Here is a 72,089-nt window from a genome sequence, read left to right as displayed (position 1 = left end):
CAAAGGAAGAACATATTCCAACAAGGACCCGATGTATTCTGCAGCAAGCTTCTACATATCCCCCTCCGGGCAGAAGTGCTACTCTACAGAGGGAAATTGAAAGTAAAAAAAGATTCTAAGCTTGTGTGTGTGGGGGAAGTGGGTTTGGGTGAGATATCCACTTGATTTTCTCAAAGTTTCAATAGGTCCTCCTTACACATATGCTGGATGCATTTCAGTGCACATTTTGAGTGTCACTCAGTGCTTAATTTGTGCTTGTTGTTCCCGGTGCGGTGCACCGGCACTTATTTTTCAGGGTCGGGGCTTATTCTTCTGCCTCGAGCATTTGCTACGATCAAAAGACACATATGGGAAAGACGGAGGAAGGGAAAAACGAAAAAGCGTCACAAAGGGAGAAAGTAGAAAGCTGCTAGAGTGAGCTGAAGGGGCAGGGAGTGGCTTTAAATGGATGGAAGAGACCCGAGATGGCTTCAGGATTGCGCCGTTTCAGTATTCAGTGTTCACACATTTAATTGCAGCACCCATGTGTTTAAGAGGAGGGCTTTGCGCACCGCCACCTTTTCATTTACAAATTAAGCACTGGTGTCACTTAAGCTGTTGCAATCTATCTTGAGCTTGTTCGCCCAATTATCAGTATGGACGAGTGGCATCTTTGTCGGGTCTTGACTGCATGGAGCAATGCAATGCTCTAGATCTCTCTCTTTCTGGATAATTAAAAGCTTTCAGTACATACCTCATTTTCACAAATTGGCAAAGAAAGAAAGTTGGTTTTTATGCAACCTGACTTTTTTCAATCAGTTTGTGAGTAAGAAGTTCAACACAGGGTCTATCCTTTGTAACATGATTCTGAAGCGTTAGTGGGTGGCACTGTACTTTTGGTGGACTATGGCTATAGATTTCAGTTAATGTCAATGATGCAATTTCTTGTGTTTTTGAGTGCTATACTTTTGACTACATTGTTTAGGATTCTTCATTAGGGAGTGGAGGGGTTTGGTTTCGGTGCGGTGCCTCGGAGAGTGGTTTTTCAGATCATGGTGGATCACAAATATGAAGCTCACACCAAGGTGTTCCTCCTCTCTGCATGATCTCTTCTGCTAGGGAAGACTCAAGCACCGTAGAAGCTCAGAAAGGTGGGTCTCCATGCCCTTCAGGTATGGACCACAGATCATGACAGCATGGACGTCATTTGGGGGTCGCCAGGGGTCACAGCTGTGACCCCTGGCTTACCCCTTGCCACCACTGGCACTGCATTTGCGACCCCTGACCTCAGATGTGGCAAAATCAGTGCCAGAAACATAGTGGCAGCCCGTTCTCATAGACGTCGATTAGGATGCCAATCTCCATCTTTTTTTGTCAATTTTAATTACATTAATAGCAAACAATACTATATCACTCACTATTAGTGTAGTAAAAAAACGGAGTACAATTGGTTGAACTATGACCCTCCGAGCAACTGAGGTAAGTAAAAAATGCTTTTAAATGTATTTTGTGTGTATGCGTACACGTGAGAATGTGTTTATGTGATGGAGAGTGTGTGTATGTGTGACTGTGTGTGTATGTGTAGGCGTGTGTGTGAGTGAACATAAAGTTCAAATGATGTGTGATGTCTCTTCAGCTGTCCCTGCTCTTTTGGTGAATTGACTTTCATGCATGACAGCAACATCTCAGGGCCCCATTTCAAACCCAATTTCATTAAAATGTAGCGTCATCTTACTTTTATGAATCTAGGGCGTATAACTTCTATCACCTTTCCCATCATATACATTAAGGGCCATATTTATACTCCGGTTGCGCCGAATGTGCGTCAAAAATTTTGACGCACATTCAGCGCAAACGATGCCCCATATTTATACCCTGACGCCCGATGCGGCGCACAAGGGGAATGGCGCTATGTGCGTGAGTTTTTGGAAGCGGCACCCCGCCCTGCGTTAATGACATGCAGGGTAGGCGTTCCCGTCCAAAAACCCACGCATACAGCGGTGCGTCGTATTTATGCTTCCGGGCAAAAATGTCTCCCGGGCCGTAGGCGGCGCAAAAAAATGACGCAAAGCACGAATAGCGTTAAATTTTAACGCCTGGGTCAGGGCAGGCGTTAAAATGGGGCAAACACACCTGTACTTAAGCAGAACACACAGAACAAACAACAGAGCAGCAGAGCAGCAACAGGGAGCTATGGAGGTGCTTTTTCTTCAACGTGCACGTAGACGCAGAGCCCTGCAGCAACAACAGCAGCTACAACAACAACAGCAGGGACCCCAAAGACAGCGCAGAAGGCAGGACAGGATATTCCGCCCAAGAACAACCCTGCATGGCCTCAGGGAACGGGACATCATCCAGAGGTACCGGTTGAACTGGCAGGCCATTCAGCAGCTGCTGGCAAATATCGAACAACAGTTGGCCCCCACTTTAGTGACACCCCGCACTATCCCAACTGAAACAAAGCTGCTTGCCGTACTACACCTGCTGGCAAGTGGCTCCTTTCAGACAACTGGTGCCCTGGTTGGTGGAATATCCCAACCATCATTCTCTGCATTCCTGCCTAAAGTCCTGGATGCCATCATTCGCCTGACACCCCGCCATATCTGCTTCCCTAACACACTGCAGAAGCAGCAGGAAATTAAACAGGGGTTCTACGCCATCAGTGGCTTCCCGCACGTCCTTGGTGCAATCGACTGCACACACGTACGCCTTGTGCCACCTGCTGATTCAGAACACCTCTACCGCAACAGGAAGCACACACATTCAATCAACGTGCAGGCCATAGTCGATCACCAAGGACTGATCACCAACATCGTGGCCAAATATCCTGGGAGTGTACATGACGCATTCATCTTCCGTCACTCCACCATCAACCAACACTTCCAGGATGGACGCTATGGCAATGGACTACTTGTTGGTAAGGACAAAAAACAAACCCATACACACACCGCACACAAACCCTCTAGGACAAACAACACATACACCACAATAGCAACACCTAGCCAGGAACACACTGAGGTACTCACATCACTAGCCATGTGTCAGAAGTCAACATTTAACCTGTCACACATTGGAATTTAATCCACAGCCTAATGTGAAGACATCAATGAGTGTGGTTGGCCAAATGTCACTTTACAGATTGGAAGTCTCAAAATAACCTGTACACTAATACAATGCATAAGTCAAAAGGTATGGGATGGCCTGGGCTCATACACATGAAGGTGTCAAATACACTTTCACGTTTTAACTCGGCATGGAACTAACATCACACCCCCAGTGAGGACACACAGACAACTGTATCACTAGTCACAATGCTAGGGAGGGAACACTCTACTGCAACAACAAAAACAGTCCTTCTGACAAACGGTTAGCCAACAAACACTTGCTCAGCCAAGGGAAAATATATCAAAGCAAAGTTTTCAATAACAACCATAGGTTGGAACATTAGTACACAAAAGAGTCACAGACAACACAAGACAACTACAGCCATCAAAGATCCGTACAACACTGCCTCCTACATCTAATTCAATCCATTCTCTTTCTCTTTCAGCTGATCAGGGGTATGGCATCCAGCCTTGGGTGATGACACCATTCGGGAACCCAATCACTGCTGCTGAGCGGGCATACAATGACGCCCACAAGAGGACCCGCAGCATTGTGGAGAGGACCTTTGGGATCCTAAAGTCTAGGTTCCGCTGCCTTGACATCACTGGCGGGAGCCTACTCTATTCCCCAGAGATGGTGTGCAAAATCATCCTCACTTGTGCCATATTGCACAATATATGTGTCCAGAGGAACGTTCCCCTCCTTGAACTGGACCCAGGCATGCCTGAGGATGACGAAGAGGAGGATGCTGGGCCGCAACAGGAGGGGGGACAACCCAACACGGCAGCAGGACAGCGTAGGCGCCAGCAGCTTGTAAATAATTTTTTTGCTTAATGTATAATAATCACCTGTATTACACTATTGTAAATAAACACAGATATCAAACACCACATCATGCTTTGGTCCATGCATTACTGAGCACCTTTACTTATAAAATGCTGACGAAGAATGTGGTCTCCTTGACCAACAATGCCATAACAATCATCACAACAAAAAAGAACATTTCAATTGTATGCACAGAGGGTAGGATGTGACATGATACATTGCCATACACAGAGGCCCACATGAGTACAAATGTGGCAAATCCACATGCTACATCAAAACACCTGAGACAGTCTTGCACCCAGACAAAAAAAGTAGATCATGTGAAAGTCACATCACATGTGGTCAGAGACAGGGTGGGACCATCCATGTGTACGTCACCATGTCATCAATGGCTTCTCTCCAGTGGGTGATATGAGCAAAACACAATTGGGACAACATTAGCTGCCACTAACTCAGGAGGAGACCTGGATGTCACAGTGACAACATACACCCAGACAGGTGATAGTGGATCCACATACCAACACACATGTACACATATGTCATACAATCAACCAAATTATTGAAAGTAGACCATCACAGTCGGGTCCCAGTTTGAACCTAGCAGGAAGAATGTGACATGCCACTTAACCAGTTAATGCAGAAAGGGACACAGACACCCACTAAAGAATATTCCCCAGAACATCAGGAACGCTCAGAGTCTTCCAAACATAGTCATTGGGAAATGGTAGGCATGTCAGCTCAAAATCATCATTACTGCAAACTTCTAATGGGCTAATGAGATGAATGAATGGTCAACAGTCATACATACCATATGGCCTTACATTAGCCTGCTGCTGCAGGTTTCCCATAAAATATTAAGCCAAGCCATGGATACTGTAACTAATCAGGATGGTCAAATCCTAGGGTGCTGGGGGCCTAAGTCCACTTCTACGGTCCCACAAACATACACAAATCCTGTACTTGTGAGCCAAACACATGCATAAGGTACATGTGTGGCCTACATGTCAAGAGTAGAACACAAAGCACAAACACAAAATGAGGCTAGGACATGGTTAGCCCCATAATAACTGTAAGTGACCATTGCACTCCCTGTTAGGACTCCAGATAAAAGCATCACCATCATAAGTGTGGACCAAATTTGGAGAAGGAATACATCATGGTATCCCATCCATCATTTCCAAACAGCCATCAGCAATTGCCACAAATATGTTGACAAATATGGAAAAGACATTATGTAACGTATCCACACCATTACTGTGTGAATGCCTGCCATACATACAACAATGGACATGTGGCATATCCAAACACAAATGTGTATCACATTGCCCCGTTTGACCCTGACAAATCACCTTCCCCAAGTTAAAAACATGAAGACGTAACAAAAAGATTTGATCATAATTCTACGCATACAGCATGGGTGTCATATTTTGGTCACGTACATGAGTGCACAGAATGCAGAGTCAAATCTGAATGTATACAAAAATTTCACAGATTTAGACAGCAAAATATAAGTTACATCATATTTCAGATTTGACTCAGCAGCATGTGCATTCCTGTACGTTTCAAAAATATGACGCCCATCATGTATGCGTCGGAAAAAATGACGCAACATGCACATATTTTCGTACATCTCGTACAGTAAATGAATATTAATATTTGTAGGAGGCTGGACTGGCTTGTAGTGAGTACCAAGGGGTACTTGCACCTTGCACCAGGCCCAGTTATCCCTTATTAGTGTATAGGGTGTCTAGCAGCTTAGGCTGATAGATAATGGTAGCTTAGCAGAGCAGCTTAGGCTGAACTAGGAGACGTGTGAAGCTACTACAGTACCACTTAGTGTCATATGCACAATATCATAAGAAAACACCATACACAGTTATACTAAAAATAAAGGTACTTTATTTTTATGACAATATGCCAAAGTATCTTAGAGTGTACCCTCAGTGAGAGGATAGGAAATATACACAAGATATATATACACAATAGCAAAAATATGCAGTATCGTCTTAGAAAACAGTGCAAACAATGTATAGTTACAATAGGATGCAATGGGGAAACATAGGAATAGGGGCAACACAAACCATATACTCCAGAAGTGGAATGCGAACCACGAATGGACCCCAAACCTATGTGACCTTGTAGAGGGTCGCTGGGACTATTAGAAAATAGTGAGAGTTAGAAAAATAACCCTCCCCAAGACCCTGAAAAGTGAGTGCAAAGTGCACCAAAGTTCCCCTAAGGACAAAATAGTCGTGTTAGAGGGAGAATGCAAGGAAAACACAAATCAGCAATGCAACAACGATGGATTCCTGTCTGAAGGTACCTGTGGAGCAAGGGGACCAAGTCCAAAAGTCACAAGCAGCTCGGAGATGGGCAGATGCCCAAGAAATGCCAGCGGTTGGTGCAAAGAAGCTCTTACTAGGCTGAAGAACTGTGAATACTGCAGGAACGACAAGGGCTAGAGACTTCCCCTTTGGAGGATGGATCCCACACGCCTTGGAGAGTTGTGCAGAAGTGTTTTCCCGCCGGATGGACGCCAACAAGCCTTGCTACACGCAAATCGTGCGTTTGGCGTTTTTGGACGCTGCTGGGGCCCAGGAGGGACCAGGAGGTCGCAAATTGGACCTGCAGAGAGAGGGGACGTCGAGCAAGATAAAGAGCCCTCACTGAAGCAGGTAGCACCCGGAGAAGTGCCAGAAACAGGCACTACGAGGATGCGTGAAACGTTGCTCGCCGAAGTTGCACAAAGGAGTCCCACGTCGCCGGAGACCAACTTAGAAAGTCGTGCAATGCAGGTTAGAGTGCCGTGGACCCAGGCTTGGCTGTGCACACAGGATTTCCGCCGGAAGTGCACAGGGGCCGGAGAAGCTTGCAAAGTTGCGGTTCCCAGCAATGCAGCCCAGCGAGGTGAGGCAAGGACTTACCTCCACCAAACTTGGGCTGAAGAGTCACTGGACTGTGGGGGTCACTTGGACGGTGTCGCTGGATTCGAGGGACCTCGCTCGTCGTGCTGAGAGGAGACCCAAGGGACCGGAGATGCAGCTTTTTGGTGCCTGCGGTTGCAGGGGGAAGATTCCGTCGACCCACGGGAGATTTCTTCGGAGCTTCTGGTGCAGTGAGGAGGCAGACTACCCCCACAGCATGCACAAGCAGGAAAACAGTCGAGAAGGCGGCAGGATCAGCGTTACAGAGTTGCAGTAGTCGTCTTTGCTACTATGTTGCAGGTTTGCAGGCTTCCAGCGCGGTCAGCGGTCGATTCCTTATCAGAAGGTGAAGAGGGAGATGCAGAGGAACTCGGCTGAGCTCATGCATTCGTTATCTAAAGTTTCCCCAGAGACAGAGACCCTAAATAGCCAGAAAAGAGGGTTTGGCTACCTAGGAGAGAGGAAAGGCTACTAACACCTGAAGGAGCCTATCACAAGGAGTCTCTGACGTCACCTGGTGGCACTGGCCACTCAGAGCAGTCCAGTGTGCCAGCAGCACCTCTGTTTCCAAGATGGCAGAGGTCTGGAGCACACTGGAGGAGCTCTGGACACCTCCCAGGGGAGGTGCAGGTCAGGGGAGTGGTCACTCCCCTTTCATTTGTCCAGTTTCGCGCCAGAGCAGGGGCTAAGGGGTCCCTGAACCGGTGTAGACTGGCTTATGCAGAATTGGGGACATCTGTGCCCAACAAAGCATTTCCAGAGGCTGGGGGAGGCTACTCCTCCCCTGCCTTCACACCATTTTCCAAAGGGAGAGGGTATCACACCCTCTCTCAGAGGAAGTTCTTTGTTCTGCCATCCTGGGCCAGGCCTGGCTGGACCCCAGGAGGGCAGCTGCCTGTCTGAGGGGTTGGCAGCAGCAGCAGCTGCAGTGAAACCCCAGGAAGGGCAGTTTGGCAGTACCAGGGTCTGTGCTACAGACCACAGGGATCATGGGATTGTGCCAACTATGCCAGGATGGTATAGAGGGGGCAATTCCATGATCATAGACATGTTACATGGCCATATTCGGAGTTACCATGGTGAAGCTACATATAGGTAGTGACCTATATGTAGTGCACGCGTGTAATGGTGTCCCCGCACTCACAAAGTTCAGTGAATTGGCTCTGAACAATGTGGGGGCACCTTGGCTAGTGCCAGGGTGCCCTCACACTAAGTAACTTGGCACCTAACCTTTACCAGGTAAAGGTTAGACATATAGGTGACTTATAAGTTACTTAAGTGCAGTGTAAAATGGCTGTGAAATAACGTGGACGTTATTTCACTCAGGCTGCAGTGGCAGGCCTGTGTAAGAATTGTCAGAGCTCCCTATGGGTGGCAAAAGAAATGCTGCAGCCCATAGGGATCTCCTGGAACCCCAATACCCTGGGTACCTCAGTACCATATACTAGGGAATTATAAGGGTGTTCCAGTAAGCCAATGTAAATTGGTAAAAATGGTCACTAGCCTGTTAGTGACAATTTAAAAGTAATGAGAGAGCATAACCACTGAGGTTCTGGTTAGCAGAGCCTCAGTGAGACAGTTAGGCACCACACAGGGAACATATACATGCACACCTATGAGCACTGGGGCCCTGTGTGACAGGGTCCCAGTGACACATACATATAGGCCACAAACCTATGAGCACTGGGGTCCTGACTAGCAGGATCCCAGTGACACATAACAACCATACTGAAAACATGGTGTTTTCACTATAAGCACTGAGGCCTGGCTATCAGGATCCCAGTGAGACAGTGAAAACAGTGACAAACACCCTGACATACACTCACAAACAGGCCAAAAGTGGGGGTAACAAGGCTAGAAAGAGGCTACCTTCTCACAATATTCATATCATATTTTTTCACTCAGCAGCATTAGCACTCCTGTAGGTGGATAAAATATGACGCCCATCATGTATGCGTCGGAAAAAATGACGCAACATGCACATATTTTTGGACATCTCGTACAGTAAATAAATAGTAATATTCATATCATATTTTTACACTCAGCAGCATTAGCACTCCTGTAGGTGGATAAAATATGACGCCCATCATGTATGCGTCGGAAAAAATGACGCAACATGCACATATTTTTGGACATCTCGTACAGTAAATGAATATTAATATTCATATCATATTTTTTCACTCAGCAGCATTAGCACTCCTGTAGGTGGATAAAATATGACGCCCATCATGTATGCGTCGGAAAAAATGACGCAACATGCACATATTTTTGGACATCTCGTACAGTAAATAAATAGTAATATTCATATCATATTTTTACACTCAGCAGCATGTGCAATATTATGCGTCATAAAAAATGACGCGAAATTATGTATGCGTGAAAATACGACGCAAACCGCGATTAAAAAACGGCGGCCATTTTATGCAGGAAGTGATGTAATAGGATATCCTGTTTGCCAAATCTGTATTGGAAGTTGACTTTCACTTTCACTTTTCAGTCTCAGATTTTTCTAGACTGTGTGGTTCAGTGAAGAGTGTTGTCCTGTGAATTACTGCTTTGTTGTCCTGTGTAGCTTGTCTTTTGTACTTTGTTCAGTCTAATATTGTTGTGTATCATTGTCTCAGTCTGTTAAGTCTAGTTTTGTCCATTCCTGTATTTGTTTGTATTGTCTGTGGGAGTCTGTTGTGGCTAGGGTAGTTATTGGGGTTAGTTGGGCTATTTTCTCCTTTTCTTAACTTCACACCTCTACCTTTCCCCATTTCCTACTTTATTTTTTCTGTTAGTCATCAGTCATAATGTCAGGGAGGCCTCGCCTGTCCAGGATGGGCGAAGATGAATTGGGGGGATTTATCTGGCTAGTGTGCCATTTCCTCCCGCTGATGCTGGAGGCTGGGGGCCGTGTGATACAGGGGTATCACACGGAGGCCCGGAAAATTCGCTGGGAGAAGGTGCGCCATCACATGGTCCGGGTCCATGGGACCATGCGGAATGTCCATCAGTTGAAACACCGCTGGGCCGATCTGATCACGAGGGAACAGGACCTGCTGGACCATCTGGGAGTCAGGATTGGTGGCCCTGTTGGTGAGTAGCAATCAATTACATGGACATGATAGTAATCTGTGTGTGAACATGTGATGAATGTTACCCAATCTGCTAGATAAGGAGCTGCCTATGTGTAATGCTAGGGAAACCTAGGCCCTTGTCAATATATATTGATATCCCCAAATTGGCTACACTTTTTCTCCCTCAAACAGCAGAAACTTAATACATATATCTGTATTTGGCAGGTGTGGCCCATCTCTGCGTGATGCAATGATGCAAATGCTGCCTTACTAATGTTTACATATGTGCCCTAATGTGTACGTGTTGCACAATGTGTATGAAGACCTATGCTAGCAGTCAGATGGCTCAGTTGTTCTACACATACCAGATGGCTGTAGCTGTATGTAATGTAGTGTAGCATTTGTGTCAGACAAGCAACACGTTAATGGCTCTATTTGTACTCTACATGTCATAATGGGCAATGAGTAAGTCATGTCGAAACAACATACCTACATATGTAGACCCCATCGCTCGAAATCTGATTTGAATCCCATGATGATGATATACATGTGTGTTTTATACACGTCACATGAAGTCAGATATGTTTTCCACAGATATGTCACATGTGTGTGTGGTTGCTGTGTGTTGAACATGTCCACATAGGCTGTTTGACTGTGAGTGGTCATGCAGTCCTCATGGAACAAGTGTCTGGATGTCTCTCTGGAATGCACATGCTGAGATGTTTGGATAACAATATTGTCGGGGCATAATTATTGTGAGTAAACTTGGACGACACCTGACTGTCCTGGCCACTGCATGTGTGTAGTAGGGTGTGTAACTGTAGCAGGAGAATCATCCAATGTTAATGTTGAATACAAACTCATCCATGCAGTATGAGCATGTGTGAAAGTGTATCATTACCATGTCATATTCTCACAGTGTCATTGTAACAGAATTATTTTGTCAGTCCACCCAGTCTGAGTACATTCTTCCTGTCATGCTTTACAGGTGGACCAGAGCCTTACACCGTGGGAGAGGTGGCACACTTCGACGACCCCGATACCTACAGTGAGTGTTGCCTGAGTGCTATTTGATATATTTATTTGGCAATGACGCAAAATGGACTACTGTGTGTTCAAGAGAAATCATGATGTGATGCGCTGGCCGTTCATTGCCATTGTCGTGTTAGTGTGATATCAAATTGGACTTATGTTTCTGTTAAGCAACACCTAGCCATCTCTGAGATTGAGGGGCTGTAGGACATTCCAGTTGGGCCGCAATGGGGAATGGGATGAGTTACTTAGAATACACTGGTCAAAGTAAGACTTGGTCGGGGACTTGACATGAACTGAGTCTGCATATCAGACTGACATTCTCCCATATAGCTTAGGCACATGGCTGTGATGAAAAGTGCATCTTCCTAGTTGAGGATGGACTGTGCACACTGTAGGTTGGATCTTCCGGGGGCATGTACTTACACAAGCTGAACTAGGAGTGTGTGTGACTTGAGTGCAATGGCCTATGTGTTCTGTTGAATCATGAGAATGGGTGTTCCACCTCCTCTGTGTGTGTAGTAAAACATGCCTCACTGATAGTATGTCATGTTGGCAAAAGTCATATCATTGTGACATGTGTGGTCCATGGATGTCACAATGTTTGCCTAAGTCCAACGTGTTGCTAGCCATTCATAGGTCTTATGTGTGAAGGCACATACTTGGTGAACGTTCAATACACTCCTGGGTGTGCATTTCACATGGGATTGGTGGTTGTTCTTCCCACACCACCCTCAACGACTGGGATGTTAATGTGAAACAGGCTACCTTGGACTGTAGCAACCAGTATCTCACACTTACTTGACACCTTTTGTGTCGTGAGTCAGAACCTAGGGCCAGATGTGCCAAACTGTGTACAAGTTGATAAACTCATAATTATTGTGTGTGAGTTGCAAACATCTGTTTCCTATTCCGAAATGTATTAGGTGATCATGAAAATATATGGGAGATTTTATTCCTAATCCTAAATATGAAGGCTTTTTCCAGTCCTATTTGCAACTGACAGTGGTATGCAAGTCCATTTGCAATGGAGTTTGTGGTTGCTAAGTGAGTCGCAGTTATCATCCACTTTAAGTGGATGGTAACCCACTTGCTAGCAGTAAGGGGTCCCCATTGTAACCCATCACCTTTCCGAGTGTACCAAAATAATCCTGTACAAAACAGGCAGTGGTCCTTGGGACCACTGCGGCCCGTATTTATAATTTTTTTTCCCAACATTTGCCCAGCTTTTTGACGCCAAAACGGCGCAAACTTACAAATTACAATTGGAATTTGCAATTTTGCGCGGCTTTTGCGTCAACAAGTGACGCAAATGCGGCGCAACAAGAAATATAAATACGGGCCTAAGTGCCTTAAATTATTCAATATTGAAATTGTCGTAATTTATTTCTAAGTGCTGCCATTTCCCGTTGAGGTAAACGGCCTACACTTGGGGAACATGTTCTGCGTTATTTCCAAGCGGTCACGGACATGGAGGTCTGCTGTTCCCAGCAGGCCTCCATCCCCGTGAGTGCCCATAGTTGCAAAGGTGGAGCAACTTGCAACCCACATCATTGATGTAAATGAGGTGGCTCTTAGCAACCCCATAGCAACTCACAGACGGTGTCAGATACCCCATTCTGCATTGCAGATTGTTCGTCCCATTTCCCATCTTCCTACATCTGGTCCCTAGTGTAGACATTGGGTTATAGCCCATTGGTTCAATCTTAGCACACAACCAATTCCAGATGGCTTAGAGTGAGGAGTGTGATAGTTATCACATATAGTGACATATGTAGTGAAGTAAGTATGCGGAAGAGGTGCAGCCATGATGTACTAAACCGTAGGGATGATTAGGATGAGTAGTGTAGGGTGATGTCATCCATCATGTAGAGACCTGGATATTCTAGGTGTGATATGCCCTTATGTATGCATGCTTCACATGTACTTCCTCTGAGCCCTTCTGTGAACTATGTTGTGACAATTGCTGCAACCTATACATTTCTAGTAATGTACAAATAACCCATTGTGCTATCCCACCCAATGCAAAGCCAAAGGTAAATATCTGCCTTTTCTCTTCACAGCTTGTAGGAAGTTGGCTCTGTATGTGCTATTTCAAAGTAAGGAATAGCATGCACAGAGTCCAAGGGTTCCCCTTAGAGGTAAAATAGTGGTAAAAATAGATAATACTAATGCTCTATTTTGTGGTAGTGTGGTCGAGCAGTAGGCTTATCCAAGGAGTAGTGTTAAGCATTTGTTGTACATACACATAGACAATAAATGAGGTACACACACTCAGAGACAAATCCAGCCAATAGGTTTTTGTATAGAAAAATATCTTTTCTTAGTTTATTTTAAGAACCACAGGTTCAAATTCTACATGTAATATCTCATTAGAAAGGTATTGCAGGTAAGTACTTTAGGAACTTCAAATCATCAAAATTGCATGTATACTTTTCAAGTTATTCACAAATAGCTGTTTTAAAAGTGGACACAGTGCAATTTTCACAGTTCCTAGGGGAGGTAAGTATTTGTTAGGTTAACCAGGTAAGTAAGACACTTACAGGGCTTAGTTCTTGGTCCAAGGTAGCCCACCGTTGGGGGTTCAGAGCAACCCCAAAGTCACCACACCAGCAGCTCAGGGCCGGTCAGGTGCAGAGTTCAAATTGGTGCCCAAAACACATAGGCTAGAATGGAGAGAAGGGGGTGCCCCGGTTCCGGTCCGCTTGCAGGTAAGTACCCGCGTCTTCGGAGGGCAGACCAGGGGGGTTTTGTAGGGCACCGGGGGGGACACAAGTCCACACAGAAATTTCACCCTCAGCAGCGCGGGGGCGGCCGGGTGCAGTGTAGAAACAAGCGTCGGGTTTTCAATGTTAGTCTATGAGAGATCTCGGGATCTCTTCAGCGCTGCAGGCAGGCAAGGGGGGGATTCCTCGGGGAAACCTCCACTTGGGCAAGGGAGAGGGACTCCTGGGGGTCACTTCTCCAGTGAAAGTCCGGTCCTTCAGGTCCTGGGGGCTGCGGGTGCAGGGTCTCTCCCAGGCGTCGGGACTTTAGGTTCAAAGAGTCGCGGTCAGGGGAAGCCTCGGGATTCCCTCTGCAGGCGGCGCTGTGGGGGCTCAGGGGGGACAGGTTTTGGTACTCACAGTATCAGAGTAGTCCTGGGGTCCCTCCTGAGGTGTTGGATCGCCACCAGCCGAGTCGGGGTCGCCGGGTGCAGTGTTGCAAGTCTCACGCTTCTTGCGGGGAGCTTGCAGGGTTCTTTAAAGCTGCTGGAAACAAAGTTGCAGCTTTTCTTGGAGCAGGTCCGCTGTCCTCGGGAGTTTCTTGTCTTTTCGAAGCAGGGGCAGTCCTCAGAGGATGTCGAGGTCGCTGGTCCCTTTGGAAGGCGTCGCTGGAGCAGGATCTTTGGAAGGCAGGAGACAGGCCGGTGAGTTTCTGGAGCCAAGGCAGTTGTCGTCTTCTGGTCTTCCTCTGCAGGGGTTTTCAGCTAGGCAGTCCTTCTTCTTGTAGTTGCAGGAATCTAATTTTCTAGGGTTCAGGGTAGCCCTTAAATACTAAATTTAAGGGCGTGTTTAGGTCTGGGGGGTTAGTAGCCAATGGCTACTAGCCCTGAGGGTGGGTACACCCTCTTTGTGCCTCCTCCCAAGGGGAGGGGGTCACAATCCTAACCCTATTGGGGGAATCCTCCATCTGCAAGATGGAGGATTTCTAAAAGTCAGAGTCACCTCAGCTCAGGACACCTTAGGGGCTGTCCTGACTGGCCAGTGACTCCTCCTTGTTTTTCTCATTATTTTCTCCGGCCTTGCCGCCAAAAGTGGGGCCTGGCCGGAGGGGGCGGGCAACTCCACTAGCTGGAGTGTCCTGCTGGGTTGGCACAAAGGAGGTGAGCCTTTGAGGCTCACCGCCAGCTGTGACAATTCCTGCCTGGGAGAGGTGTTAGCATCTCCACCCAGTGCAGGCTTTGTTACTGGCCTCAGAGTGACAAAGGCACTCTCCCCATGGGGCCAGCAACATGTCTCGGTTTGTGGCAGGCTGCTAAAACTAGTCAGCCTACACAGATAGTCGGTCAAGTTTCAGGGGGCACCTCTAAGGTGCCCTCTGTGGTGTATTTTACAATCAAATGTACACTGGCATCAGTGTGCATTTATTGTGCTGAGAAGTTTGATACCAAACTTCCCAGTTTTCAGTGTAGCCATTATGGTGCTGTGGAGTTCGTGTTTGACAGACTCCCAGACCATATACTCTTATGGCTACCCTGCACTTACAATGTCTAAGGTTTTGTTTAGACACTGTAGGGGTACCATGCTCATGCACTGGTACCCTCACCTATGGTATAGTGCACCCTGCCTTAGGGCTGTAAGGCCTGCTAGAGGGGTGTCTTACCTATACTGCATAGGCAGTGAGAGGCTGGCATGGCACCCTGAGGGGAGTGCCATGTCGACTTACTCATTTTGTTCTCACTAGCACACACAGGCTTGTAAGCAGTGTGTCTGTGCTGAGTGAGGGGTCTCTAGGGTGGCATAAGACATGCTGCAGCCCTTAGAGACCTTTCTTGGCATCAGGGCCCTTGGTACTAGAAGTACCAGTTACAAGGGACTTATCTGAATGCCAGGGTGTGCCAATTGTGGATACAATGGTACATTTTAGGTGAAGGAACACTGGTGCTGGGGCCTGGTTAGCAGGGTCCCAGCACTCTTCTCAGTCAAGTCAGCATCAGTATCAGGCAAAAAGTGGGGGGTAACTGCAACAGGGAGCCATTTCTTTACACAAGCCCCCCCCAGCCCACAGGCCAGGAGACTCAGCCCAAGCTGGGAGAGTCTTCCTAGTCTGTCAGGCGAGGAAGAGTAGGAGAAATAGGCTGGTTAGTTGCAGGGCCTACTCTGCCTTACATCCTTCTGTTCAGGTCATTCCCTTTGGGGAACTGACCTACTTCCACAGTGATAGGACCTAGTCTGAATTGCCTCTTGTCTGCCTCTTCAATGTCTCCACCCATTCTTTCTATTTTGGTCTTAGAGGTATCCACCTCTGCTAACCTTATCTTGGCCAGGGTTACCCCTAGCTTACCCAGAGAGGTTACCCAGAGCTGGAGTAACCCCACCATGACCAATAGGGTCAGGGGGCCTAACTTGCTATTTGGCATGGGGTCAGACCACCATGCTAAGGATAGTGCAGCCATAAAGGCTAACACCCAGCAGAGGCCACTGACAGCTGTCAGTGCCCAGAACCACACCTTTAGCTCTTCACCTAAAAGGGAAGGGGCTAAGTTACAGGCCTCTTTGGGTTCAGGTTGCCTGTCTGCTGTATTAGAGTGGGGGGTTACCACATCTTGTGGTAAACACCCTTCTTCCACTCTTTCTTCTGTTAGCTGAGGAGCCACCCACTCAGGTTTAACAGTTGCCTGACTAGCCAGGACTTCTTGTGGGTCAGGTTGGACTTTATCAGGGCCATTTTTGGAGTTCTCCCCTACTGGAGCAGAATCTCCTTGGCTTGCTGTAACCTTGGCTAAAGGTTGTCCACCCTTCCTACTCTGTTTTCTTTTCTTCTTCTTCTGGGGCCTGCTTGCATTTACTGCAGAGGCAGGACTTCCAGAATCCTTGGGAGAGGACTGGCACTGGACCAGTTCCTCTCTTGGGCTCTGACTAACCTCTGGGTAGTCATTTCCAAGGAGACAATCAAGGGGGAGGTCTGTACTGACTACTACCCTTCTCCAGCTAAGAGTGCCACCCACTTCTATGGGCACTAAAGCCACAGGCCTCTTAGTGACCCTGTCTAGGCTAACTCTTACCCTGGCAGTCTCACCTGGGATGTACTGGTTTGAGAGCACCAGCCTGTCATGCACAATAGTGTGACTGGCACAAGTGTCTCTCAGGGCAGTGGTTGGGATTCCATTCACCAGTAGGTGGTGGAAGTGTCTACTTCCCTCTGGAATCTCCAACTCACCTGTTGGGCCCTGTTTCCAGTTGAAGGCTAGGAAGACCTCCTCATCTGAGGAGTCATCTCCCATGGCTACACTGGTTACCCCAGGAATTTTGTTCTGGGGTTTGTTTTTGGGACAAGAAGTGTCCTTGGTGTGGTGCCCAGACTGTTTACAGTTGTGGCACCATGCCTTAGTGGCATCCCAGTTCTTACCCTGGTACCCACCTTTGTTTTGGGTTGTGTCTTGGGGCCCACCCACCTGTTCTGGTTTTTGGGGGCCTACAGAGGACTCTTTTTCTTTGTTTCTAGTGTCACCCACTTTCTCCTGGGGAGTTTTTGTAACCCCTTTCTTTTGGTCACCCCCAGTGGAAGTTTTGGTTACCCTAGTCTTGACCCAGTGGTCTGCCTTCTTTCCCAATTCTTGGGGAGAAATTGGACCTAGGTCTACCAGATACTGATGCAACTTTTCATTGAAGCAGTTACTTAAAATGTGTTCTTTCATAAACAAATTATAAAGCCCAACATAGTCACACACTTCATTTCCAGTTAACCAACCATCTAGTGTTTTTACTGAGTAGTCTACAAAATCAACCCAGGTCTGGCTCGAGGATTTTTGAGCCCCCCTGAATCTAATTCTATACTCCTCAGTGGAGAATCCAAAGCCCTCAATCAGGGTACCCTTCATGAGGTCATAAGATTCTGCATCTTTTCCAGAGAGTGTGAGGAGTCTATCCCTACACTTTCCAGTGAACATTTCCCAAAGGAGAGCACCCCAGTGAGATCTGTTTACTTTTCTGGTTACACAAGCCCTCTCAAAAGCTGTGAACCATTTGGTGATGTCATCACCATCTTCATATTTTGTTACAATCCCTTTGGGGATTTTTAGGATATCAGGAGAATCTCTGACCCTATTTAAGTTGCTGCCACCATCGATGGGACCTAGGCCCATCTCTTTTCTTTCCCTTTCTATGGCTAGGAGCTGCTTTTCCAAAGCCAATCTTTTGACCATCCTGGCTAACAGGGGGTCATCTTCACTGGAGTTATCCTCAGTGATTTCAGAGGTGTTGGTCTCTCCTGTGAGGGAACCGGCATCTCTGACTATTATTTTTGGAGTCAGGGTTTGAGGGACCCTGTTCTCCCTAGATAGGACTGGTAGGGGGGAATTTTCCTCCAAGTCACTATCCTCTTCCTCTGAGTTGCCACCCTCAGAGGGGTTGGCCTTTTCAAACTCTGCCAAAAGCTCCTGGAGCTGTATTTTGGTAGGTTTGGGGCCCATTGTTATTTTCTTTATTTTACAGAGTGACCTTAGCTCCCTCATCTTAAGATGGAGGTAAGGTGTGGTGTCGGGTTCCACCACAGTCACATCTGTGCTAGACATTTTGCTTCTAAAAGTTGGAATACTTTTTAAGAATCTACAACTGGTTCTAGAATCTAATTCAAACTTTTACAAACTTTTAAACTCTAAAAGAAATGCTAAACAGGATCTAACACAAGGCCCTAGCAGGTCTTTTAAGAATTTAGAAAACTTTTCAAATTGCAAAAATCAATTTCTAATGACAATTTTGGAATTTGTCGTGTGATCAGGTATTGGCTGAGTAGTCCAGCAAATGCAAAGTCTTGTATCCCACCGCTGCCACCAATGTAGGAAGTTGGCTCTGTATGTGCTATTTCAAAGTAAGGAATAGCATGCACAGAGTCCAAGGGTTCCCCTTAGAGGTAAAATAGTGGTAAAAATAGATAATACTAATGCTCTATTTTGTGGTAGTGTGGTCGAGCAGTAGGCTTATCCAAGGAGTAGTGTTAAGCATTTGTTGTACATACACATAGACAATAAATGAGGTACACACACTCAGAGACAAATCCAGCCAATAGGTTTTTGTATAGAAAAATATCTTTTCTTAGTTTATTTTAAGAACCACAGGTTCAAATTCTACATGTAATATCTCATTAGAAAGGTATTGCAGGTAAGTACTTTAGGAACTTCAAATCATCAAAATTGCATGTATACTTTTCAAGTTATTCACAAATAGCTGTTTTAAAAGTGGACACAGTGCAATTTTCACAGTTCCTAGGGGAGGTAAGTATTTGTTAGGTTAACCAGGTAAGTAAGACACTTACAGGGCTTAGTTCTTGGTCCAAGGTAGCCCACCGTTGGGGGTTCAGAGCAACCCCAAAGTCACCACACCAGCAGCTCAGGGCCGGTCAGGTGCAGAGTTCAAATTGGTGCCCAAAACACATAGGCTAGAATGGAGAGAAGGGGGTGCCCCGGTTCCGGTCCGCTTGCAGGTAAGTACCCGCGTCTTCGGAGGGCAGACCAGGGGGGTTTTGTAGGGCACCGGGGGGGACACAAGTCCACACAGAAATTTCACCCTCAGCAGCGCGGGGGCGGCCGGGTGCAGTGTAGAAACAAGCGTCGGGTTTTCAATGTTAGTCTATGAGAGATCTCGGGATCTCTTCAGCGCTGCAGGCAGGCAAGGGGGGGATTCCTCGGGGAAACCTCCACTTGGGCAAGGGAGAGGGACTCCTGGGGGTCACTTCTCCAGTGAAAGTCCGGTCCTTCAGGTCCTGGGGGCTGCGGGTGCAGGGTCTCTCCCAGGCGTCGGGACTTTAGGTTCAAAGAGTCGCGGTCAGGGGAAGCCTCGGGATTCCCTCTGCAGGCGGCGCTGTGGGGGCTCAGGGGGGACAGGTTTTGGTACTCACAGTATCAGAGTAGTCCTGGGGTCCCTCCTGAGGTGTTGGATCGCCACCAGCCGAGTCGGGGTCGCCGGGTGCAGTGTTGCAAGTCTCACGCTTCTTGCGGGGAGCTTGCAGGGTTCTTTAAAGCTGCTGGAAACAAAGTTGCAGCTTTTCTTGGAGCAGGTCCGCTGTCCTCGGGAGTTTCTTGTCTTTTCGAAGCAGGGGCAGTCCTCAGAGGATGTCGAGGTCGCTGGTCCCTTTGGAAGGCGTCGCTGGAGCAGGATCTTTGGAAGGCAGGAGACAGGCCGGTGAGTTTCTGGAGCCAAGGCAGTTGTCGTCTTCTGGTCTTCCTCTGCAGGGGTTTTCAGCTAGGCAGTCCTTCTTCTTGTAGTTGCAGGAATCTAATTTTCTAGGGTTCAGGGTAGCCCTTAAATACTAAATTTAAGGGCGTGTTTAGGTCTGGGGGGTTAGTAGCCAATGGCTACTAGCCCTGAGGGTGGGTACACCCTCTTTGTGCCTCCTCCCAAGGGGAGGGGGTCACAATCCTAACCCTATTGGGGGAATCCTCCATCTGCAAGATGGAGGATTTCTAAAAGTCAGAGTCACCTCAGCTCAGGACACCTTAGGGGCTGTCCTGACTGGCCAGTGACTCCTCCTTGTTTTTCTCATTATTTTCTCCGGCCTTGCCGCCAAAAGTGGGGCCTGGCCGGAGGGGGCGGGCAACTCCACTAGCTGGAGTGTCCTGCTGGGTTGGCACAAAGGAGGTGAGCCTTTGAGGCTCACCGCCAGCTGTGACAATTCCTGCCTGGGAGAGGTGTTAGCATCTCCACCCAGTGCAGGCTTTGTTACTGGCCTCAGAGTGACAAAGGCACTCTCCCCATGGGGCCAGCAACATGTCTCGGTTTGTGGCAGGCTGCTAAAACTAGTCAGCCTACACAGATAGTCGGTCAAGTTTCAGGGGGCACCTCTAAGGTGCCCTCTGTGGTGTATTTTACAATCAAATGTACACTGGCATCAGTGTGCATTTATTGTGCTGAGAAGTTTGATACCAAACTTCCCAGTTTTCAGTGTAGCCATTATGGTGCTGTGGAGTTCGTGTTTGACAGACTCCCAGACCATATACTCTTATGGCTACCCTGCACTTACAATGTCTAAGGTTTTGTTTAGACACTGTAGGGGTACCATGCTCATGCACTGGTACCCTCACCTATGGTATAGTGCACCCTGCCTTAGGGCTGTAAGGCCTGCTAGAGGGGTGTCTTACCTATACTGCATAGGCAGTGAGAGGCTGGCATGGCACCCTGAGGGGAGTGCCATGTCGACTTACTCATTTTGTTCTCACTAGCACACACAGGCTTGTAAGCAGTGTGTCTGTGCTGAGTGAGGGGTCTCTAGGGTGGCATAAGACATGCTGCAGCCCTTAGAGACCTTTCTTGGCATCAGGGCCCTTGGTACTAGAAGTACCAGTTACAAGGGACTTATCTGAATGCCAGGGTGTGCCAATTGTGGATACAATGGTACATTTTAGGTGAAGGAACACTGGTGCTGGGGCCTGGTTAGCAGGGTCCCAGCACTCTTCTCAGTCAAGTCAGCATCAGTATCAGGCAAAAAGTGGGGGGTAACTGCAACAGGGAGCCATTTCTTTACACAGCTGCTAACATGAGGGCGGCCGATCGCATCCATTTTGAGCGGCGTGCCATCCGTTACAGGCACATCCTGCAGGTGCAGTCTGGGTATCGGCGGATGGGCCGCAGGTATCACTCCGAAAGGGCCTCCGGGGCGTGGTGGGCCACACCACAGCCTCCAACAAGTGTGCCACCTACAGCCACCAACGACACAGCCACCAGGTCTGGCCCAGTGGTCCCATCTACTTCGGCTGCCATGGACCCGCCGCATGCAGCACGACCTGGACCCAGCCGTGTGCTGGCAGCAGGACAGTCACATGTCCCACCAACAGCTGCCACTAGCTCGACCTCTGCTGGCACACAAACCCTCCCCACAGACCCTCCCGTGGACCCTGCAGCCTTCCAGGCATTGTCCCAGAAAGTGGACAAACTTTTGAGGAAGGTGGACAACCTGACTGATGACATGAACTATGTAAAGACCCGGGTCCGCGACATCAGGCGCACACTAAGGAGTGCAAACGTCTAGTTCGTTTGCCCTCTTAAACTTTTATCCCTCCCCTCTCACCTCTTTCCTTTTTTTCTCCTGTTAGTTGGGCTTTGGGGATTAGTATTAGGATTAGGATAGGTATGTAGCTTAGTTAGTGTTAGGGAAGAGGGTGGGGGGTCCTTGTTATTTTTCTCAAATATTTGTGTGTGGGTGGGTGGGTGGGGGGCAATGTTGGGATTCATGTTTAATAAAACAAAAACAAAAAAAAAATGTAAAACAAAAAAATAAAAAAAATTATCTGCTTGTTTAGGATAGTGTAGTATGTGTGTAGGTTAGTATGTTTTGTCCTGCATGTGTCCTGTCTCATAATGGTGGGTGGGGGGTTGATGTTTAGATCGTTTCGTTACATGTGTAGAGTAAGTTTAGCTTAGGTTAGATAGGGACAGTTGTGGGTTATTAGTAGTCAGGTTAGATTAGTGTAGGTGTACCTTTCCCTTAGTTGCCTCTTGTAGTACTAGATATAAATAAATATTTTGTTAACCCTTTACTTGATGCGTTAGGTGCTACTTTATCATGGCCTTGACATCCATGTTGCAGAATGATTTAGTGTGACATTTGTGTCCTATGCTCAGCATCCCCTGGGAATGGATGTTTAACATCCCATCTACCCGTGTGCTCACTTGTTAAGTATCCTCAAATTGGGAGACTCCCCATTGGTAGTGTGCATTGTACACCAAGCTTTTGTTATGATATGTGTCCAACTTCACAAAGAGTGCTTCATTACATGTCAATGTGGGTTAATTGTTAGGTCGGACAGCAGTGTGAAGCTCAGGGAGATCTTTGTAGATGAGGAGTTGTTCACACTCATGTATTGCTGCTTTCATTGCTGAGCTACATCATGTGTGTACTGAAGCAGCATGAATTTCCTTCATGGAAGCCTACTCTGTAAGGGAAGTTAATGCAGTGTGATTTGTACACGATTCATTACATTAAGCGGCATCCATTCTTATTTAAGTCTTGCATGGAGCCTACATTTCCCAGACACCATTTGCTCTCTGGAATAGCGATAGATGGTGCATCATTCTGACCAACACAGCATGATTGTGTGTGCTTAGTTCCTTCCTCAGTTATTTCCCTCAGTATGGTAGGGCTATGATGCAATCCTGGCCAATGCACAGATGGATCTGAATATATGACATCAGGACAGTAGTATAGAGATTCAACAGGGTTGCCACACAGCCACTTTGGAGTTAGGTACTGCACAGTTGAAGTGTGAAATGACACAGAGACACAATAGGTGAGCAAGTGCGATTTATTTACAGGTGTTGTAGTGCAAATTGTCCATTCAACATTTTGGCAGAGTCCGTTCTGGGGCATCATTTCTTGGTGAGCCTATAGAAGGTGTCAGTGCAGAGGGACAGGATTACCAAATTGTAGGAGAGAGACATTCACTGGCAATGTGGACAAGTCAAACAGTGGATTGCCAAACAGTCATTGAGTGTAGGTGTTCAGAAACTGGGCTTTGACTAAACGCAGGACCTTGGTCAGAGTAGGCCATGGTGCAGGGACTAGGGCTTCCGGGTACTCCTCTGTGTGAAGGTTATCTGTTCCACGTCTTCTTCTTCTGATGTGTGTGTTGCCTCCTCTGTCCTTGTTGTTGTTGGTTGTGAAGGGGCAACACACACCTCAGTGTTAGAAGACATGGACGCAGACATCCCGGGGGCTAGTCCCTGTGGACTTAGGAAGGGCAATACTGCAGCAAGGAGGGCCTGCTGGTTTCTCAGAATGGCAGCCACATCCCGATGGTAGGCAGCCAGGTCAGCCCTGAGGGGTTCGATGTTGCATTCGTGCACCCGTTGACTGGCTTGCATTCTTAGTTGTTCCGTCAACTGGATGACAGCTGTGGCGATTTGCTTTTGAGTTTCTACAAGTTCCTGCATGTGCGATGTTAGTGCTTGCATCACAGCTGTCTGATCAGCAGGAGGGATCATGCACGAACGCACCCTCTCAAGGCTGGCTGCCATAGTTTGCATCCCCACCCGCACCTCCTTGGCCAGCTCCCGCTGGACCCCAACGACGGTTCTTTCAAAGCTGGTTCCAGTGTCGTCGGAGTCCTCAGCTGTGTTGGAGCTGGCAGGTATTACATTTGGGGTGGCAGGTGGGTCTACTGGGGTGGCTGCTTCTTCTGGGCTCCTCCTTGGGACTGAAGGTGGGGTTTGGAGGCTTCCTAAGACCATGTTGAGGGTTTGTGGGGAGAGGTTGATGGGGTCGTCATCGATGTCATCAGGGAAATCAGGGTCAGGCATATCGGCAGGAGATCCATGTTCCTCTGCAATGAAACAGGGTACAATTAGTGTGTCTGTGTTGTAACAAGTTTGCAAACAGTTACAGGCGTTTGGATGCCTTATCTTTGGTGTCTGTTTTTTTCTGGGTATCTGCTGTCCTTCATATGGGCATTGTTGTAGGCCTATGGCCCACCTGTGTGTCACATGTGTGATGTGGAGCTACCAGACTTGTCTGCCTAATTGCCGCTAGGTGTTGCTTTGTAACATTTTGTGAATAGGCATCTTTGTGTCCTACTAGTCCCTCCGTGATTAACTATTCTTATGTAGAGACATTTTCGAGGGTGTGTTCTCATTATCCGACCTGAGCTGACTTGCTTACGAGGCAGCAGGATAGCTAATGGTGTGATGGACTGAGTCTGACCCACTTTTAATTGACTCTGTCACCCTGATTCTTTCATTTTGCTCTAGCTAACTAGCATTGGCTCATGTCTCCCACAGCAAAGGAATGATTATACATCCGAGCGCATGACATCTTTGGAACTTTTCAGGGAAGTTGTGGTCACTCAGATCCCAACATCTTCACTCTTTTCCAGTATGAACTCATACACAAAAGTCAAAGACAGTATTTGTTTCATATGATGATCTCTTTGAACAACTGACTTGTCTATATTTAGGTGTGAGCCACAATAACCCAAATACTTCAACATGGTAGACTTGAAATAGTCAGCAGGAGAGTAAGACATTGGTCGAAAGCTATCATGGTGCCTAACAGTTTGTACTCTCCCTCTGCTTGTTCTATTTATAGCACAGCATGTTAAGCTTCTAGCCTGCCTGTCTGAATCACTGGGGAGACTTCATCCGTCATATCTGAGCAATGGCCTGTGATCTGGTTTTGCATCTGCAGCAAGGCAGGCAGCGTCTGGTGTTTCTCTGTTTGGAGACTCCCTCTTGTGTGTCTTGGGACAAGGAAGTGATTTTATAAGTCATAAGTCATGGTGATGAGATAGTTTCCCTACGCAGGAATGGCAAATCAGAACCCCTACCCCATCTATCCGCAAAGTACCAGACTGTATCCTTGACTGGGGCACAGAGTGTATCTGTTCTGGCACACTCCAGTGCAGATGTAGGCAAAACAGTGTGATTGGACTTATTAACAACACCCTAGGACTGGGTATTTGGTATATTTCCTGATAGGAAGGCCAATGAGAAGCATGTAGTGCAAAGTGCTCAGAGGCTCTTAGATGTGAGCATATGCGTAAGAGTACATTCAGGGTAAGGTGCAGAAAGGCCTACAGCCTGAGGCTAATGCGCAAAGTATACATTACACTTGCCAGAATACACATTGACTGACTGTGGGTGTTGTGAGTGCCCTGCCAACACACTTGCCTCTCAGGACCTGCCCCATTCACTTTTGATTCACATTGCATGCAGTGTACATGTTCCGTGCCATTTCCTATGCATGTTCATGTTTGGATGTGGTGTGGATGTAAACATTGTTGATGTTTGAAGATGAAGGTGGGTCATGTGTGTTTGATTGTATAAGCCTGTTTATCGTATGAAGGTCCGATTTGTTTGTCAGACTTTGCAGGTGTGTTGGAGTGACCAGTTGCCTATGTCTCCTCCTCAGGTGTTGTCTGAGCAGTATGACATTAGTGATGTAGCCTTGTTATCCAGGCATGTGAGGGACCCTGACGTATGCAGCATGTGTGTGTGGTTGGTGCTGTGTGGGTCCTATTGCTGTTTACTTTGGCTTATGTATGTGTCAGGTATGGACATTGGGCATTTGAGTGTACTGGAGCGTTTGTATTTTTACACTGACTTGTTGCGGATGTCAATGTCACCCCCTAATTTGTGTATGTATATTCCATGGGGAGGTTGCTGCCATTTGGTACTGTAGCTGCACAGAGATGAGAGGCGTTATTGTAAGGTGTTGTGGCAGTTACATTGCAGTTGTTGCTTTGCCTACTGGGTTACTGATAGGGACCTAGTTGCTGTAGGATAGATTTTACAAAACAAGTGCCTGGATGTGAGTTTGCAGTAGTGGCCTTCCTACCTGTCGCTGCTTTCCCTTGGCTCTATTGTTGTACTTACAGGATGTCCCCATGGGGCTGTACTTGTTGCTGTGTTTGGTGGTGCCCCAGCTTCAGTGTGTGCTAGGCATGCCCCCCTACTGTGCTCCTTTACCCATGCCACTCTATGTATATGCTGACTTACATGCATTGTGTAGTAGGTATTCCCCCCCTGGTTGCAGTTAACATTAGTGCATTATAATTCCCCATGCGACTTACCCTGCATGTGCATTGTGTCTTGGTAGTCTGCACTGTCCTGCCCTTGAATCCCTGTGACGATCTCCTCGGGGATGACGGCTGCAACCATCTCCTCCATGTGGTCCAGGGCCTCCTGTTGTGCTGGACTCCCACCTCCAGTCTGCATTGCTGCCTTCCTGTTCCTGGCCATTTTCTCTTTGGTCCTGCGTTTACAGTCATGCCAGCGTTTCTTACACTCAGTGACTGTGCGGCGTTCTTCAGCCACACTGTTGATCTTGTCCACTATTTGCTTCCATATGGCCTCTCTCCTACTGAGTGGCAATTTGGATGTTATGAAAAGTTGGTGCTGGTGTTCCGTCACCTCTCTCACCAGGATTTCCTGCTCCTCTTCACTGAAGCGACACTTTCTTTTCTTTTTTTGGTTATCCTGGTTTGTTTGTGGGACCTCTTGGCTGGTTCCTGGTCTGCTGTCATCATCCTGGGCTCTGTTGTGTCCACTGGGATCCATGTTGGCTCTCTGGTAACACTGCAGTTTTCGCGCTAGAATTTGACGCAATTGCGTGAGAAAAACCAGCGCTTTCACGATTGCGCTGTCGTAAATCGGCCCACGGTGATGTGCGTCGCCTTTACGTGGTTTTTCCTTACGACTTGACGCCGCTGTGTGCGTCACAATATCCTGACGCCCACCTGTTGGTTGCGCCGCCGTACGTCAAAGTATAAATTTGACGCCCGCACGGCGCATCCAAATGGCGTTAGACGGCGCAAATTTTTTTGACGCAAAACTGCGTTAGCGCAGTTTTGCGTCAAAAAGTATAAATATGGGCCTAAGTTCACAGCAATTTCGTTTAAGACTGATTTCTTGTCTGTAAAGTTTCGAATTGCCTGCTTCCACTCTCAACACACTGCTGAGTTTGTCCAGAATCTCATCATCCTTCCTACTACAGAGTTTTAAACACTGAGCAGTACCCTCTTATTATTAAAAGCAATTTACCCTTGTAGAGGAGTTCACCTCAAAATTGGAGAACCACTCTCCAGAACATAGGTGTATCCAGCACACTGTGAGCTTCAAACCTTAACATCACTTTCCCACAATCTTGCAGTACTTAACTAAATTGAGCCACCAATCTATATTACTACTTTGTAGCACTTATATTTATCAAATAAATTTGAAGTTCCTGATCGTAATTATATGATGGCCTCCACAAAATGTGCAGGGAGATGTGACCTCATTTTCAGTCAGCTGTCTCCGTGATTATCAGCCCATCTCTTGTCACCCGCGACCACTAATGCTACACTTTTCTCATCATTATAGCTATGTATACTTATAAATAAATATACACACATCCCTTACAGCTGATTCTCTTCTACCTAGCGAGACTTATTTATCTATTTCACCTTTTCTCTTCTTCCTTCTTGCCATCTCTCGCTATATGTTATGTTCTGTTTAACGATGGGTAGCTACTCACCATTAGAAAAACAAGCATTGGCAAAGCCAATAGGTCTCGTCTATGCAATAGCTATTGGCTTTGCCATTGTGTTTTAGCTATCTTGTTTACCAGCGTGGCTGCTTTTCAGCATGAGTAAAAGTTAGTGGCATAGAGGAGAGTGGTGTGGACTGTTGTAGAGTGGAATGGCGAAGGGTGGAGTAGAATGTTGTAGAGAGGAGTGGTAGAGAGTGTTGTGTATTGGAGTGGCATAGTTTGGAGTCACGTAGAGTGGCATACACTGGAGTGGCATAGAGTAGAGTGGACTGGTGTACAGTGCATTGGTGTAGAGTGTTGCAGAGTATAGTGGCATAGAGTGCAGTGGCATTAAGTGTAGTGGCATTGAATTCAGCGGTGTGCAATGCAGCATCATAGAATCCAGTGATATGGATTGGAGTGGTGCATAGTTGAGTGTAGTAGCATGGAGTGGTGTAGAGTAGACAGGCACAGAGTAGAGAGGCACAGATTAGAGTGGTGCAGAATAGAGAGGCACAGAGTAGAGTGGAGCAGAGTACAGTAGAGTGATGTAGAGTGCAGTGGCATAGAATGCAGTGGCATAGCGTAAAGTGGTGTAGAGTGGTGCAGAGTGGTGCAGAGTGGAGTGGCATAGAGTTGATTGATACAGAAGACAATGGCACAGAGTAGAGTTGAGTGGCATAGAATGCAGTTTCGTAGAGTGGTGCAGGGAAGAGTAGCATAGAATGGTGCATAGTGAAGTATAGTGCCATAGAGTGCAATGGCATAGAGGGCAGAGGAGTAGAGTGGAGTAGTGCAGAGTAGAGTGGCATACAGTTTACTGGAGGAGAGTGCAGTGTTGCAGAGCAGAGTGTCAGAGTGCAGTAATATAGAGTAGAGTAGAGTGGTGTAGAGAGATGTGGCATAGGGTATAGCTATGCATTGTAGAGTGCAGTGGTGTCGAGAGCAGTAACATAGAGTGCAGTGGTGTAGTGTGCATTGGCATAGAGTGAAGTGGCATAGAGTGGAGTAGAGTGGCATAGAGTGCAGTGGCATAAGGTAGATTGTTTTAGACTGGAGTGAAGTGGCACAGAGTGGAGTGGTGCAGGGTATAGTGAAGTTGCGTAAAGTGGCATAAAGATTAATGAGTAGAGTAAAGTGGTGTAGAGTGCAGTGGTATAGAACTGCAGTGGTGCAGAGAAGATTAGGGTGGCGTTCAGTGAATGGGCATAAACTGCAGGGGCATAGAGCTGAGTGGTACAGAGTAAAGTGTATTGGCGTAGAGTGTTTTGGCATAGAGTGCAGTGTTGCGTAGGGTATAGTGGCATAGAGTAGAGTGGTACAGGGTAGAGAAGAGAGGCGTAGTGTGAAGTGGCATAGAGTGCAGTGGCAAAGAGTGGAGTGTTGTAGAGTGCAGTGGTATGGAATGGTGTAAAGTGGAGTGATGCAGAGTAAAGTGCAGCGGTGTGGAGTCGTGCAGAGTATAGTGGAGTGGCATAGAGTGGAGTATTCTAGATGTGGTAGCACACTGCCATTAGACACAACACATTGTCAATTGAAATGACCAATACATTTGCACATACACACAGTCTTATTAATAAAACTATGCAATGCACAGACGAAAATGTGTGAAAATTGGGTCACCTAGTTTAATGATGCGTTTTGATCATATTAAAGTCTTTGTTTCTAACACACTTCAGAAATAGCAAAAAATGTGCTTTGTTTGTACAGTCACAATTCTGATATATTCTGAAATATCTAAACAGTTCTTTAAACGGTTGTTGTGTGCTAGAAAAAACACTCTTTCCTACTCCTGGTATCGAGCAAGCCTTTCGCATAAATCCTTTCTCTTTGTAGTCAGAGAAAGAAAAGTAAACAAGAGTGCTTGTAAGACAGCGCCTGACATGTGACCTTGGTCCTTGAATGCCCAGCAAATGTGACAAGATAAGAACAAGATTTAAAGGCCTTTTAACAGAAAGCAAGTTTGTGGAAGGATACAGAAAACATAGTTTAGGCAATTGAAGGACGAACAGAACCTGGAGAGCTTAAAACAAATAAGGCCAGCAAATGGAAAGACAGAAACTGTGAGTTACAACTCACAAAGCTAATGGTAATCAACAAGGCCAACTTTCTGAAAATCCCCAAGATGTCTTTAGCAAACCAGACAGCTTTGCTGTCTGGTAGGCTGTGTCCTAATTATTGTTCCTGAAACTTTTTTGTAGTGCTTCTATGGGTTTCATCATGGTTGACTAAGATCCCACAATAGTGTTTCCATTTATGCTTTTAATTGTTCCCTACTCAGGGGAAAGACATTTATTTTTACCAATAATTGTTTTTTTCTCTTTCCAGAATAGATTTTGTTACCCACATTTCAACTTTCCTTCATAGATCTGTTGTTTTTGCTGCTTCAATTCTGTGCCCGCCAACTTCATTTTTGTGATGACTCTGAATTAAATGGTTTAGCATCAAGTTAAAGGAATTCCCTCATTTAAGTTGAAGCATTTCTGTTTTCTCTTTCTGCATTAAAACTAAGAGTATTTCTATATATCCAAACCTTTGTTTTAGAAAAGAGAAAGGACAGGTGGATTCATAGTAGCATGCTTGAAGGATTGAGGAGTGAAAAGTGATATATCAAGCATCAAAAACATGTTGCGTAAATATATAGCAAGCAATTCCGCCTGCCCACTCTACCTGGCAAACAAGATTAAGATCACCAAGGAGTCACGCAAGACTCTTGGTAGCACTAGAGTGACACTGAAACACAAAAAGAGCTTGAAGGAAAAGATTAGATTTCAGGCTTTCTCCTGCATTACACCAAGAGAGTCTCAAGCTCCAGCCCAGTACATATCAGCCAGACTCCATCCCTTCTCCACTTGAGTAAAGAGATTAAGACCCACATCTTCAAATAAAAACTTGTCACTGTGTAAACTCGCAGTACTGGCCCATCTGAAGAGAGGTCTCCCCATCCCGCCCTGTCCTGACCTAAGCACTAGCCTTTTCTCATCCCCACAAGTATCAACCCCATGTGCCATCTAGTTACCATCTTCTGAGTGTACTGCTTCCCATGACCTCCCTCATTTATAACCCTACATGCCCTTCTTTGCCTCCCCCTTTCAGCAATCTTCTTCCTCCCCCGGCACATCACAATCCCACCCTGCCACCCCAATGTCCTCCCTTCATTCCTTGTCCTCCTGCCCTCTTTGTATCATTTCTCTTGCAGAGAGCTCTATTGCTTTGCATACAGGTTTGAGCTAATAAACACATATGTACATACATTTAACAATAATTGCACATGTTACTGGAAGAGTACACAAGCACCATTACAGAGTGATTAAGCTAATACTGCAGTTTTATGCAGGATGGGCAAATAGCTCAGCATCCTTTGTGTGCCGAGACAGTCCAGGTTTTAGACTATCTGTCCCCACAATATCAGAGAGGGTCCACTGAACACAGAGGCAGGCACGTTTCCATGTGCTCAGGTGCAGAACTAGTCAGCGGCCCATAGCAGACAGCACTTTGTTTAACACCAAAAAGTCTGCATGTAATTCCACTTAGTGCCTCATTGTTTGCACTTTGTAAGCTGGTGAAGACTGTCAAGTCATTCTGTGCCACTCAGTCACTGCAAACTTGTAGTCCCACTTCTGTGTTTGTGGAATATCATGTGTCCCTTCTAGTTTGCAATCCTAAGAGAGACCACAGTGCTCGCCCACTGGTACTATAGTATATGTCTTAGACGACCTCAGCAATCGAAGACTGCTGAGCAGTGAAAATACAGAAAATGTCTATATCATGCTGAGCATACACCCATGTGATGGACCATGTCACATCCAGCTCTGTGTCGTCTCTGGGCCATCGGAGACTGCCACACCTCTGATGCCCGTGACAGATGCACTCAGTCATTCAGGCTCCTTCCTGGCACCGGTGCAGGACCCCTTTGGATCCTGCTCTCGAGGGCCGCTGTCATGACGCGTCACTCTCTGTGCTACTGTATCTATTGGAACACGAGGGCTGTGATTAGGCTACAAGCATCAAAGGGCATAGATACTGATTATCAAAAGAGATTGGACGCTAAAAACAGAAGTATCCATGTCATTGAGATATTGATCCTGAAAGCCACGGAGAATCCCACCCTAAACCTCCCTCTCCGCTCGGCGATGTAATTCTTAATCAGGACACTGAATTTAGGAGATCAGAGCACTGAAATTCTGTTAAAAGTGTGTGGCTTTGTTGTAGTATCTGAAGGCAACTGGCAAGAAGTATACATTATTTCTCAACTGCACACCAGAATATGATTGTAATGGAAAGCGAACCTATTAAAACTCTAAAAATATTATTAGAAGGTAGCAACATTTGCAACCTTTCCTAGTGCAAATGGAGGCCAATTGAACATGAGAGCAGTGAACAGATTTTTCAGTGTTCTAATGTTATCTATTGCAAACATGTGCTAAGCGTAGGTAAATATGAGCAACGGCTGTTACCGGGTGTCTAGATATCCGGATCCGTTTTGAGGATGTTACGCCATGCACACTGAAGAATCACTAAAAATGTCACAATAATTACACACATATTATGCCAAACAGGGTTGCAATAAACTGCCATTATTTTTGAAGGGCAATAAAACAATCTCTTAGGAATTAAACCAAAATGTAGTTAGGAATAATATAAAGAAAGCATTGGTAGTTGATGTTTTTGCCTCTAAAAGTGATTATGTTGTCGATTTTCATTACTTTCCAGCACAATCAGGCATGTGATGATCGTTCTTAGAGCCAATATTAATGGTACAAGAAACCAATAGCCTTGTCAGTCCTAGAGAAACGCATTTTTCAAATATCTGGCTGCGTTAATGGTCACATTGCTCCTTAAAAGCCTTTTAGGTCACGGCTATGGATAGCTGTAGCCAGACCTGTTGTTTCCAATATACTTAATTCAGATATACTTAGGTGAGCTCCTTGTTCCTGATTGGAGGGCTTTGTTGTCTCTCACTTACCAGCTCTTGGTTATATGGCTTGCCCCCTATTTTTGCATTCGTCCTGCCTCAATTAATTTCAGGCTCATATTATTCTGATTGGTTGACTTGTATCCCTCCACTGCTCATATTGCTTGCCTTCAGATAATTATTTGTTTCTTTTATTTGAACACTTCATAGAAATGCATGCATTTCCTTATGCTTACCTGTGTTCTCCTTTTTGCTGCACATTCCCTGCCCCAAGCCTATGTGTCGCTTTTTCAGCCACTTCTGGATTTTATTTACTTCGTTGTGGCCCACCTCTTACCACACAGTTTTAACTCCCCCCACCTGCTCTACCGTTCGACTCCATTCCTCGTCTTGTCCATTGTATACAATTTTATTTTATTTATTTTTGGAGACCCAGCAGCTGCAATTTGCTGTAGGGTTGTTTCTTTCTCAACATACAATTTTGTAAAAATCGAATTCCTTTTTTTCATTTACTACTTACTCTAAGACGGGTGTCCACCATCTTGGAAGGGTAAATTAAGAAAACAAACAAAATAGAGGCCGCATCATGATGCATGCACATGAATGCATCATTGCATGTATTCATGTGTTACGACGCAGTAATGCATATGTGGCATGACTCACACATCATGATGCATTGTAATTGTGCATTTACATGCATCATGACGCACAGCGATCATCTAGGAATGGATTTCCTTCATTAGGAAATGCATTCCAAGGTTGCCAGGCATGTGTTCATGTTGATGAATGTAGCCATATGCCGGTTTCAACACGCAGTGGCATGGACAGTAACTTGGCCATTTAAAGCAAATACCCATTGGCTTTGCCCATGCTTTTTATATATTATCAACTATTGATTTCTGCACCTAACAAGTGATGACACAGAATAAAACAAGAATGAAGGACCCAAAAGGAAGGCACCACAGGTGTTATGTAAGCTTTCAAGTGAACTGTATTTGATGCACAAATCTAAAAGCTCTAAAAGTTCTAAAAACACTAATATGTAGCTATTTTAAATGTAATCACTGCTGTTAATTGCACATGTCTATTCCTATCATGCATAGCCCAAAATTACATAAGACACATGCACAAACATGTGGTTATCACTTAGAATAGATACTTAAGCTAATTGTTATAATCCAAAACATCGGTGTTCATTCTGAGTTTGGCAGTCATTCTGAAGACCGCTGTGCAGAAGGCAGCCGATACATCGCCAGCGATGACGGAGTGAAGCCTGCCACATTAAGAGTGACCAACACAACACTGCCAAATTTTGACAGAAAAAACAACACAGTTGGCCCAAATGACGGAATGAACGAGGCGGTTGCGCCGCCACGCCGAGAAAATGCCACTGGCCTAATTCGGATACACAAATCAGCAACGCTGAAACCAACACAACAGTAATCTATTGGCGGTCCAAACCGCCGCGGGAAAATAAGTAGCCAACACTGTAGCAACTCTGCACCAGATAGGATAACACCAATAGCAACACCTGAAACACATTCACACACCTGTCCACAGCACTACAAAACACCCCCCCACACAAACCCAGAACCCTTTGCAAATAGAAACCCTGACAGAGAGAGAGAAGAGCACACTGAAAGGAGGCACTGCACCTAGATACCTCGGGCACCATCACACTAAGCACGCATCACATAACACACCACTGCACACACACCACAGAGCACATACCACTACACATATTCACAACTGCAAACAGCATACACAGAATCCCAGCACCCCATACAACCCCACCCACAACACAGCCACCATGGCACCACAAAACAAACCCAGATTCACAGAAGAGGAGCTCAGGTTAATGGTCAAAGAAATAGTCAAAGTGGAGCAGAGACTGTTTGGAGCACTGGTCCAGCAGACATCCATAGCCCGGAAGAACGACTTATGGCAGAGGGTAGTCAACAATGTGAATGCAGTGGTGGACCATCTATGCACAAGGCCAGGACATTAAGAAGAGGTGGAACAACCTTATGGGGAAGGTACGGCCCATGGCAACCTTCCCATACCTGAGTTCCAAGGTCACAACAAGGACAGGACACCAGCACCCCTACCCCTGCAGCTGAGGAACCACCCGTAAAAGAGGTCACCAATCCAGACTTCCTGCAGGACCCCAGGCCAAGACCAATCCCCTCACCAGGAAGTGAACCCTCTAATGAAATGTCAACTTTGTATGCCACTGTAACACCCTGTTGGCTGTCCAATACCAAGGTCATATCATTCCGAGGCAAATGGACACATGATCTATGAACCCAACAGCTGGACTACCCACTCTGTTCATCAACTAGAGCACTACCCCACACCTCTGGACTGTGAAATTCTACACTAAATAAACACCTATTATCACAAGTCATGGTGCATGTCTCTTTATTATTAGTATTGCCAAATATGTTGAAGAACAACAAAAGAATACACAGGTCTACACAACCTAAATGTCCAAGTTACATATGTAGTGGGATAGTCCAGCAGGGTTGTAAGCACATCCATTTTGTTTTAACATCCACTGTCAACTATACCAACAGGCAAATCAGCAAGCAGACTGCAAACAGAGATGTCACTTGAAGAGGGATAAATAAATGGAATAAGGTACAAGGTGTTAAGGAATGTAATCCACAGTCATACATCAATAGCAGTTGAACACAAATTCAAGGATGAGTGTCCTAGCAGCTATGTTATACCATAAGTAAGGGACTGCATTGGCATTCACACATGTGTGGGGCAGGAAAGATGATACATAGGTAATATCCTCAATGGCACAACTCCCTGAGTAGACATTAACTGGTACCTCACACCCAGCAGATGTCAAAGCATGATATGCCTACGCAGTAGGACAAGACTGATAAGTCCTCCTAACATATCCCCAAATAGGCAGCCTGAAGACCCTAAACCTTTACAACAACTTGAAGGCTGTACTGCAATTGCACCAGCATTCCCCAAATGAACTTAGCAGCTGTGCATTTCCACTACCTCTCATGGTGAGTCACCTAACCTTCAAGGTCGTTACACAATGTCTAAGGCTCCAGTCCCCAAACATACATTGATGCATGCAAATACTGGCTACAGATTACCTTCAACAATACATCTCCCATGCCCAGATGATATGTAATACAGACATACCTGTACATCAAGGAAAGTAGTGACAAATCATGTCAGTCCTGTTGTCATGTGCCTCATCCTCGTCAGCCTCCCCCTCAGCATCAGAGTCACCGGCCACAAACACAGCTCCAGCATGAACGGCCCCCTCCTCCAAAAGTGGGATGTGCCTTCTGAGGGCCACATTATGGAGCATGCAGCATGCAACAATGATCTTGCAGACTTTCCCTGGATTGTACTGTAGTGCACCACCAGACACATGGAGACAACGAAATCTGGCTTTCAGGAGACCCAAAGTGCGTTCAAACACACGCCTCATCCGGCCATCTGCCTCATTGTACCTGTTCTCCCCTAATGGAGTTGGATGTCTCACAGGTGTCAGGAACCAGGGCAGGTTGGAGTATCCGGAGTCACCTTTGTGGAAAAGGATACATGGCAATGGGTAAAATTGCTAGGCGTAGTGCTGATTGTGTCATGAGGGGTACAGACGTCTGACATGGAGATCAGTACACGTACCTATGAGTCAGGCCCTTTCTCCCTGTAGCTGTGACATCATTGCAGGGACACTGCTGTTCCTCAGGATGTAGGACTCATGTACTGATCCTGGAAATGTAGCGTTCACATGTGTAATGTATTAATCTGCAAGATACACCACTTTTACATTGAGTGAATATGTACTCTTCCTGTAGACCTGTTCATTGATCTTCAGAGGTACCAGGTGAGTCCCATCAATGGCACCATTTACATGTGGGACTTTAGGCTGCTTTCTCAGTGGGGAAATCTTAAGGTAGTGGGAACCTAATGTACCTGTGCACATGCTTGAGTAGGGCATCCAGCACATCCTGCAACACCTTACAGAACTTTGGCTGTGAAAAGCCTGCAGCCAGACCCACTGTGCTCTGAAATGAGCCACTCACCAGGAAATGCAGGACTGACAACACCTGGACTGTTGGAGGGATGGCATGGGGATTCCTCAAACCTGGCAGGAGGTCTGCCTTCAACTGGGCGATCAGTTCCCTGATGCACAAACTGTTCAGTCGATCGGTCAGGATGATATGGTGCTCTTCCATGGTTCCAAGATCTACGAGTGGCCAGTAAATTGGTGCATTCCTCATCACTCTATTGTGGCCACATCTGTGCGGGGATACAAACAGCAATCAGGATATCTTTCACAATGTAGTCTATACAGTATGACACATGACAGTCATTATGTAAAAGTCATGCAAGTTGCCTGTAATGTGTGAGTACACATTACTCTACCCTCCGTACCTAACCAGACAATGGCACATGATTCCTGTGTGAATGGACGTATACAGGGCATGTACACCTACACCTTCCCTGTGTTTTACCATACTGATCAAATATGCTGACAATTGTTGTGACATGTCTGTAAATTTCACTGGACACGCACTACATGTGTCTATATTCACCATGTCAGACCTGAAGTATGTATTTGTGAGGAGAGGCAGGTAGTTATGCTGTGTAAACTCAGGACAGTAAAGTCACAAACTAAAATGGCATCCGCGTGTTCGGCATGCATTGGACTGCTGGAAGTGACCCCGTTCCGCCGGCGGAAGTCGTCATGGCAGAGTGCGGTCAGAACCGCTGTGCAACTCCTCATTGATTAACATTGATGTCAATGGAAGACTGGGACCAATGACGATCACTGCCGGGGGTGACGGTCATGACCGCTGCGGTCGTAACCGCCATTTTGTGTGCGACAGCTCACTTGACTCCTGGCATTCGGGCGAGACAGAACTCCACTTTGTGTGCTCCTTTGTCCTGTCTCTTGGAGCAACAATGGCACGCACTGCAGGGGAAAGGGCCCCAGCCTTCTCAACAGAGGAGCTGGAGAAACTGGTGGAAGGGGTCCTACCCCTGTACGGGCTGTTGTACGGGGCTCCAGGACAACAGGTCAGTACAACATCCTTGGTCCCACAAGTTGGGTGTTGTTTGACGATGTATGTGTGTGCACATTGACAGGTCATCACTGATCAAGTGTGTAGCATGCACATGATATGTGTGGGATATTGCCAGTGTGCATGAGCAGTGTTAGTTTTGTGTCGACTAAGCTCACTGCTGGATTGGTATCATTTACATCTTGTCCCCCCTTTTCTCATTGTTTACCAATCAGGTCAGCGCCCACCAGAAGAATGGGTTGTAGTGAGCCATCGCCAAGGAAGTGCAGACCCTGGGGGTCCATTACCGGCAGAGCACCCACTGCGGGAAGCGGTGGGAGGACCTGCGTCGCTGGGCCTGGAAGACCGCAGAAGCCCAGCTGGGGATGGCCTCCCAACATGTGAGGGGTGCACGTCCGACCCTGACCCGCCTAATGGCCTGCATACTGGCGGTGGCATACCCTGATTTGGGTGGGCGCTTGAAGGCAGTACTGCAGCCACAAGGGGGTAAGTGTTGACTGTCAGGTCACTATTGCATGGTTGTGCACTGTCACCCTCCTTGGATTTGGAATGAATGTAGTCAGATGTGATTGAGGGAATGTACAGTCCTGGTTGCCATACCCATCAAGTAGGAGTATGTGATGGACGCTATGTTGAGCCATGCAGGATGTGTAGTGGTGGTACAGTGATACATGTTCAGCTGTGGGTATGGGTCTCTCAAGTCTGCTATCATGTCAATGGCTGCATCCTCCATCTTTGCGTGTACTGTAGTAGTTTGAAGTGGTCCTGATGGCACTGTATATGGGTAATGACAGGCATGTTACGTGAGGGTTGCAGTTGCATCACTTCCTACATCAATGGATCCTCTGTACCACATGTACTCCTCACATTCCTATCAGTTAGTTAGTGTCCTGAGTCCCTCTCTGCTTAGATTAGTATCACTGTAGTGGATGACATGTGATTGGGTGTAGTCCTGGGCTTGATTCTAGGAGTAGTCATTTTGGCATTGATGGGCATGTAGGTGTCTTCGTGCAGGACTTTGGTCTGCAGGGTTGTTATGGGTTTGTACATAGCTTGCATGACCCTTTTTGGGAAAGACTGCTAAATGGTCTATTGTTTTGCAGGCAGGGACTGTTATCTGCTGGATGTGTGGGTTCTAATATTTTCCTCTCTTTCTGTTTCTGCCACCCTCCTTTTCTCTCTCCTCCTCTGTCTATGTGTGCATTAGCATCATCTGGCGAGGGGGAAAGGGCACAAGCGAGTGGGGATGCTGCAGCCCACGGGACCCAGGAGGCGGCTAGCAGTGAAGCCGAGGGGACCAGTGGGATGGAGGGTGAGGGGAGCACCACGGCAGAGACAGGAACTACAACAACATCTGACTCACATTCCTCCTCTGATGATGGCTCCCTGGCAGTGGTGGACCCTTCTGGTACCACACAAACACCATTGTTGTCCGCCACCCCCCTTTCCAGCACCACCCTCCCTGTAGCACCCCACCCAGTTGCCTATGCCCGCTCACCCAGGAGGGTGGACAGCTCCTTTGCCGCAGGCACCTCTGCCCCTGCCCCAGTCAGCCCTCTTGCCCTCAATGAGGAGGCTATTGACCTCCTGAGGTCCATCTCTGTGGGGCAGACAACGATCATGAATGGCATCCAGGGACTGGCATCCCAGATGCAGCAGACCAATGAGTTCCTGCAGGCATTCACAGTGCCTTCTCTGGCCTCCAGAGATCGTTTCAGGCTCTGGCCTCCTAGTTGATGACAGCCAGTGTCTCTTCATCTTCCGTCCCCCCTCCAGCTACCTGTTCCCAATCCACAAGCCCTCTCCCTACACCCGTCCATGGTACACCAACACACACATACACCCAGTACAACAGACAAGGTGCACAAAGACAGACAAGGCCATCACAAATGTTCACACAGGCATGCACATACACACACACATCTACAGACACAACAACAGACACTTCTCCCACCACCTCCTCCCGTACAGTCACATCTCCACTCATACCTGCCAGCAGAGCATCATCACACACTGGTCCTGCTGTTATTCCTGTCATCCCCTCAATCACCACAACAGCAGACTCACAGTCACACCCCACACACCACATCCGCACTCACCATGACTACTGTCTCTGCCACCTGCAGCACTTCCACCTCCCTTACACACACCACGTCAACATTCACTCACACATCACCCATTCCTTCTCCCTGCATCTCTGCCCCCTCCCACGAAATGCATATGTACTCACCCACCCAACATTCAGCCACCAAACACATCCAGACACTGCACACACCAGCATCCACATACAGCACACAAACACGTCAAAACGAGCACTCCCTCTACCTCCACACCTCACCCTCAATCATGTGACCGCCCTGTGTACCTAAGAGAGTTTTCCTTGCCACCCTTGGCCTCTTCCCTACTCCTCTCCCACCCTGTCTTCCCCGTAAACAACGTGTTCCCCTGCCCCTCTCAGGCCCTTCCACCTCCCATTCCGTGGGTCCCCACTCTGGTGTTTCCCCTGCTCCTCCACCCATCAAAAAATCCACCCCTCCCAGTGCCATGGTCACCCCTCCACAGTCCAAGCAAAAACGTGCCCCGTCCACATCCAAGCCTCCCCCACCACCCCCAAACCCCTGAGGTGCCTGCCTGTCCCATTGCTGCCCCTATGAAATGGAGGCCTAGCTTAAATCAGGAGTCAAGTTGGGCCATTATTGATAGACAATGTGTCCTGCTGAATTGGACATTTGGACTTGCCATTGGCACTTTTTGTATGTAGTTTATTGTTTGAATACAACTTCCCACATTGCTGTGGTTGGCAGGATAAGATGCTTTCCCAGGTTTCCTTCTACATGGTGGTGTGGCATCTGTGTGCAAAGGTGTGTGGGGTCTGTGTGTGGATTGTTTCCGTGTTGTTGCATGCGCTTGGTGGATGGTTTGGGCCATGGAGATGTTGTGATGTGTGTGTCTGCTTGCTTGTGTGTTTGTATGGGGTGTTGTGTGCGTCCGTGTGTCTAGTGCTGGATGTGGGTTTTCCTTGATTGTTGGTTGTACGTGTTGTGTCACCTGTATGATTGTTTGGATTTGTGTTCACAGCCATTGTGTGTCATTGCTACATGGAGTTCATGGTATGTGTGTATGTGTGGTGTCACACAACGTGCCCTTCTATGCCATTGTTGAGGTGTTTGTGGGGTACTTGTCATTGTGTGGTTATGGGGTGTGTTGGTGGTGTTGTTCTGCATTGTGCTGTATGTTTGGCATGTATCTGCATGGCTTTGTGTGTGTATTGGGTATTTGGCATTGACTTATGTTGTGTATGCATGTGTGTGGCCTTCACTGTGTGTGGGGTATGTGTGGTCTGTGTGGGAGTGTATCACTGCCATTTCCCTCCCCTCTGTAATAGGTTTACTTACGGTGGACGTCTTCGTCGTCGTCGGTGGTCCTGGAGGTGTATGGCGAGATACAACGCTGGGAAGACTAGCAGTTCATTTGCCATGGCGGCCGCGGCGGCGTCTCTGTGCCTGGAGGTGGGTGTTTCCATTTATACTTTCTGTTTCCGCCAGGTTTTCATGGCGGTAAGGCCCCACCGGATATCCTGACTGAGTGGTTACTCAGAATATGGAGGGTAGGACGTTGGCTGCCTCCTGCCTGAAGTTGCCTTCGGCCGGCTGATGCTGCTCGTCGGTGGTGGAGGGGCTGGCGGTGAGTTGTCTGCATTGTGTTGGATTCACCTCCTTACCCATTATTTGGCGGTCTGCACTGCCTTCCTGCCGGCAGTCACAAGACCGCCATTGGCGTGGCGGCTCGGTTACCGCCAAACTCGGAATGAGCACCATAATGTCTAGAATAAGGCATATTAGAGATTGGTGCACCATTTGACACTTTTTGAACTGGTGTGCTAAGTTAATTCTGTTATTACTAAGCTTTGGAAAGTGTGACAATTACATTTGTAAACATGAGTAGCTCTACTTTTTTGACATGTCCCTTATTTGTATATTATTGGTCACTGTCTTGTCAATCCCATTTTTAGGTCTGGCATATGCCAGATAAAAGTACTTTTTGTTTTAGAAAAAATGTATAATGTATACATATCGTGGGGTTTAGAGTAGCATCCTACAGCCATTGGTTTCTTTAGCTTAGGAACTCTCGGTCCTTAGCAATCAGATTTTGGATCAGCCCTCATGAGTATTTTTGTCTCACTGTCTTTCTAATGGCTGTGTAGGTTTCTCCTCTCGCCTCCACTGGAGTGCATGAGGCACTAATTTACATCTGAAAGTGCCTTCAATTATCATACATGTATTCTATAAATCAAGCAATCTGTTTTTTGCTACTTCTTTTTTTACAATGGGGGCTGCCACTCAACGGGGTGGCGGGGCAGGGGAGGATGGGGGAGTGGGGAGTGATAAACGGGGTGACATTTTTTTTTAAAAAAAGCTTACCTGTGGGGGAGATGCGCTCGTCTCCCCCCCGTCCTCGTCCTCTTCCTGTTCCCAGGCTCCCAGCAAATCACGATGCTGCTGTCACCAGCAACAGCAGCGTCGTGATTGGTCTGAGCGGCGTGCTTCGACGCAGAGGCTAGGAATGTGAGCCAGGGCATGTTCTCCACTTGGCTGTGCAATACAGCCGGGTAGAGAACATGCAAAGTGTGCATGTCTTTTTGTCCAGCCCAGTGCGACCGGCCAAATAGACGTGCGCACTTTGTGTGCACATAGCCTTCCTCTGGCTCCCTGCTTCCAGTCCAGCTCCACCCCTTCTCCCAGGAAAAATAAAATGATAATAACATAACCTTATTATTATTTTATGTTTCCTTTCCACAAAATCCAGTGGAGCAAAGCTCCTCCACCTTAGTGGAGGAGCCACCCCTGTTTATTTACTTTCCTCTCTTGAGAGTGAGCTCGAGCTTAAGATGGCCTTGTACCTGGCAGTTTTCATACAGCTCGTTGATGCCAGTTCATAGCTCCCTGTTTTATATTAGAAAGATTGTAACTTATAAACCGCAAGTAATAAAGGGATCACTGTTTCAAAAGCAGTAACCCACTGAGCTATCTGCATAAAATACAATTCTGTGATCTGCATGTTACACATGCTTTGCAACAGGCACATTAACCCTTTGCTCTACTTTATGATGTTTCAAAACAGCCCATAAACAAAACTCTATCTCTCTCCAACAGGTACATTAATCACCCAGGTTATCTTGATATTTTTATTGTTACCTGAAAGTTGCTGGACACACCAGGAACTCTGAATAGGGTGCGTTTAAACCTGCAATATATTTCAAAACACACCTCCCCCATAAAGCTCCTTGCCCAATATAGGGGTGGGGGCAGTGATCGCACTGCCCTAAAGTCTGCCCTGGCCATGTATTATTCTGTTTCACATCAGCATGGCATGTCCCCAAATGGCGGCACAATTTCAAAAGACAGTGATGTGTGAAGCAGGCCATGCCAAATTCAGAGACTGATTCCCATTTTCATTTTTTTCCCATTACAGGTGTTACTCGTTGCCCTGGAAACAAATATATTTGGGTCTTATACAGCCAGACAGCTTACACTATTTGGTTGGCAAAGATCTTTTGTTGGTTTACCAAAACTTTATTGTGGGCTAACATCCTGCCCATTGTTTGCCAGTACACGACTTTATTGTCATTCCTATTTGCTTACTTTTTATCCTATGTCTTTTCTGTCCAGTGTTGTCCATCTTGTACGTGGTCCTCCCCTGGAGCACAACATCTTTATCGCCCTTTAATTGAATGACTCATATTCTTCAACTGCTCTGTTTTAGAGAACTCTTCATGAGAGTCTATGTTTTCCAGCTCTCATTCTTATGTGCTTCTCCCACTGCCAAATTCCCATCCCTATTCTCCACGTTGTTCTCTTGTGTGCTGCTTTTCCTCTTCTCCCCTCACTCAGCTTTATTTTTTTTTATTCATCCCACACACTTCCTGTCACGTTCCTGAATCACTCCTCTCATCTGCTCCTCCATACTCCAGCTAGTCCTTTTTTAATTTTCATTAGGTCAAGCAGTTAAGACCACTTGTATATATATTTGTTTCAGTGTCCTTTACAAGTCCTTGCTTGCTAGTGGTCAGTCCTGCCTCTTTGTCCCTCCTTCCTTCCTCGCAGGGAGCAGGCACCAAGTACTGTATGATTGCACTTTGGTTCATTATCTGTTCTGTGACGGACTATTTTTTTCTTGTTTTCCTGCTCGGCTTACTGTTTGCAGTGCTCAGCTTAGGTGTCCGCATGTATTTTAATATAGCATTCTTCCCTCCCACCTCCTCCCCTATTGCTGCATACCCCCCCTACTTTCCCGTGTGTTTGGTGCTCCCATCGTGTCCCTTACCTCTTCCGCCATGTTACTTTTATTTCATGGTCCATTGGTTCTGAAGTGAAGCCGAAGGCATGCCTCCTCGTACTTCTTCTGTGTCTAGTTTCGGTTCCCTGTGGCAACATTTTACATCAGGTTGGGAGACTTCCCGAAAGTAGTGGGCTGGGCTGTAGATGGCTTCAATGTGGAATTCGAACATCGCAAGTATTTAAGCAAGGACAATAACTGCACTCACACGAAACCTTTCTCCGTGGCAAGTGGGCGGAACCTGCTGCGATTTGATTGCCAGCTTCTCAGCACTGAATTGCTACCAGCCAACAGAATAGGATGACTGCCCTCCCGGCGCTTGGAAAAAAACATAAATCTCTATTTTCTAGCCTTTCAATCTGGAACACACTGTTGATTTCACTAGTTTTCACAGATTTGCAAGGAGAGAGGCCCAGTTGGTAAGGCAGGCGCAAAGACGCGTTCATGTTTTCTATTTTGCACAACATATGAGGCCCATTATTTACTAGGACAGAGCTTGACAGTGGCGGACCCGTGATATTGAAGCATGTATGAAGTCTCTCAGTGAAATGGATTTGGTGTGAGTGAATGGGGGGCACCCAGTATAGTCTGTGGACTGCAAGTAGTTGTGTGGCTTTGAAATAGATGAGCGTTTCATCTTCCTAGTGCCGATTAACAAAAAGGGCCATTGACTCGTGATGATACCAGCATCTTGAGTTGCCCGTGTCTTGAGCAGTGCAGCAGTTGTGGACGGGCAGGGGCTTAAAATATTTTTTTTCTTTGCAGTTTTTTCTTGTAAATAGTGTGAACTTGGCCCTAGGGTTTTGGAGCACTTTAGATGGTGCCCCTCGCCCACGCTGCTTGTGTTCCCGCTCTGGATCAGAGGATCTAATGTCAGTAAGAGGGCGCCCGGCATAGTGTATGGCATGCAAGTATTTGTGCGGGTTTGAGTCGGAGGAGCGTTTCATCTTCACAGTGCCGATAAACAAAAAGGGCCATTGACTCTTGGTGATACCATAATTTTGAATTCCCCATGTTGTGAGTAGCCAACATTTTTTGGAAGGGCAGGTAGTTATAATCATTTTTTTCTTTGCAGGTTATTTTATATAGCACAAACGTGGCCCAGGGGCTTTGTAGCACTTTAGGTGCTCTGTCACTCGGCTGCGCCGCTGATGTTCCCGCTCTGGTTCAGAGGCTCTAGGGTCAGTAAGAGACACCTGGCATAGTGGGTGGCCTGCAAGTAATCGTGTGGGTTTGAGTCAGATGAGCGTTTCATCTTCCTATTCATCATGTGCATTAAACTACAGAACTAGCCGAAAGAACTGAAAAACCTAACTCTAAGCATTTCGTAGGGAGTACTCTTTGTAGAATTAACGAAAAACAAAAACACACCTATGTCACATTTTACAAAAAGATCACTCTTGGTAAACAGGAAATCGACAGATGTTGCAGCCTGTCTGATGCCTAAGCCCTCCCTCTCTTGGTGCTTGGGAGCCCTACCTTTAGAAGCATTTGGGGAAAGCTGCATGACCACCTACATGCATATCTTGCTTGTATTCAAAGCATCTGATTAACACGGAGTCTGACTCTCTGAATAGATAGGGGCCTAGTGTGTCTGATCTTCCCACCTCTTCAGGCCTATAGATCCTTTCGAAGACCCTGGAGGTGCATCCCATTGCGGGTCTCATTCAATCCCAAGTCCCACCAGCGGCCCTTCTTCTGCAATCATATACTCCCTTCATTGTGCCAGTTGTCAAATAACTGGGTTATTTCCTCATGCAATGTCAATCTTTCCGTCCCTTCAACAAAACCAGATCACCTTATATGAATTTCAGATTAATTATATTTTTTAGTGCTGTTAGATCAACAGCATGCACTTTCATATCATATAATGCTGAACAGTTTGTATGTCTCATTATAATGCTGTAATCTTTCGTCAGGAGACTAATAGCCAAGGCATTGTCCCTTCCTCACCTGAAACACTTCTGCAGCTTGTTTAACCTTCTGGATCTGTGCAGGTGAGAGAGCCCCTATAAAGGATCTGCAATTTACTTGGCTCAAACGTGCAATAGGTGAGTGCCAAAACCATTTCTTCGGATCAGTTTGCGGGTATGAGGCCCTTCAGTGAAAGCACTCCAAAACACATAGGTAAAAGACATTGGGCCAGATGTATCAAACATTTTTGCGATCACAAACAGCCCAACAGGCCGTTTGCAATTGCAAAAATGCATTTTGGTATATAACAAGTCCAATTTGCGATTCGGTAACATGTTACCGATTCAGTATTAGGAAGGGGCGTGTCAAGGGCGTCCCTTCCTAATGCCGAATCGCAGAGGTATGTATGATTGTTTTGTGACCGTGAATGCGGTCGCAAAACAATTGCAGTTACCACCTACTCCAAGTAGGTGGTAACCCATTCGCAAAGGGGAAGGGATCCCTTTGGACCCCTTCCCCTTTGTGAATGCATGCAAAAACGTTTTTTAAGAGCAGGCAGTGGTCCCATGGACCTCTGCCTACTTTTAAAAAATGAAAAGAAAACTTTTAATTTTTAATTTTTAAACACATCCCATTTTCCTTTAAGGAAAACAGGCTGCATTTAAAAAAAAAAAAGATTGCTTTATTGTAAAGCAATCACGGACATGGTGGTCAACTGAGCCCAGCCGGCCACCATCCTCGTGATTGTAGCCATTCGCAATGGCTCGTAAATTGCGACCTACCTCATGAATATTGATGAGGTAGGTCGATTTGCGAGCCCTTGCGAATCGCGGTATGAAACTCCTGGAGTTTCATACATTACAATAGTGATCACTTAATTGCAATTCACTAAAAATCGCAATTAGGTAATCGCTATTGTAAAAAATGACACATCTGGCCCATTGTCATTTACAATGCCAATACCTCTAACTCTCGCAACTGCAAGACCTATTGCATTGCAAATGCTTGTTTTTGAAAGCACAGCAGCAAATTGTTGCTGGCCCTCCCACCTTTTATAGACATGCCCATGCATGGTGATGCACGAGAGTGCTTGTGGGATGAAGTATGCATGTGCCTATGAAATAATGGCCAAGTCATCACACCTTTCGATTTTTTGACTGATGCTGCACATTATCTGCAAAAAAAGTTTTTTCGATGCTGCACAGCTTCATCAATGGTTTAAACAGAGTCAATACATCCTAAAGGCTACAGCTACTGACTTTGCCAAACATTTTTTATTTATTTATTTCTTTTTCATTCCTGGTTATCCTGTCAGAGCTGGGCAATATGATTGAAAGCCCTGTTTACCACGAGTGCTTGTCTGAAATAATTAGCAAACCTCAGCTTCAACAACCATTCCAATATGACTTGGAGGCACACACTATGGATTGCCTCTACAACACCTGGTGCTCTCACGGGCAATCCAGTGTGCATGCCTCAGGTCCTATTGAAATGGTCTTCCTCCTCTGAGTGAAGCCGTGAATGTGTGTCGGTGAGTCTATCCCCCTGCATAACATGAATGCTAGCAAAGTCGATGGCTATGGCTTGCAAATCAAAATGTGAGTCAGACCTACTGGCTCTGGTAATGCTTGATACCTAAATGGAACCCTGGAGGCTTCATATTTTCTTTCTCTTATGTACAAACTACCACCGCATGTATTGAACTACTGTATATATGCATGTGTGTCACACACATATGAAAGCATGATTTTGTCATGTCTATTTACTTCAATTATATTTTACACATGAATTACTTACAACCTTTCCAGGTAGATGTGTGTTTTAGCCTAGCAATAAGTATTGTGAAATGCGATGTGTGTTACAGGCCCTGATATCCCCAGAATCATGTTGCAGCAATAGCATATAGTGCTATTCAGAATGTATGTATGTATGTATATTGTATTTATAAAGCGCATTCCAGCTCACAAAGCACTAAATAAGTAGACAACGCCAAAACTCACCAGGAGACACCCCAACCAAAAGAAGAAAAAAAAAAGGAATAACTAGGAAAAAGCTATGTTTTAATCAATTTCCTAAAGCGTAAGTAGCTAGATTCTGACCTAATGTTCAGAGGAGGGAATTCCAGCACTTAGCTGCAGTTACAGAAAAAAAAAATGCTTTATCACCCCGCTTCACTCTGTTAGTCCGTAGTACCTGAATACTATAGGCTGTGGTACAAGCCAACATAATTTAGAGGTCAAAAATTGGGGGCCCTGGCCATGCACTGCTTTATAAGTCAAGCAGAGAGATTTAAAAGTAATCCACTGACCCACCGGAAGCCAGTGTAATTGTCTAATACTACTTTTCACTGAGGTCCAGCGAGAGAGATTGAGAACAGCTCTGGCCGCTGAGTTCTGAATCAACTGCAGCCTGTTGAGCGAGCCTTTGTCTAAGTTAAGAAACAGGGCATTGCAATAGTCTACTTTAGAAATTACCAGGGCTAAAGTGGCGGAGACCCTCCATTTACACTGGAGAAAAGGGAAAACTTTCCTTAACATTTTAATCAGCCATAGACAGGATTTTACCGTGTGATTCACCTGATATTTAAAAGACAGTTGATCATCAAATATAATACCCAGGTTCTTGCTGACAGTAGTAGGGGTTGGAAGGGAGCCACAATTCGTCGGCCACCAACGTAGATTCCATTGTTTAATACCTGACCGAGAAACAGAGAATTTCAGTTTTCGCAGCATTCAATTTGAGCCAATTGGTCCCCATCCAATTACTGACTTCCTTCATACAATTGTTAAAACGGTCCGCCACCTCTTCCCAGTTTTTGTTAACTGGAATAATAAGCTGTGTATCATCTGCATATGAGGTGGGGATGAAGCCAAAGGATCGGACCAGATTAGCCAGCGGGTTGACATAGATATTAAACAAGGTAGGGCTTAATGAGGAACCCTGTGGAGTCCCGCAAGGTAATAAATAAGGTGTGGAATTAAAATTGCCACATCTTACTGTGGTCCATCTATTATTTAAAAAGGACTCCAAAAGTTTCAAAGCATGATCTCTGATGCCTGCTTGATAAAGGCGAGTCATCAAAATCTGAGGAGATATAGTATCAAAGGCTGCCGACAAATCTAATAAAACTAAAACGGCGCCTTGTCCCTCATCCACCAGTCTTCGAATGGAGTCAGTGGATGAGATGAGAGTGGCCTCCATACTGTGCGCCTTTCTGAAGCCATGCTGAGAGGAATCTAAACCTTCCACTTCCCCAAGAAAATCTGCTAGTTCCCTATTCATGATTTTCTCCAGGATTTTAGCAAAAAAAAGGAGAAGCACAATTGGCCTCAAATTGCCTAAATCTTGCCTATCCCCATCTGGCTTTTTTTTCAAAGGAACTACTATAGTCTCCTTCTATTTAACAGGATAACATCCAGAACTAAGAACTTCCTGAAAAACCTGGACTAAAGCCAGAGCCAATCGGAATGAATTGTAATAACTGTCAGTAATGCCTGCCTAATTATGAAACTTAGCATAATTTTGGAGGGCAGATGCCAGAGCAATTGATAGATGTAAAGAAATAAATGAGGGTAAACAACAACAAAAAATTATTTTAAAAACCCAGGGAGACACAGAAGATTTTCAGGGAGACACAGAAGATTTTCTGTGTCTCCCTCCAAGTCCCCCCCACCCCTTTGTGACGTTAGCGCGCCGTGAGAGTCGGCCCCCTTGGAAAACGGGCTGCCCCCCCCCCTCCCAGGGCATTTTTTTTTTAAAGGTAGGTTTACCCCTGGAGGGGACGCGATTGTGCCCGATCGAACATCCCCAGGGGTTTAAAAAAAAAGAAAATTAAATTGACAGGGGGTCGCCCGTGGGCAGGGCGACCCCCTGTGGGGGCAATAATTTTTTTAATAGTTGCATGGTTTCCCTGGGGGCCACTATGGCCCCCAAGGAAACCATGCAGCTATTTAAAAAAATATAGCTATACATATATATAGATAGATCTATATATAGACATATCTATGTAGATATATAAACCTATATATAGATATATCTATCTATATAGACAGATATAGCTATATATAGATATGTGTATATATATATATATATATATATATATATAGATATATATATATATATATAAATATAGATGTCTTTATATATATATATATATATATGTATATATATATGTATATATATATATATATACATACATATATATCGATCCCTTTTAGTACGTATTGAGCCCCAAGCCCTGGCATTTATTCATGTTTCAGATGTGCACATTTTTCAGAGGTGCAATTCTTATCTATGATATGGATGATTTGCGGGCTCTTGGTCCTATAACACTGCATGGCAGGGATAAGGGCCTTTTTATGGGAAAAAACAGCCCCAGAAAAATATATGAACCATGATAAAGCTCATCCCCCTCCATATCATGTATGCATATATAATCTTTCCACAAATGACATGCTACAAGACTCCATCTACAGAAACCTTGTAAACCCCAAACGCATGACAGAGATTTGGATTTCCAATGTACTCAGTTCCACCTCCAAACTCACTTTTGGAAATGTAAGTAGCCTCAGGCCCTGAAAGATGTGTTCTGGTCGTAAAACCTTTTGGGCCTCATTATGAATACCCTAATTTGTCTGAAAATAATGCACATGGTCAATATGAAAATACAGGATGTTATTTACAAGGAGCAATTTTCCCTGCCCATTGCAAGTTCTGCACATCGGAATGACGAACATTCTTCTGATACTGCATCTTCCTTCTGTAGCGAGCTGCATAAATAGGAGTGTGTGGTATTTTCCCTGCAAAGATTTCACCAGGTTTAACTTGGTACAACTGATGCAGGGAAAAGGTGCACTGTTACAGCAACTCTTGTAATCTAAAATTGCGCACAAAGTTCTGTTTGTGATCAAATTGGACCCCGGAATGAGACCTTTTGCAGTTATCATTTTATTTTTTAAAACTAACGTATACCGGCTACAGTTTTAAGACTATATTATATGGTAGCATGTTCTGTGGCAATGGTGTCTGTTATTTTCATATTGGTTGAGAGTCTGAAAGAGACTACAGTGTGGAATATTTGTATTTTACCAAAGCCAGCTGCTTTCCAAAACGCTCCAATCATGGACAATAGTTTGGTTTCATTTGGTAATGACAAAAAGGATGTGTTTAGAACTAAAGTGCATCTTCATATGCACTCCGCAGTATATTTTGTAAATTCTCCAGTCCCCGATTAACAATGACTTCTGTTGTAAATTAGGAGATATCCAAAAGCATTCCAGCTTTACATGAAGAATTTTATTTTGTGAACCTTTTACACAAACTATTTAGATGTGGACACAAATATTCAAGCCAAAATGTTGTCCTTGCACATGCCTTAAATGAGATTAATTCACAACCCCAAAGAGGTGTGTGCTGCCTCAAAAGAGAAAATGGTCCCGTCTGCAGTACTGATAAAGCCTGTAGGTCTTGCCTGTTAGAGCTATTGGCTTTTCTAATGTTTTTTAGCTTTTGTGGTTGCTGTGCAGCCTGAATGAAAGTTAGAGAAAAAGTGCTATCAAGCCTCCAATGCTGGGTGTGTCTTAGAGCGTTTTTTGCTGATGGGAAGGCGAGAGAGTGGGGCAAGCAAAAATGGCAGAAGGAGCAAGCAGCATCGAAGGATGGGGCAAGCATCAACCAGGAGCACAAAGAAGAGTGGGGGACAAGCAGCAACACAGCTGGACAGGGGGGTGGGTGGATGAGGGAAGGAACAACACAGAGAAGGATGTGAGAGTGGGTGGGGGCAAGCAACAACAGGGAGCAGGACTGGGTAAGCAACCACATGAAGTGCAGCAAAAAGTGGGTGGATGGATTTAAGCAAGAACACAGAGCACAATGGAGGGGTGGTGGGGGCAAGCCACAACACAAAGCCCAACCGAGGGTGGGTGGGGGACAGTGGGTGAGGACAAGTAACAACACGGAGGGGCTAAGGGAGAGTGACAAGGGACAGTGGAGAAGTACCTGATGGAGACGGCCAGCAAACACATGTACTCTTACGAATGCTTCAACTAAAAGAAAAAAGTAGGTCTAAAAACACAAGCAGTGGAAGTACACAATTACTTGACCATGCATCAGGAGAAGAAGAAACACAAGAAGAGGAAGTGAAGCTGGCATGTGCAGACCAAAGAGAAGCAAAGAAATGACAGTGATGATGACGCCATACAACGATAAGGAATGGGTGTGCTGTAAGCCTTCTAGGCCACTTCCTTTATCCAAATTGTATCACAAACAGCAGCATATAAACTCAGATGAGACGTGTAAAGGAAGCGATCAAGGACAGACAATGCACACTCCAAATTACAATGACTTACATTTGCACAGCTTTGGGGAATGCTTGGAATATGTTTGGGATGAACAAGTGCAAATAGCATGTATACAGAGCACTTTAAAAAAGTAGACCAATGGGCTTCCTATCGCTTTGTCGGATTAGCGTCAATATTTTTGGTGCTAATCCTGCAAAGCACCAAACTAACGTCAATATGTATCATGCTAGTTCCCTAACGTGCACCATGGTGCGTGGTATCATAAATATGGCGACATATGGTGGAGTTAGGGAGGGCGCAATGGGGTGCAAGAAAATTGGTGCATTATGATATGATGTGCCAATTTTCATAAATTTGCCCCTTACTGCCTAGGACAGGCATAATGTGATGCAAGGGTTTACAAAGTTGCACAATGCATGCATTGGGCCACTTTGTAAATATGGTACGGCGTTTTTGCTAACCTAACGCCACATTAGCGTAAAAAAAATATGCTAATGTGATGCAAGGTGGCGTTAAGGGCTTCTTAAATCAGGCCCTTAGTGTCAGGCTCCAAAGGCTTCAGTAGAAGCCTTCTAGAAAGTGTATTAACTGGTGCAAAGAGGACCATATCGAACCTCCTCTTACAGCAATCCACTAGTTCCCTCTAGATGGCAACTTGAAATTTAAGGTCCTGTGCACTGGCAACAAAACTTACTGATGCAAAGTCCTTGCATAGATGCAGAAGCTGGCACCTTTCTATAGCCCACCAGAAGCTTTTCACTCAGTGTCAACCTAGTGGATCAACAGCAATCCTTCAAGAGGATGAAAGATTGAGACAGCTCCCTGGTCGTGAAAAGACAAGACAGGGACTCTTATGCCATCAACCCCAACCTGACAGCTGTACACCACCACCTGATTTTCCAAAAACATTTCAGACTTAACATTATCTTAAGCTGAACTTTCACACACAACAAGGATTGTTACTGAAGAATTTGACGCATGGTTACTCACCCTTTGACTGGACTCAAAACGTTTCCCTTTCTCCATAAATATGTGCTTCTCTATCTCTCATTGCTATCAAGTATCCTAAAAGGTAATATGCAGCACTTTAAAAAACTCCTCAGTAAATGGTAATCACACATTGTTTTAAAACTTTTAAATATAATGTATGATTATGTTTTTACACATAACTCAGCTGAACAACTACGACAAAAGGAAATTTTCAGATGTGTCATTGGTGCAAAAAAAGACAACTTTGGAAGTCCCAAAATATATTTTAAAGGGCCCAAAAGATCAGTGGTGGAGTCAACTAATATAAACGAAAAAAATACCAGCATTATAGAATTCTGATGTTAGAAAATTCCATAAGTCACCTTTGATTGAATAAGACTACAATTGGTTAATGTGGTTGGGAGCATATAAACAGTTTTTATCCAAGCACCAAATAATGTTTAAAACAAAACATCCACATATTAACATCAATAAAATAAAGTGTAGGGTGACCCTAGTAAAACCTTGTCATTGATATCAAGAAGAACAATCTATTAATTAGTTATGTATACAGCATAGAATGCCAAATCAATACAATGATTAGAAATGTAACAGTTTTGGACTTGTGATTCAACCAACAATGGCCTCTGTGTAATTAGACCTCCAGCCACCGCAGGATCTAACCTACCGTGACGCAGGTTCCAGGCACCAGAATATGACAGGCCCGGCCCAACATACAAATTACGCCTGATGGCCGTCCATCTTTCACTGCGTGGCCTCGCCACACCCTCCATGTCAGCTCTTCCCATTCCAGGAAGAGCCTTACTGAAAATGTACCCATAACTCACCAACCTATCTCAACCGTCACCCACACCATATTGAAGCACACATTAATAATGTTCTCACCTGTCATCATAGATATGTCATATGAAGATACATATTAAACACAACTGTTCCCCACACAATGCCACATCTGGATCTTCAGCTAACAGTGAAAATGGATTGCAGCAATTATTTCACCCTACAAGATGCTGGGAACTGACATTTATTTAAGAAGCACAAAGAATGAAGCAGTGCATAGACACTGCTGGGGTATACAGAGATATAACAGCCACCTCACTTTACACTAACAGAGGTATTCAAACACCACCAAAACCTTGGTGAATTTAGATTACGCAATTTTCAAACATAGTGCATGAACACTGTTCTGCAAGGAACGTTTGTGAGGGCAGGATGGGCTGAACCCACCTGCAGGAGGGACTAAGGCGCACCATTGTGGCTGAACAATACCTTTGCTTAACAATGTAACTTTTTTCTGATGGACCTGGAAAGTATGGCCCTAATACCTTGAGAGCAAAGATAAGTCTATTTTGCCTCACTTTTTTTACACCAGATGGTCAAAATGCTCTATGTGATCCACGGACCACGACCTAGGTCCACAAACCTACCGACATTTAACAACAGGCATTTTTCTCTTTCTTAAACAGAAGCTTTTTAAGATTTATTGTTTTAAAATTACGACTAATAGGAGTTGATGAAGATCTTCGGAATTGTACCCTTCATTATTTTGATTATTAATGTATTCTACATGAATTTCCTCTTCAGCAACATTGAGTTAATAGAAAGCATGATATGTTTGTAGATGTTTGATTTGTATGTATAACTGATAGTTAATTTAAGTGTTACTTTGCCAATGATAATTGAAAATCATGCGCATTACGTAGCCTATTTAATTGCACACCTGGTTTTGTTTTCCACTGTTTTTGTTTTCTTCTTTGTTTGTATATTGTAGTGTATCTTTACCTGCGTTGCACTAAATGACGGTCTGCACTGAGGAAATTACTTCCTATTATGTTTTATTCTGGAATACGTGTTGGCTTCTTTATTTTCATTCCAAGCATTTACGTCAGCCAAAATGCACATAAGTAACATTAAACCGAGATTGTGTGTATAAAGAAATTCATATCAAGGCAAATAAATAATGGTATGTTCGAGATCCGTGTCTGTGATGTTTTAATTTGTTTAAGCAGGATGAATCCATTCTGACAAATTGTAGAAGTGAAATCTATTATGGATTTTCTGAACAATAATTTAAACTTTCCAAATAATCAAAAAAAAATATATATATGTTACTTTTGGTAACTCTTGCTGTTGTAATTAACAAGTGAACAATTACACCAGAGACAGGTGCTATTATACAATGGATGTCCACAATATGCCAGGAATTAGCAATAGTATTCCAGGGCCAGCAGTTTCTCAGTGGCCAATTGCAGGCCATGGATGCCTACAAGTTGTCAAAAACGCCACCATTGAGCCAGGGCCAGCATGTCACAAGTTGTAGGCAATGAGAACCGTTCTCTGAACGGAAACAAGTTGCCAAGAATTTCCACCATTGGGTTAGAATGCTACCCTGTGCGATTACCAGTAGTTAAATGTATTGCCAGCTGCAAATTGCAGCCACTTTTTGCAATCTAAATGATAGTAAATCGGGTCGTAAGGGATCAGTCAAGAATCATAGGATGTTGAACAGAGCCCATGACTTGAACTTGGTCCCTTGATTCCTTACTTCGAAAGTTGTCAGATTTAGCCTCTAGGCCACATCTTCTCTGTTATCGATAAGACGCCTACTTTGCTGAATCGTTTTTTGTCATTTATTTAGCATTAAACCAATGCACTGATGACAGTAACAAGAAGTTCGGATGTTATCTCATTCTCACTTTGCCGTGGGCAGGACTGGAGCTCTCTTTTGGCCTTTGCGTTTTCAACTGTATATTGGCATAATAGTATCTTTCTAAGTACCTCAAAGGTAAAATGCATCCTTATCACAGGTAATTCAACCTGGAAAGAATATGTGGATGAAGTACTGTGGCATGTTAAAGCTCAATAACTACCTTTGCCAATATTTATTAACTGGCTTCGTTTTAACAATCACCGGCTTCGTTTTAACAGTGACGCTATCACTAATTGGAAAACATTGATGTGTGTAGGCGAGTAAGTCATTTCTTCTAAATGCCAGCATGCCAAGCAAATCCGAGAGCCCCGCTGGCCTGGCTCTGCGTAGGATATGCAGACTCCGTCAGGGGGCCCATGAACTTCCGGGTCTCGAGGGTGCACCCCGCCAGGGATGTCGCCGTCAAGCCGTCGCAGCCAGGAGCCGGCTGCTGATAATTTAATAAGGCTCTGCCCCTCCTCTGATAATCGGTTGGCTTCTGTTCGCGCCCTATTCTGGGTGGCAAATGGCGGGCAGTGTTCGTAAAAGCGCCAGAGCCGAGTCTCAGGCAGCCGCAGCAGCACTTATCACTCACCGAAAGTTGTATGAGATCAAAGAACCAAGTGGGTTGTGGCTCAGTTTTAGAGGCATTAAAACAGTCTCCCCCTGTTCACAACATCCCGGCTCCGTGAAGCCGTATCAGTGCACAGGATTGGCGTGGATTGCAAACTCACGAACCCAGAATTGTGTGGGAGATTCGTGATGGGGGTTGAGATGTTTGCTGTGGTTCAAACATATACTTTTTAAATCACAAAATGAAAATAGAAGGGAGCAGTCGCGCGCAGTTACGCGCATAATTTCTGAATCTTTTCTTGTGCCGTTTTTGCTGAAAATAGATTTAATTTAGGCAGATAATACATTTCAGTAGTAAACCCGCTCAATTTATAGACTTCAAATATGCAGCAAAAAATCAAATGACTCATCTGTCAGTGGCAGATGAGAGCGTGCTTAATCTAAACATAGATACAATTATGCGGTAGGTGAGCACCTCTTTTCTATTGTAAAGAATTATCAAAATTCGGGCGTAAAAGCAACTTTCATGTTTAGAGCTAAAAGCAACAATACAACGTCACTTGACCTACTGTATTCACGCGTGAACACTTACATGACATTGTATTAAACATGTTCTAAAATGTATGTTTTGTTTATTGCTATGCTATGCTACTCTAAGCTATTTTACAGAGTCAATAAGTATCGCACGCTTCACTTTTTCCATCGGCATCTTGGCACCATTTGGAGTTCAAAATTGATAGGTTGCCACAAAATGGAGCCTCTCCTGGGGGAAATGGATTTTATACATTTAAGGAACCAGGACATCAAAGGTATGTTACAATCGGTAATTTGCGTATGCATAACGAACCATTTCACATCAGTCAATGAGCAATGCGCCCTTAAAGCATTCCTTTTCTAGAGGCACAGGAGTGTGGAAGGCCATGAACAGCAAACAATTAATTCACAAAATAAATGTGGGGGTAATCAATGATTGACTGCCACTGGAATTTGGAAGGCAAGCCAGGTACCTGACAACCACTATCCATTGATTGTGATTTTGATGACCATCATCTTGTGATGATTTCTACTGATGCATGATGGCCTTGCCTTGATGTGCGTGCCAGCAGCATCACAAGAGGATGATCATGGGTCCTGCTGCCTTCAGCCTTGCTATATAGCCTATGCAGACCTCCTTGCTATGCTTCATAGACTTCAATTCTAGAGAGCACAAATGTCCGCAAAATTCAACAGAAATCCGGAGGTCTGATGAGTGAATGATTTGTTTTACAGGAGATGTAGCTAACAAGGTGCAGATTTGATGTTTTGAATATAGATGAAGACTGTAAAGGTATATAGATCCGTCTTGAAAACTAGGGAATTAGTACGGAGAGCTTGAATGGAGATGCTGTAGCTTAAGAGGAGCACAGAAAGCGGTATTTGGTAATTATGGTTGCAGTTCTTTTGCTAGATTCATAAAACTCTGTTTATGAGCAGTAGAATTTAGATAGTGAGAATGCTTGTGAGCTTATGGCATGTAATGTCAAAAAAGGAGACTATATTTCAGTAGATGTGTGTTACATCAGATTTCAGGTGTACAAATCTGTTTAGCCTTTAAAGTAGTTCCTCAATGGGTTGTAGTCCGAGATTGAATACCATGAATGACAAGAGAGCATCAACAAGTATGTAGAAGCCAGTCCCTGTGAGAATATACATTTGGATACACCTGGTTTTGGTAAACTGTAAGTACAATAACTATTGTAGCATTAAACCCAAGCCCCCCCCCCAAAATGTGCAATGTCTAAAGTAATGTTTATGAATGAATGAAATGGCGGCTGTGGAGAGATCTTTCAAAATCAGGGACAACCTTTCTACAGCTCTGGGTTGAGTAACTGTAACAAGGATGATACCTACTGGCCTCTCATGTAAATTAAGTTTGTTGACATCTGGTAACAATGACCTCTTTGAGTTCCACACAAAGCCTGGCAGAGATGTGAAGCTATTCATACACTCTCAGCTTTTTGCTTGAAACCCAAGTCCACCTGAACCCGTCCATATAACAATCTGCATATTGATAGCTACAATAACTGTGTAAAACAAAAACATATTCCACCATAGTTCCAAGGCTGGGTGTTGTAGGAAAACCTGATTGCTGTTCTCAGAGGAAGACGTGCAGCCAAAGGCTTAACAGGAAAGAAGCCATGACAAACAATAACCCAACCCACTCTCTAATTCTGGAGATAATGCACCACAAAATGGGGCTGTCCTTCAATGACCATTAGGAACATTGAATAGCGAAGGCAACTAATTACCAGAAGCAACAACCCTCCCTCCAAGCCACACCAATGATAATAACAGGCAAAGTCAGAAGCAGAGAAGCAATAAGGGTCAAGCAAGGATGAAGAATTACAAGATACGAAGAGGAGTTGTGGAACTAATGTAGGGTTTGGTGGATGGGTTCCTCACTCACTATGTGACAGATTTCTCATCCGCCCTTTTACAGATATCCGTGACAAGTGGGTTAACCCGACTGCAAACTCTATATTAGGCCCTATGTATCTTCCACTTTAGAAAATTCTATGGATTCATCACTTCTGAACCCTGCCATAAAGCTGAAGTATTTTAAGCCGTCTTAGACTGTTTTGGCAAACATATTGGTCCAGGCAAGATGGCAAATCTAGGGAATAGGCACCATATCATAATACATACTACTTACAAAATGTCTGATATTATGAACATACTCCTAGCGGAGAACACTGAAATGCATCCTTTCTAGCAATAGCAGTATAACTGCCATGGATTCTGGGATACATTCCAATACCTTTGGTCTCTGATGTGAATCTTGAGAAGCAAGAAGCTGCTCCTAGGGCTTGGTACCATTTTATGAGAAGGGGTGGGCATCTGGATAATTCCTGGGAAACCTTGCACTTAATACTAAACGTAAGGTGTTGCAAGGCAAGATACCAAGAACTCTGTCATATATATGAAAGGTAATCTATAAGTTTATTTATCTATGGTCCAGCAGGGCCTAGAGAGGTTTGATGGAGACACTGCATCTCCATTGTTGTAGTTTGACTCTTGCTCTAGGCAAGACTGCTGGTTTGAGGATGACAGTACTTGTAGGCCATGTCCTATGCCAGTCCTATAACAAGTCACAATTGTTGCCCAGCCTTCCCAGCTCACAAGCAGCACCTCACCAAAAACCCAAACAGTAAAAGGTGATTTGTGGCAGCCTTTACGCATGGGCTAAAGAGTGCAACATCTCAGGGAGTTTTGTGGTTAAACTGAGATTACCCCTTTCTCACATGAACAACATGTCCCCTTCAAACACACAGACAATGAAGGAGATGCAGTAAAGTTTTAAATTGTTTTTTATTAACAAAACTGCAATCTACAATAAGTTGCATGCGCTGCAATGATCAGGATAATGATCAGTGCAAGGAACAGAATTGTGAAAATGAAAGTCATTAGTACGAAGACCCCCACCATCTTGCAATAACATAAAATGACATGAGATATGAAATATGTCCCAATACCCTAGCATGATGAACCTAATCTCTAACCTAAAGAGAGCTAGGTGTGTTAAACCTAATCTGCCAATGCCATGTCAAGGTCTGCAAGCCAGAAGGCTAAACTAACTCCTGCTTCCCATTTAAACAAGATAGGATTCACTATACCATTAGGCTGTCTTTTACTACCCAATCAGAGGGTAGATTAATCCATTTCCTTGCTTTCATTACGGGACATGGCACCCTCTCTAATCCACTGAGGAAATAACTGGCTTCCAACTCACAGTATCTTCTCTATGTGTGCGGTCTTATGCTACAAAGAGGCTGATATCAGGATCATAGTCTGATATCATCAGGGGTGATTCTCCTCAATGGAGGAGGAGCGTCGCCCCCCCTGGCAAAGAGCCAGGAGATAAAAAATAAAACAATAGTTGACTATTGTTCTATTTTTCATCTGCTTGCTCAGCCAGCAGTTCAGGGAGAGGTGGGCTGGGTCATGGGAGATGACCATAAAATGACATGAGATATGAAACACACATGCACACTTAGGTTTCTCCAGCCCGGCTGTGTTGAACAACTGAGCTGGAGAAACTGCACAGACCCCAGGGCTGTATCTGAGCGGCAGTCCGAGCCACTCAGACCAATCCTGGCTCTTCTTTCATGCTGTGTTTAGCATGAAAGCAGCTCTAGGTTTGCTGGGGAGCCTGTGCTGGTGTCCCAGCGAATCACCATCAAGAGCAGACGAGCGAGGCAGCAGGAGTCGGTGGGACTGGCAGGAAAGGCAAGTTTTCTTTTTTCATTATTTTTTTATTGTTTCCCCCATGCGCGTCGTCCCCCTGCCTCCCTTTGACATTTGCGGTGGCAGCCGCTGGATATCATCCCCATACTTTGGGGTATTCTGTTCCCCTCCCACCGTGGAAAGGTTTATGCTCTCACATTGACTGATGTAATATACGAACATTTCCAGGGTGGGAGAGGGCAGGTACTCATGTAATGTTATGTGGGAGTAAATGGATGGCCGCCTCCGAACCCTGCACAGCAACCTTTTGTAAAGAGCCTTGCAGAATTAGAGCCATCTGTGTTTTCAATTGTGAAAACAGTTTTACAGAGGAAAATGCCTTAGTGACCCAGGCAGGCCCATATTATATAGTGCCTAAAAACCCCTGGCGGTGAAAGTGTGCTGTACAAATGCACCTGTTATGTTATGGAACACTGTTCCATGTTATGGCATACTGTGAAGACTGGAATGTATTCTGGAATATGTGACAGCCAGCAGGCAAAGTCATTACAATATGTATTCTATGATTTACCAAACAGTGTCCTTATAAGCGCCATTGGCTGGCAACACTAGCAACGATTAAGACTTTAAAAAGTATCAGGGGTGCCTTGGCAAAAGCACGAAATAACATAAAAACATATGCATTGATAAAACGAAGATGCCAAGGTATTGATCAAGAAGGCATTTACTTATTAGCATGTCTGGGACCATAACTACGAAAGTAATAATTGCTGAGCTGTTTTTGTCGTTTCCCCTTTTTACTGTCAACAGTGGCAAATACAGTATGAAGAAGTATCCCGCACCATATCAATTTTAGTTAATAGGATTCTCTAGATAATATGGCTTGTTGTCACAGAAGTGGGGTCATAACATTACTTGAAAGCGAACACACTAATGTCCCTAAACGTCCATTGTAATGACATGTTCATTACAATGACGTTGAACTCAATTACTCCGCTCGGTAGGTGTCCAAATGTGTGGTAGAAACAAAAATTCAACCAGTTGCAAAACGCTACCGTGGGTAGTCCCAATCAAATTTTCACCCGAAAGTTGTTAGTTTTAACAGCAAGGGCTGCCATTTGTCATCTCCCAGATGAAAAGTGACTCAACCCCGCACAGAGGCATTAACAGCCTAACAAGTCCGAACTTGTACACAAGGAAACCGGTTGGTTGACGAAAGGCTGCCAACAACTTCAGAAGATCACCAAATATAATAGTCAAGTATCAAACGCATACAGTATATTAAGGCTTCTGGGATTAGTGATGCTTGGGTACAATTTAGTATAGATTTTACGTAGCCAAAATCCAAATTCCAGGGGGAGACAGGGACATCAGCAGCTGCAAATTGAAAAATAAAAACAATAATAAACAATGTTTATTATCGTTTTTATTTTTCAAGGGGCAGGGTCATGGTGGATGACAATGAAGAAGAAGGAGTGGGGTGCACTTCCCTCAGTGCGCATGTGTGTTTGGCCTGCCGTCTCAGGATGGCCAAACCCACATGCGCCCTGAGCTCTCTCCAACCCGGCACTGTGTTGCCGAGTTAGAGACTGCAGGCACAGGGTCCCAGCCTGCCTGGAAGCCCAAAGCCAGGGCACTCCTGCAAATCCTAATGCTGCTCTCCTGCTGCTTGCAGCAGGAGAGCAGCATTAGGATTGACCACAGGGCAGGCTGGGAGCCTGTACCTGCAGTGAGTGGAGGTAGAAGAGCAGCGGCAGCAATGAGCGGTGGCAGCGATGTGGCGAGTCAGGTAATTTAAAAAAAAAACATTCTTTATTTGCAAGGTTTGTCTTTTTTTGTGTCCCCCGCACCAGCTGCTTTCCCCTGACAGGAGCTGCCCCGATGCTGTTTCAAAATACGAAACAACAGTTTTCATTCATTTTCTAATAGATTACCAAATAAATATGAAAAGTGCATTGCACAGATAGGGGCAGCTCAAGTCGACTAAAAGCAAATGGACTGGAAAATTAGTTGCCTTGGTTTGATTAGTTTAATAATCATACATTTATTCATCAATGACCAGCGTGCAGTCTGATTTTAAGTGGCTTACACCTTAAACTAGTTTAAGTGCTTCGAAATCCTCCTTTCAGATAGTTATTTCCTATTTCATACAGGACGACTCACAATTGTGAAAAATGTTGCCCCTAAACAATTATCACTCCTTAATATCAGTAATTGCAGAGGTGAAATTACCAATGAGGGATTATTGTATAATTTAGAATATTGCCTTACCCAATGGAATCCAGTTAATTTTTGCATAGTAGATTTATTATGGTTCAACTATAAATCTCCAGATGAACCTTGCTGAGAAGCTGCTTTCTGACACCTGTTTCATTTACAAGAAATTACCCTGGTGAAAAAAAAAAACAGATTTACAAAGAATTCACTCACAGCAGTAAGTAAGGTTGCTGTGCTGCGTTGCGGTAACAGGAGAGAGCAGAACAGCGCCACATCTACTAAGAGAGGGTGTAGATCTGCTCTCTTCCTGTGATGGTGCCCTTCTGACTGCTGTGCACCAACACAGACACCCTTGCCTCATAGTGCAAGGGTGCCTCCATTCTGGTCAGCAAAGATTTCTGCAGGAAAGAGTCCCTACCTGCATAAAACTATGCTTTAAAGTGTTTTTCACTTTGTCATTGCAAAGAGGTAAAATGAGAAGAAAGGAAAATACTTTTCCTCGTTATGTCTGCCTCAGGGAATCACAGCATTTTGACACACATCACTGTCTACAGTTCTTTGTAGGTAGGGATTTGAATCAAAACCCATTTTTGGTTGTATGGGAATGCCCAAGCACCAACCATGAAATGCCCCCTTGACATGAAGTAATGCAAGCCAGCGCTTTGCCCAGCTTTACGTTACCTTTGGTGAAAATCCAACTCAAATTGTAATTTGTGTTGGATTGTAAATACCAACTTTGCATCAGGTCTACATTATAAAAGTAATGCAAACCTGACAAAAAGGGCCTCATTACGAGTTTGGAGGTCTGACTGCCAGACCGCTATGTTGGCGGTCTCAAAAAGACCGCCCTATTACGAGTTATACAGGCAGGACCGCCGACAGCCAATCAAAAAAGGCAGACTGACAGTGGTGCGGAGGCCAGGAAATAGGCAGTTTGAACTCCAGCCCTGACAGCCCTTGACCAACCACTGACCGTATTACAAGTCCAAATTCGCAGTGGCGGGCACCCTTGGCAGTGAACCAATGGCGGTCCCAACTACGGCGGTTCACGGTCACCAAAGAAATACACAACTGCACATTGGATTAATTAAAAAAAAACACAGCTGACACACCTTGCCACACTGGACATACCTGCAAAGGACACTATAAAACACATTCCTTCACACACCACAATCCTCTGCATTTTTACAGCAAGCAAAAATAAAACTCCATAGAATAGGCATCCCTTCAAATCTTTTTTTAAACATCCCATACCACAACCTGCACACACATTTGACAAGTCACACCCTTTTGCACTTCCCCTCTTTAATAAGTCACTGTCACCTGTAATATATTTTTCTCTTTTTTACAACCATGACATGTATTAAAAATCCACACTTCACTGATGAAGAGTCAAGATTCACTGATGAACAGTTAAGAGCCATGGTGGATGAAATCATAAGAGTAGAGCCACAATTATTCGGAGCCCAAGTCTAGCACACTACTCTCAGTAGGAAAATGAAAATGTGGGATAGGATAGTTGACAGAGTCAATGATAAAGGCCCTACCTGGTGCACAAATGAGGATATCAGGAAGAGGTGGAACAACCTTAGGGGCAAGGCCCATTCCCTGGTCTCCAGGCACCAGCTGCAGGCCAAGAAGACTGTTGGTGGCCCTCCCAGTGCCCTATTAAAACTCTTTGTCTGGGAGGAGAAGGTCTTCACCATCCTGCATCCTCAGGGCTTGACAGAAATACCGGAGGGAGTGGAGTCTGGTAGGTCACAAAACAAAAATATGTCACATACATTCTATGTCATTCATGCTCACAGATTAGATATTGCCACTTTTACTGTCACTCCCCCCACCAGCCTAGTGTCCACCTGTCCAAAAACACCTGTTTGGCATTTCACAATAAAAGTAGACTCACCTGGGAGAACACCATCTGTGTATAGTGGCTCTAGTATAGGGACTGACAAGACTACAAATCACAGCAGGCACTGTCTCTGTAAATCAAAAAGCCAGACCAGTGGTCACTTGCCCAAAAACATCTGGTAGTAAACTCTCAATTGAAGTGTACTCACCTGAGAGGATAACATTTGTATAGTGGGTGTAGTACAGGGACTGACATTACTGGTAAGGCCAGGAGGCACTGTTACTGTTACTCCACCCAGTCAGCCCATTGTCCCCTGCTCTAAAGACCCATGTTTGTCAACTCCCAATTGAAGAGTACTCACCTGGGAGCACAACATTTTTATAGTGGGTGTAGTACAGGGACTCACATGACCGCTAAGGCCAGAAAGCACTGTTACTGTTACTCCACTCAGCCAGCCCAGAGTCCCTTGCTCCTAAGACCCATGTTTGTCACCTCCCAATTGAAGTGTATTCACCTGGGAGCATAACATTTTTATAGTATGTGTGGTACAGGGACTAACATGACTGCTAAGGCCAGGAGGCCCTGTTTCTGATAAAAAAAAACACCAATACAGTGTTCTTTTGTCCAAAGACCTCTGTGTCTAAACCCTCAATTGAAATGTACTGACCGATGAGGATACCTTTGTACAGTGTGTGCAGTACAGAGAGTTACATGACTGTAACTCACAGTTGGGTCTCATCATTTCTCTCCAACCACCAGTCCAGTCTCCTCTTCCCCAAAGAATCCTGTTTGGGAAATCCCATAAGGAGTGTTTTTACTGGGATGACATTTCTCAAGTGTATGAAGTAGAGGGAGTGACATGACTGCTAAGGCCAGGAGGTTCTGTTTCTCCAATTCCATACACAAGCCCAGTGCACACTTGTCCAACTACTCGTCTGTTAACTCACAAAGAAAGTTTACTCACCTTGGAGGATATTATTTGGATGGTTTATGGAACTAGTGGGAGTGACCTGAATGTAAAACCCAATGGGCCCTGTTTTGCTAACTCCAATCACCAACCCATTGTCCACTTGCCCCAATGCATCTGTTAGTGAACTCACAAAGGAAGTTTACTCACCTGGGAGGATAATATTTGGCTGGTGTTGGGAACCAGGAGAGTGACCTGAATGTAAAGCCCAATGGGCCCTGTTTTGCTAATTCCAATCACTAACCCAGTGTCCACTTGCCTCAGTGCGTCTGTTAGTGAACTCACAGAGAAAGTCTACTCACCTGGGAGGATAATATTTGGCTGGAATTGGGTACTAGGGGAGTGACCTGAATGTAAAGCACAATGGGCCTTGTTTTGCTACCTTCAATCACCAGCACAGTGTCCACTTGCCCCAATGCATCTGTTAGTGAACTCACAAAGTAGGTTTACTCACATGGGAGGATAATATTGGGCTAGTGTTGGGAACTAGTGGAGTGGCCAGAATGCAACTCCCAAGAGGCACACTGTTCAAGTGACTCCAAATAGCAGAACAGTGGTCACTTGTCCAAAACGCCTTGCCTGATCACTCTCAAATGATGTTTATTCACCTGGGAGGGACCAAGATGCAGATCATGCTCAACTCAAAGATGTGGCTGGCCACACAGCTCAATCCTGAACTGCTAAGCCAAGATGAAACTATTGAGGACAACAAGCACAGCCCACCCAGTGTGCAACATAAATGAACAACAAGGCCTCAAGTTGCATCACTAGAATAGTATTTGCTGCAGACACATTTATTATGCACTGACCACATGATGACTCCAACCACATATACAACAAACTCCTGGGTCAGTCTGCATAACCATCACTTAGGCCTCAAAATGGTCCAAGCTACATCCTGCCCAGCCACTGTTTTCCCTGCACTGGTGGCAAGATGTATTGTTGCACAGGCACTGTGACCTTCAATGATGAAACATATCTACAGCTACATACAGATCATACAAGAAGAGTGTTTAGCCTGTGTGAAGGGCCACTGACTGGCTTGCACTTGATGACTACATATTTTATGCCCACATAATCAGACACATGATGCAATTGGCCCAACATTACCTGGGGACAACCCATGTCAACTTCCTATGTTGGAACAGCATCAGATACCTGCCAATGTCACAACTCTGAAATGCCCACATAAGGATGTCATGGTGAAGGTATCTGTACACAGACAAAAAAAGGAGTATAGATTTTAAAAGATACCTATTACACAAATCACATAGCAAGATTCTGGAAATGTGGTCACATTGCAAAGAGACTGACACAAACAAAGCAGCTACATCAAGGTGGGGATATGTCAAAGGCTATCTCATCAAGCACCCTTTGGCTGAGTACTGCAGAGCGTTAGCTACCCAGTGTTTTTCCAAAACACTCTAATCCACACAGCCTGACAACGCAGTTCTTCGTGCAGTAACAATCATTACATCACATGACGTACTTACACTCAAGAAAAGTAGTTGTTGATGAGATCTTCCCGCAAGTCAACTCCTTCCTCTTCACCACTGTCATCCTCACTTGGCATTTCAAGAGGCTCACCCAGTGGCAATGGCAACCCACTGGGATGTATGGGATATTTTTCCACGGGCAATGTTGTGGAGCATGCAGAAGGCCACAATGTTCTGACACACTTTACCGGGTGAGTACAGGAGGGCTCCGCCAGTGCGGTCCAGACACCTAAAACTGGCCTTCAGGAGTCCAAAAGCCCGCTCCATGACCCGCGTTGCTCTAACATCGGCCTCATTGCAGCAGACTTCCCCTTGCGTAGTTGGATTCCTGATTGGAGTCAACAACCAAGGACGGTTTGGATATGCAGTGTCTCCTGATAAGGAATGGGACGTATGTGCAACTATAAGTCCTTCTTAGCAGAATTGTCACACCAAACATTACACACACACAAACACACAAACAGGACAAATGTTACTTACCAACCAGCCAGGCCCTCCCTGGGTACAGTTGTGACATCAGCTGGGGGATCGTGCTCTTCTGCATAATGAAGGCATCATGGATTGAACTCGGATAATGGGCACAGACCTGTGAAATGTATAGGTACGTCAAACATGCAATTTGGATGTTGATGGAATGGAAGTTCTTCCTGTTGCTATATACTTGCACATTGGTATGCAGTGGGACCAAGCCAATATGCGTGCCATCAATAGCCCCCACCACATGTGGGATGCACACAAAACCATAAAAGTCAGCCTTCACATGGGCTAAATTCTCACATCGGGGAAAATGTATATAGCTGTTCAGGTGTTTCAATATTGCTGAGAAGACATCCTTCAGCACCAGAGTAGACATACCACAAGTTTGGGCCACTGTATGTTGGAAGGACCCTGTGGCTAGGAAGTGCACCACTGACATGACTTATACAATGGGTGGTATGCTGGTTGGATAACTAATAGCTGGCATCAGATCTGGCTCCAACTAATAACATAAGTCCACTATCGTTTGCAGATTCAGATGATAGAGTAGTATGATGTGACGTTTTTTCCATGGTCTGAAGGTCTGGAAATGGACGGTAGACAGGTGGTTGTCACATCCTCCCTCTCCCTGGATATGACAATAAATGAGTTCTGACATTAGTCATTGTGTCCACAGCAACATACATGATGCATGTCAAGATTAACGTGACAAGACAATTTAGAAAGGATGGAGATAGCAAACAGGACACATCACAGCTGCTAATGATACATGGGTCACATGTTACCCCCTTGGTTTGCCACACATGTGTACACATTGTGTATCTGTAGCTAAATCAAACTTGTGCATCACAAATGCCACTGAGAATGTAACAAAACAATAATGGTAGTACTGGTAATCGTTAATGCACTTCCACGATAGTGTCCAGTTAGGTGAGTAATTATATCGAACAATGGTGCAAGTGGTCCAGTGCCCTACCACCTATGGGCACAAATAAAGTGTATATAGGTATACACAGTGGATAAATACATATATATGACCACAGCACACAGGCACAAATAGAGTTAGTAAGGTACAAGAAGGTAGAATTAGGTAATACACATATGAAAATGAGTAGTATGGTTCTCTTCTTAGTGTTCCAGAGAGATGTTTTATTGGATCAAAAAGTTGTGTATCAATATGTACAGCGAGTAAGCACAGCCAACACGCGTTTTGTCACACAGTGACTCTTTCAAGTCAATAAAGTCCCCGAGAATCCAGGAGTTAGCCAGATGAGATGATATAAGTACTTGCGCTGTGAGTACGTCCTAGAAAACAGTAGAACAGATAAGGGCTTCTGGAGTCCCAAGAAGACGGTGTCGAGCAACAATGAGAGTATCGACATCTGATGTTCATGAAGAATCCAAGTGAACCATGGTAAGTTCGAAACGTAGTGTAGCGGCGTGTGTGTCAAATTCGGCCACTGAGAATGTGACTGGATGTCCTGAGCCCAAAATTACCTTTGACGAGGGTGGACTGTGCCTCACTGCAAACTGCCATTTGTGCCCTGCAACATGTTACAATGGGGTTTGAGTAGTAGGACCAACATGAGAAGACAGGATAAGCAGGTTTTGTGTTCCCAAAACAACATTTTCTGAGTTGTGACGCAGTTTTTAAAGCCCAATTCTGCATTTCAGGCCTCTAAAATGGCGGCTGCCTGACCTACTCCACTGGACATTAGGAACCGCCTGCGACCGCGGTGGAAGTCATCCTAGTGGTAGACGGTTGCAACAGTGGTGGGCACAGCCACAGACTAACATTGTTACCAGTGGCGGTAGAGGGCCAATGGCTGTGTCCGCCGGTGGTGATGACTGTGTACGTGGCAGACATGACCGCCATGTTCTGCAAAATCCCTTCCATAACTCCTGCCACTGCTGCCAGCAACACTTCCACTACCGAGCTGCTGTGCACGCATCTGGCAGCAATCATGCCACGTCCAGCAGGTGATAGGGGCCAGCCTTCTCACCAGAGAAGTTGGAGAGGTTACTGACTGAGGTCCTAGCCCTGTATGGACAGCTCTATGGTGCACCACAGGAGAAATTAAGTGCCTCATCTGCACAGTTGTCTCTGTACTTCACCATCCTCTCCCTCCTCACAGGCTAAATTGTTCCCATGTGTGCCAAATTGAATACTCATGTGCCTGTAGGTGCAGTCTGTGTGGCATCAAGGGGAGAATCAATGAGTAGATATTGGTGGCCAGTTCCATATGTTAAGTTCTTTTACATTGTGGCCTGTGTGTGTTTTCTGTGTCCCCTGATCCACCTTGTGTTTGAAGCTCATAACTAGATGAGGTGACATTACAGCCATCCACTGTCATCTCTTTCTCATGAATGTTGTATATGCGAGACAACGTTTAGGTACATGACAGCATGAGCTGAGTATGCATGTCGTAGTTGTCAGTTGTTAGTAATGAGAGTTATGCATATGTTGCCACATAGATTTCTTCACACATCTGCACTTGCTGGACTGTTGTTTGCAAGGCATGTCATCACTCTTTCTGTCCTTCAGGTTGGCACACACACCACATGCCAATTTGAGACCAGGGCCTGTCAGCTGTATCTCCCAGTATGGGTCCTAGTCAAGGCTGGGGGGGTGGGGTGGAATCACTGTGGCCATGCAACTGTGGCACTGTGCCCACTCCCTGTACCCCTGCAGGTCCTGTCACATGGCTAATATGAGGCTCTGTTGTGATATGCTGCCCAAAATGCCTCAATCCTTTGATCAGATTGGGAATGGGTACAGGTGTGGGTTACTGATCTGTGACAGATGTGCAGATGTGCACTTAGGATCATTGTCAATGTGTGTGTCTGACTCCTGACAGGCCCCTTACTCCCACAGCCCTGTTGTCACCTTCATACAAGTCATATTTGCATAACTGACATTTCCACGATGAAGACAGTGTGTTAATTCCTGGGAGACCATGATATGTGACTCAGTAGCTTGGTCACATAACAGAAACTGGACAATGCACTCCATTGTCTTTTAGATGCCATCCCTGCAGGATGGACATGTATGTCCAAGAGTGTGTTCTGTGGTACATATACATAACACAGAACCCCAAGGCACGAGTCTTCATTTGTAATTGCAAATGTCAACACATGGACAGGCTGGACACTTTCTGTATCCACAATGCCAGACCCTTCATTGTCACCTATTTGTCATGTTTGAGTTTGTACTCTGGCAGTAGCCTGTATGGACTGTATGTAGGGAGTTATTCTCACAGTGTGGATGTGTTAGTCTATTCATGCCTACGGAGTCTAACAGAGGTGTGATGTGTCTCATAATGGCTCCCATCTCAGTCAGGTTGTTATAGGATGTCCCACAAGATGTCGGTAAGCCTGCCTTGTTATGGTAGGGCCTGAGCAGGGTGGTGGGTTGGTCTGCAGATTAGGATATGTATGTCTGTAGTCATGGCCTTATACATATTGGCTTGTATGTGTCACACTTGGAGAGTATTGACAAATTTGGAAAGTTCAAGCTTGATGTAACTCACATGTATGTGACTCAACCATTTCTGTTGAAACTAGTGATCTTGATCTCTTGATTTGTCTTTTGCATCAATGCAGGTCAACGCCAATCAAAAGAAAGGGATATGGAGATCCATCACCTAGAAGGTGCGGACCCTGGGAGTCCACAGTCGGAGGAACACCTACTGCAGAAAGAGGTGGGAGGACCTGAGAGCCTGGGCCTGGAAGATTGCAGAGGCCCAGCTGGGGCTGTCCTCCCAATGTGGACGGGGTGCCCATCGGACCATGACCCTCCTAATGTGAAGGCATACTACATACAGGGCAGGGCTTACAAGGCAGGGCTTACCGTGTTCTTTGGAGGCAGGTATAGATCACTACTTTCCCTTGGTAAGTGGGGAATGTCCATTGACATGTATTATGTGCAATCACTGCTGCCAACATTCCTTGTGCCTACATGTCAGGATGTGCCCCTTTCTCTTTAGAAAACATTTGTAAGCTGCAGTTTTATGCATGGTTTGCCCATATAAATGGCATGATGTCTGTATTCCATTACATATATGCATGGTACACTGTGGAATGGTACATTTACAATGGGGTTACATTTCAGATTGTGCCACATACAGGAGTGTGCAACCATTGTGTATTGGCTGACACATTCCCTTGTGGGTCATAGTATGTCATTTGACATGTACAACTGCAGTAGCAATGAGGGACATGATAGGTAGGCCTAGAGTTTTGAGCCACAATGTGAATAGATATGGCCTTCATGTAGCATTAGGTGGAAACATACAATGCACATGTGTAATGGTAAATATATATGCCCTGACTGTTGGCATGCATCATGGAGTGATTTGACGTTATGTTTTGGACATGTGTTTGGGTACAGACATTCATCCACAGACAGACATCTAGGTTTGCATGATCAAGATGGGGACAATGACGTAG

The sequence above is a fragment of the Pleurodeles waltl genome, chromosome 1_2 (assembly GCF_031143425.1).
Source record: "Pleurodeles waltl isolate 20211129_DDA chromosome 1_2, aPleWal1.hap1.20221129, whole genome shotgun sequence".
In the NCBI taxonomy this organism is placed as follows: domain Eukaryota; kingdom Metazoa; phylum Chordata; class Amphibia; order Caudata; family Salamandridae; genus Pleurodeles; species Pleurodeles waltl.
Note: the sequence above shows the minus strand (reverse complement) of the source record.